The sequence below is a fragment of the Anas platyrhynchos genome, chromosome Z, assembly GCF_047663525.1.
Source record: "Anas platyrhynchos isolate ZD024472 breed Pekin duck chromosome Z, IASCAAS_PekinDuck_T2T, whole genome shotgun sequence".
Classification (NCBI taxonomy): domain Eukaryota; kingdom Metazoa; phylum Chordata; class Aves; order Anseriformes; family Anatidae; genus Anas; species Anas platyrhynchos.
Window position 1 is genome coordinate 5,957,510 of NC_092621.1, and position 72,089 is coordinate 6,029,598.

The 72,089-nt window shown below is 36.8% G+C and overlaps 1 long non-coding RNA gene and 1 pseudogene across 2 annotated transcripts; one reads left to right on the forward strand and one right to left on the reverse strand.

Moving 5' to 3' along the window:
• The first annotated feature begins 27,227 nt into the window (after positions 1 to 27,227).
• On the forward strand, positions 27,228 to 27,987 carry LOC101791701 (glutamate--cysteine ligase regulatory subunit pseudogene; annotated as a pseudogene).
• A 5,823-nt stretch (positions 27,988 to 33,810) lies between these two features.
• LOC110351355 (uncharacterized) lies at positions 33,811 to 38,697 on the reverse strand. 2 transcript variants are annotated; one of them, XR_002398656.4, is made up of 3 exons: positions 38,519 to 38,697; positions 37,387 to 37,576; positions 33,811 to 33,980 (listed from the first exon to the last, which is right to left on the reverse strand). It is a non-coding gene; the product is annotated as an uncharacterized lncRNA (long non-coding RNA). The 2 variants fall into 2 exon arrangements; XR_002398657.4 differs by lacking the exon at positions 33,811 to 33,980 and adding an exon at positions 36,660 to 37,105.
• Between the last annotated feature and the right edge of the window lie 33,392 nt (positions 38,698 to 72,089).

Sequence of the window (72,089 nt, forward strand, 5' to 3'; positions counted from 1 at the left end):
TATAATTGCTGTGTCCTGAGTCACTGGGAATTTTTAATTAATACACTAAGACTGAAGCTTAAGATAAAGTACTGGGATCTTTATTGACTATACCTACCTTTGCTGGTGGCTTACCCACATTTCTCAGTATATTTGTAACCCCTTAGTTTATGTATCTGGTGTTCGATGTGCCTCAACTTTTTTTTTTTTTTTTTTTCCACAAGTAGTTATCCTGTTCAAAAAACACTTAAACATGGGCTTAAATGTAAGAATGCATTGATGTTCCATTGCTACCGGTGAGATTTACGCATTTTCCTAACATTAAGCAGTTTGCTGGAGACCACTGATCTTCCAAAACATAGCTTTCTATAAAAATCAAGCAAAATGGTGTCAGCCAAATTCTGCATCCATTGACTATATTCACCTGCAAATGGCAAAAATAACAATATAAAATCCAGCACTCTTTTTTTTGTTTGTTTTTTTTTTAGTCCTCCAAAGATACCATGTTGCTGTCTCTGGAGGAATATACAGTCACCGAGGCTAAAAGCTACTGGGATGAGAGACTGGAACACAGATAATGCGTGTATAATTTCCCTAGTAAACTCCAGCTCAAATGCTTCCTGTTTTTCAAGTGAGTTTATGGTGATTTTTGTTGTTGTTGTTGTTGCTTTTGTTTTACTGTTACTCAAATGATAGATTGACTGAAACATATGAAGGTCAAGTGATTTGCCTAGCCTAGCCTTTCAGTGAGTAAAGGTGCACACCTATTAATAAACAACTGTAGGTAGTCTTAAACATTAAACATCAAATATGCCCTTTCATTTTGTTAAATGCTTTGTGTAGCCGTAGTTAAATGGCAACAAGAAGTGACTGAGTCTCAGCACTGATTGGCAGTGGGCATCAATCATTATTCTGGCAAGGATCTTCAGGAACATATCACTTTGTAGCAAATCTGGCAGGTTTGAATGGGATTATTTCGGATTGGTTTACCAATAACTGTCATGCCTAAAATCTCAACACAATAAGAATTCATCACCCGTGCCAATCACACACTTAATGCCAACCCCAATTCACATCCTCCCCTGGAGAGTCTTGATCCACACTAATACTTCAAACAGCATGACAAGGCCTGAGGGCTGAAGAGGAACAAATGGTGCAAAATGCCAGAAACAAGATTGGAGTCTGCACTGTCTTTTAGGGCAGGAACATGATGTTTGTACAAGAGATCCAACATTTCACTGGGTCATGCATCCCAAAGTACTTAAATAGCTGAATACAGCAAGCAAAAGCAATCATTTTGAATGCAAAGATTCCTGCTAATTGGAGGGACAAGTACATCTGGTGATAGCAGGGTCCAGGGTCCTATATCTGAGCACTTTTGGGAAATAGGAAAATACAAGACATTTAGTCACAGGAAATAAATGACACTTCTGATGTCCTATAGAAGGCTTCTGTTAAAATAGAATTTGAAGTGTCTTTGCTGCCATTCTAGAGCAGTAAGCAGTACATACATTTCAGAAAAGGGCAGACCTTTTATGCAGACAGTAAGTACAACATTCAGGGTCAAGCTGCATAGCCAGTGAAGATGGAGAAACAGAGTTTATCATGGCATTAGTTGGCATGTAACTTCAGAGAGAGATCTTTAGGTTATCCCTACCTACCGCTGTAAATATATCAAATAAAAATTGGGCCTATGGGAAAATGAAGGAGAACAAGGAAAAGAAATCTTACAGGAAGTGAGGAGATACTATTTCCAAGACAAACCTTATGAATCAAGATGCTGTCAAAGTTATGGGGTAATAAACGACTTACACTACCCAGTTTCTGCCAGACCTGCCTCACCATATCAGCTGATTTTCCGTTAATGTTACTTAGTTTTTTCTCTTCTAGACCTTACCACAACATGATATTAATGCTCTAAGCTAGAACACTATGCACTGACCAGACTCTAGCAAAAGGATTTACTAGGGCAAAAAAAAGTCTATTCTGTAAGGAATGCATTGAAGGTGAACTTTTCCTTTGAAGCTCTCCGGTGATGGAGAGATCTGATGGGGATCACAGACTGACATTCAGTATCATTTGAAGAACTCTAAAAATAACCCATGGAAATAGGTAGCAATGTACATCACTGATGAGATTCAGGTACTTAGCACTTTACTAAAAAACTAAGGAAGGATGTATGGAGTGTTTTATTTTGTTTGTTTTTTTTTGTTGTTGTTGTTTTTTTCTAGATTCCCTGTATAATCAATGGCAAAAGTAAGAACAGCATCTTCAGAGAACAGTTCACTTCTTACAGGTCTGGGGCTTTCGGGCACAGTAGAAGTCTCACAGTACATACAACATGTTTATATATATATATATACAAGTGGATGCTTCTGCTAAGGATAACAAAATACTGTTGAAAAGCAAAACAAACAAAAAAGTGCAGATAAGATTTACAGTGCATCTAGATGGTGTTAGAAAAATTTTATAGATTGACAAATTTTGTTAGTACAGTACCACATCCTCTCAAATATGAACCAAGCAGATAGACAGATTTGGAAGTGAAAATTCTGAAGACCTAGGTTCCTCTCCTCAGTCAGTAATGAACCATCACCCGACTCTTTTGAGCTCTGGGTTTACAGTAGGACTTATCAGCATGCTCATTCAAGCATTTTAGCTTTCAGGAAGAGTTAATTCTTAAAGCTTCCCCCCTCCCCCCTCCCCTCCCGCTCCCCCACCTTTTATTTTTCCTTTTTGCCAGGAAGTTATCTCCAAAATTTGTCATACAGAGTTTAGCTCAGCAAACCATACAGCAAAAAGAGAGTAGAAAAGAATCTTTTAGGACAGATACCCTATTTTGTTATGTGTTGAGCAGCACCTAATGCAGTTACACTGTATTTTCTGGGCCTTTTGGATGCCATGGTAAAGTAAATAATAATGAGTGTTTGACTAACATTAGAATTAGGATCCATGTATTGCTTTCATATGTACAGCATGATAATTTATCAATGCATTATTCAAGACTTCTTTGTCAACTTGAATGGAGATGTGTCAGCTTATTTCTGCTGTGTTTTTTTTTTTTTTTTTTTTTTTTTTTTTTTTTTTTTTCCGGGCTTGATTAGGTCCTATGTATTTGCCCTGGGACACGTGACCAAAATCATTTCACAGCTTTAGGATATGGACACCTGGCCACTGAAAACTTTTTCTCCCCCAACACATGGATATCTAGTTGTGAACAAGAATACTCTCTGGATGAACAATCCTCTGTTTAAAAATTGATTCCAGCTCACTTCAAGTGAAACCTTGCCTGAGACTGTAAAAAAAAAAAAAGTAAGCAATGTGAAAAAATGCAGAGTAGCAATGAGCCACAGAACTGTGAAAAGAAAGAAATTCTCAGATTTTTGGTATCATCTGCCTTAGATTTGCTAATGCTTCTGTTTTTCTTCTATTTTTTCTTTAAATGACAAAGAAGAAACTTTTATTGTGAATGAGAAAACAGCTTGCTAGCTTCTCGTATTTTAAAAGGAATTATTTAAAATGGCAAAGATGAAGGGCTTTTACCAATAGCAGTGATTTTCCTAAGGCAAAATTAATAATAATAATAATAATAATAATAATAATAATAATAATAATAATAATAATAATAATAATAATAATAATAGGATGAGATAACTTTTCTGTTTGAAATTCTAACAATTATGAAAGAATTGAATCGGGCCAAATTAAAATATTTTGAAAAAATCTGTTCCAGTTCTGTTACTAGCTGAAGTTGGCAATATTTCTCGTTCACCTAATAATCTATAGGATCAATTCCCTTGAAATTATAGGGAAACCACAGGAGACAAACAATACACGCTTCCTGTTTTACCAGAAACTTTCTGGATACTTTTACTATAACGATTCCTTCGAGGTTTAAACAGACATAAATTTTAATTTGATTGCAGAGATCTGATTGATCTGGAGATTTTGAGGTAAGGAGCATAGACATAAAAAATAATGTCAGTTTGAAATCACATGGGATTAACTTTATTTTTAAATCCAAGGGAACCACAAAGTCAAGCAGTATTTATAGTGGTGATGTGAATATGGATATTGTAAAGCAGGGCTCACTGAATGAGATCACGATCAAAGAATCATAGAATTATAGGCTTTGGGTTGGAAGGGACCTTAGTTCTTCCCTCCCTCCCCCCCACCACCACAGGCAAGAACACTTCCATATCTGAGTGAGAGTTTGGGTAACTGTCTCTAAAATCTCTGTTTTTATTTGGGGATGTTTTTGGAAGGTGGTCACAAGACTCGGGCCCTGGCTTGTGAAACAGTGACAAAGCAGTTTTTTGCGCATCCTTATGCTGTGTGGCTGCAGAAGGTGTCCTTCAGCAGGTGTAGGTATCATGGCACAGCAGCTCCCAGCAAGAGCACAGAGGGGTTCTGCTGCCTACTCAATGCGCTCCCTGTATCTGACACACAAACCAGCTTGTACACAAAGAAATCAGTCACTAGAAGTGATGGTTAAAATACAGACTAGCTCTTAAAGCCAGGTGGTATCCCTTAAACAGTACTCTGCTAAGTCACACTATCCAATATTTTATTGTCCTTCTGAATTTAAAGCTTTTGCTGTGTTATGCATTCAGTTCACTTGGAAGGGTGCAAAGGACTATTAAGCATGGTCAAAGATAGTGTTTTCTGTTTATGCAGTTGGACTACTTTGCTCACAAATAGATAGAAAATTTAATCTACTGAAACTGATAAATGAACTAAACCCTAATCTTTCAGTCTCTGTAGAGGTGCTGTAATGGCTAGATTTTATGTTAAATGCTTGCAGCATCATCTTGCCCTCCTCTTCCTCAAATAACAAAGTATGGTGAAGGACAGCCCAAGGGAATATACAGCACTAATTACAGGAATCTAGTTTGTACCTTGAAGATGATGCTCCTAGAGGTGGCTTGTTCAAGGTTTCAAAACAGTGCTCAGATAATAAAAAATAGGGAAATTTTCAAACATGCTGTTGTCCTCAGTGTTTCTCTACTTTTTCTTGGCACAATTGGAGCCCCCATTTAATACTCAGCTTTCTTAATACAGTGGAAAGACAAATTCAGTGACTAATTTTCAGTTGTACTAGACACTTCAGTCTGTTTTGAGATCTAATCCCCATGCTACCTACTTCACTTCTGGGAAATACTCTTCAAGAGTTTTTAAAGAACAGAGAGAAAATGAAGTGTTTACAGGCAGTTACACAGTAGATGCTCCTTCATATACAGCGAGGTTATGCATTTACACAAGATTTAGTATCAAATTCCCTCTCTTCCTTAGGGTATACTGAGACCTAAAACTGCCACCATTAAGAAAAGAAGATGTAATATTATGAAACCATTTTCCTTTTCAGTGTTTGTTGTTGGAATTATTCTAGTTTATATGGGAGCTGGATGGAAAGAGAAATAGCGAAACAGATGCAGATGGTCAGAAGATGCAGGCAGGCACAAAGACGTATTTACATGTGCGAGATAGTTGTCTTTGGGGCATGGGGGTTCCAGTCTCTTTTGCAATAAATTATAATTATGTGTAAGCTGATGTCCTGTGGGAATGAGGCAACACAGTCACTTTGTCTGCAGATATATCTGGGTCTGCCATAATATCTTTTTCTGAATTTCTTGGCTGTTTCAAACTCAGTGTGGCTGAAAACACAAATAAAACATGAACGTTTATATATTTTAAGGTCTTCAATGTGGAAGTCAAATACAACTCCTATTGCAAAGCTGTTCAAAGGCTGAGTTTTCTCAAAGGCCATCCACATGGTCTTTCAACATCAGGTGAAAAAAATCTGGCAGGACTTTCTGGCTTTGCTATTTACATTTATTCCCAGGAATGCACAAAGGAAGGAATATTCAATATCTCTGTTTCACCAGTGTAGACAGTTCAATTACTACTTACCTTAATACTGTTTCTAATAGACATAAACCATTACAAATCACTTAATAGGAATGGGGAAAAGTATGTGGGGATAACAGAAAATTCTAAAATATATAATGGAACAACACAAAACTTAAAAATCTATTGCACATCAGACTACTTAAGCTCCAGTGCTTGTGGCTGTCTTTGGATCCTCACTGTTTCCCTTTCCCAATAGTATTCTTAAATTTTGGTCTATTTCTCCAAGTAATTTGTTATCAGTGGTAGCACACAGAGCTACCAAACCTCTGAAATAGCTTGTTATTAGCCATTTATGGAATAGTCACTTATTAGTCGATTATGGAATAACCTATCAGTTGATGTAGTTTCTTCCTAATTAAAGTCATGATTCTGACAGCTTAAAGTCATGGATAAATCATGTGACTTTTCAAAAGTCGAAATGTAATTGCTGTTATCCCAGCCTAGGTCTAGTGTGAATGCTTTTCATCTTTTGTTTTAAGCTGGGAATGGAAACAATATTCCTTTCCATTTTCTGTTTAAAACTAATTGCAGTTCTAGATTACAAGTATGGTATGAAGCAATGCTGAGTTTCATTTCTACGTAATTTTTTTAAATGTTTGGAAGGCTTTGAATGTGGAAGGTATTATGCATATTTATATATGTTTGTGTGTATGTAGACATAGATATGTATGTTTGTGGTGAGAAGTCCAAGTGCTTAAAAAATGAGAAAAACAAGAAACAAGATTTTCTGTGAAACCAGGAATTTGTCTCATTGTGCAGCAGGAGCTGTACTCTAGCCAATATGGAGAATATTTTTCCTGTTCATAGCTGGTATGGAGCTGAGACTTTTCACATATGCACTCAGATGTGTTGTCCCATCATACTGTTAGAATGTGTCCTTTGGGATTATTGCATATGCTAGGTATGGAAGAATCCCATTCCTATTTTTACCAGTAATTCAACTTTTTTTGTTTGTTTGTTTAATTAGTATACAAGGAATTTTGTTTTGTCTTTGCTTTGGTTAATCAGTACTATCTTTAAAAGGATGTTGTTAGAAAATATATGCCTATGAGTGTCATTAAATCCTAATGCCACTTAGAAATAATTTTAGAATTATTTCTATAAAATATATATCTATTTATATACATATATACATGCATATAAATATAATAGCAAACACACACAGAAACATCACAGATATATACAGATATGTACACCCATTACATATAGACATCGTCATAAATGCATAAAGATTACAACTCCAAAAATAGGTACCTTCTTTTTTTTTCTTTTCTGAAAATTTGTTTTTTAATTTCAAGTTGTTCTTAGCTTTGAAGAAGGATTGAAATGTAGAAAATAGAGAATTTAATTTTAAAGCTTTAATTTTAAAGATGGAGATGGAATTCAAATGGTTAAGAAAAGCAAATAGTTAATGTTTAGGGAAAAATAAATACCCCAACAAATTAATCTTTTTACCTCTCTAGATTTGAGAGGCTGCTGGTGATACTGATAGAAGGAAGAGCTCATTACACAGGGAACACATATGGTGTCCTTAAAATATAGCTTCTGAAATACATTATTTTAAGAACCATTATTTACTGTGTGTGTAGTACGCTTTTATTATTTATGGTCAGGTAGTTTTTAATTGGAAGTGGGCTGAGTGCCTTCCAAAGGGGTTGGTACCGTTTGCAATGAGTCTTTGACTGATAATCAAAGAACAGACATTTAATTATATGCTAGCATTTTTTGTATCTTTGAAGGGGGATCTGGGGAGGAGTTAATCATCATTCTGTGGGGTAAACCCCTTGAAATATTCTCAGCATCCCATTCTGCATAAGGACCTCACTTTTGCACTACAGTAAGTGATTTATGCATATGCTCTCCACTTTTTCAGGCTGCTAAATTATCTAGGATAGAGAATAATAATAATAATACCCAAATCAAATGCTAACATACTTGTGAAATTTAATGGCAATTTTCTTTGAATACTGAATTTTTTCCTCTCTCTCTTTCAGTGTGTATCATACAGTAAAGAATATTATTTAATATACGTATTACACAGAAAAACCTCACCTCTTTTAAGAGTCTGGGCTTACTTCTTTTTAGTGGCTTTTTTTTTTTAATATTTATTTATTTATTTATTTATTTTGTTAAAATGTATGCCTTCTTTCAGTCACATGCCTTCTTTCAGTCATATGTTCATTCATGTTTGGCTGTCATATATTCAAAGGCTTCCACTCAAAAGGGAGTAATGCACATTGAAATGGGAATGGCTGTAAAAGAAGTTGCAAAGGAGAGAGAGAAAGGGAGACAGCAAAGCCCTGTGAGATGTATCTCAAAAGGGTATTAAGCCAGATCTGTCTGTAGTCTCCAAATTTGCTTCTGTCTGCTTTTACCTTGATCTAAAGTATTTGCACTTCATAGCCCTTCAGAGTTAGAAGAGATATACAGCATTTGGGGGTGAGGGCGGGGGAGGGACAGCAATCCTCTCCCTTTACTTTGAGACTCCACATCTGGATTTCACCTAGGGCCTATCATCAGTAGGGACTATGAAAAGTTATTTAAATTCTCTGAATGTTAAGTAAAATTTAGGAGAAGGTGAAAATTTAAGGATAACAATCCTTGTTTCACACAGAGGAACTTAACCAGCCTTTTTGTCATCCAGCTATTGCTACTTTCTAGGCCAACTGGATTTTTTATGAATAATGATCAAGATGCTTGTTTTAAACATAATGTTAAGGTATTTCTAAAATTTCACACCAGAACCTACCCCCATAAACTTCCTTGCCCCATATCAAATAGATCCTTCCTTTCAGTTTGGAGCTAACTAAATTGTCAAAGTATTAGTTCATCTCCTTTCTCTTTTTTATAAGAGTGGGTGCCCACATTCAATGTTGAGCTACTTACAGTGTCTTACATTCTGTGCCATGACTTACTCTGTGCAGTTGACACGGAAGTTTTAGTTTCAGGGCCAAGAGAGATTAAAACTTTTATTATCTTCACCAGTTTAGTTTAAGACTACAAATACCGAGAGCTTTGAAGTACTAAAAATCCTACCTGACAGCAAGAAAGTTTAACACAGACACTCACATGCATGCACACACACACAGAATATATATAGATGGTCAGGGTTTTATGGTGATCCCCTAAGGAGCAGATTAGAAAGAATTCTTTTTGTTTGCAGTGATGGAAAGGCAATAATAGGCTGCCTGCCTTATGCTAGCATTTTCCCCCTCCCTCCTTCTCTTCACCCCCAATCCTAATGTGTCATTCAGTAATACTCATCTGTCCTGCAAGAATATAACAGAATTATTCATTACTTCACTTGATGCCCCAAAGATTGAAAAATAGTTGTTACATACCAAGAGATGGCTGTGCACAGAAAGATTAATAGGCGTAAGGATTCACCAGCTGTCCACTCTATTCAGAGAGAAGAAAAAAAAAGTATATGTAAATCACTTTGGCTTCTGGCACAAGATGTTGTACAATATTTGCCTGGTGCTGGGGTCACTTCAATAAAAAATGCTCAGCTTTATTTAGGCCTTAGTACTTTCCTACTTAAGGCTGGGCTGTGACATACGGTGTTGTTAGAGCCTAGACACCAAGAACTGACTTGCTCTGGGGCTCACACCTTCAGTACTTCATGCAAATGAACCTTTTTTCTGTGCAACTGACCGTCTGTGTGGAAAAGTTTAAGTATAAATGCTTTCAAAGCATATATTAAGGCAAGCTTCCCTCTATGCCAGTTCCCTATTACTCTCTTTTTCTCTCCCTCCATGTCTGAAAATGGAAACTTTAAATTACTCCTTATAATGTTTTCCACTTCCTTTGTATTATAGCACAATACAGCTTTCTTTGCAGTAGTTTTTTTTTTTTTCTTTTTTTTTTTTTACTAACAGCATCAACTCTGTTCAGAGCTTCTATATCAGCATTACATAGATTACTAACAAAGTAATAAAATTAATAGGAGAAAGAGAGTATGGAGAGATTCATGAACAGAGAATAATGGGGATTTTGGAGGACATCAGAAAATAGACAAGAGTATCAATTAGATAAATGCACAAAATTATTATTTGATTGTTAAAAATGATAGATATTTGGTTGTACTTCAAAGATCCATATGCTGTTAGGGCCCCTTTCGGACCACACTTTAAAATGAACACTGGGAGACACTGTTTATATACAGTTAAAAGTTCATGGAATCATCACACAAAAAGTGTTCACTAAATGAGACAAGGGAGGTGAGACTATAATTTGTCATACCTTATGATCAGTAAAGAGAAAAATAGGTACTGATAGAGTGACCCAATGGAGGTACCTCTTCTTCCCTTCCTACAGAGATAAATTAATATTCAGTCTATTACAGAGATGAATATTAATTAAAAAATATGCCACAGTTTGGATGCCAACAGATAAAAGATATTAACCATGAATCTGCCTGAAATGCCATTCCCCAAACTCTTGAAACATTGAGAAATATATAATTGTTCATTTGACATCCTAGGCAATGGTTATTAAAGAACATCACCTTTCATTATAGGACAACTCCCCCATTAAACTAGATCACCTCAAAAAAGTAAAAAGAACAGTCAACAGGTCACCCACCACCGTAAACATGGACAGACCTAACAAGCAGTGGGGAAAAGGAAAGGTCAAGGGACAGAAAGAAATATTTCTGTCATAGATATAGAAGTTGCTGGAAGAGCTGAGAAGAAAATACCAGAATACTGATTTTCCAATGTTGTTACTCACATTGTAACAGGTTCATTGTATAGGGTGAAAGAGAGATGGTAACTTAGTGGTAAAGTAGTTGATAAAAGCTTGGAAGTTTAGGTAGCTGGAACTCCAGGTTGCACTTAGAGAGTTCCTTTTTCCATAAGTGGAAATCTTACTTTGGTTGAGAATTCACTGGATAAAGTGTTTGCATCTAGAAATGCATTATGCATAGTTAGCAAGTGTGAAGGTTTGAAATTGTTAAGCTTAGCAAAGGAGGGGGGTGAAAAGAAACATTTGATATCTTAAAGGATGCTTCAAGCTGATTATCTAACCTATTCAGAGAAAGATTAGAAGGCTTGCCCAGGGGTAGAATTTTTGATAGACCAAAATATTTTCTCAATTTTTTACTTCACTATAAACATAACCTCTAATGTGTTTATATGCTTACCAAACAAACAAAACAAAACAAAACAAAATTAAATCAGCTGCTGTTACTGTTCTCTAACTCCAAGGATTGTAAATCAGAAGAAAAGATACAGGTATTAAACATATCTGGAAGATGGGCACTGTTTTAGCTCAGTTTAAAGGATTTCAGTCTTTAAGGTTCACTGCAGAAACATGACCTCACTCTGATTGCATAGTTGGACCATCTACTTGCCAGTTGACAATCTATCTTCTTACTGAAAAGCTCTGGTAATAAATAAATAAATAAATAAATAAATAAATAAATAAATAAATAAAACTGTTTTAGCCAGGCTTGGCATATTGCTTTACTGAAATGCAAAAACTAAATAGGTAATTCTTTTACCTCAACACAACGTGCTACAGTTCAAACCCAGTCCTACTGAATTCAGTGAGAATTTTGTGGTTACCTACAGTTGGCTAGTTTTTTTGTGTGTGTTTTATTTTTATTTATTTTTATTTATTTTTTTAACCATAAGATCACTTAGTCTTAAAATGGCTGAAAGCAAACAAAATATATTATTGCTGCCACTCTTGTGGCACACCTATTTCAAAATAACTTTGATTAATGCTATTAAAACAAAGACAATACTTTTAAGACTTAATTTGGGGAAATGTAAGGGTTTGGATTTTTCTCCAGAGAAAAGTACAGATAACCTGCTCACCACACTTGTGTCTTTGTCCTGTTGCAACCATAAATCTGACCAGCAAAGTCTGTGAGTAAATGTTAGTCTACTTTTTTGCCATTTGTTTGATTATATAGTTGGTAGTGCTCCTGTTGAACTTATTCAACTCTAAGGTACTAAACTTCTGTAGATCTCAGGTGGGGATGTGGACCTTCAGTGACATCAAACTTCACGTTCTACATTTTTTTAAGTCAGAAATCTTTTACACTATGCATCTAAAATTTGTTTTTTAGGAAAATACTGGTTATTTAGATAATTTCTAGCAAGTGTAGCAATAAGATGAATCTGAAGATGAAAGTGCACTCTTAAGTGTTCCAGATTCAGCTGAAGCATATTTGCAAATCCAAAGCTGAGAAAGTGTGGGATAGAGGAGTGGACAGTAAAGTAGATTGAGAACTGGCTGATTGGCTGAGCTCAGAGGGTGGTGATCAGCAGCGCAGAGTCTGGCTGGAGGCCTGTCACTAGCGTTGTTCCCCAGGGGTCGGTGCTGGGTCCGGTCTTGTTCAACATCTTCATTGATGACCTTGATGAGGGAATAGTGTCTGCCTTCAGCAAGTACGCTGATGACACAAAGCTGGGAGGAGTGGCTGATACACCAGCAGGCTGTGCTGCCATTCAGCAAGACCTTGACAGGCTGGAGAGATGGGCAGGAAGAAACCAAATTAGGTTTAACAAGAGCAAGTGTAGAGTCCTGCACCTGGGAAGGAACAACCTGAAGTATCAGTACAGGCTGGGGGATGACCTGCTGGAGAGGAGCTCTGAGGAGAAGGACCTGGGGGTCCTGGTGGACGACAGGTTAACCATGAGCCAGCAGTGTGCCCTTGTGGCCAAGAGGGCTAATGGGATCCTGGTGTGCATTAAAAGGAGCGTGGCTAGCAGGTCAAGGGAGGTGATCCTCCCCCTCTACTCTGCCCTGGTCAGGCCTCGCCTGGAGTACTGTGTCCAGTTCTGGGCTGCCTGGTACAAAAAAGACAGGGATTTCCTGGAAAGAGTCCAGCAGAGGGCCACAAAGATGATACGGGGCCTGGAGCATCTTCCTTATGAGGAAAGGCTGAGACACCTGGGTCTGTTCAGCCTGGAAAAAAAGAAGACTGAGAAGGGATCTCATCAATGTGTATAAATACCTGAGGTCTGGGAGACAGAGGGATTTGGCCAACCTCTTTTCAGTGGTTTGCAGGGACAGAATGAGGAGTAATGGTCACGAGATAGAGCACAGGAAGTTCCGCACCAACATGAGAAAGAACATCTTCACAGTGAGGGTGATGGAGTCCTGGGACAGGCTGCCCAGGGTTGTGGAGTCTCCTCTGGAGATATTTAAGGCCCGTCTAGACACCTACGTGGGCAGCCAGAGGAACCTGCTTTGGTGGGGGGGTTGGGCCTGATGATCTTTCAAGGTCCCTTCCAACCCCTTCAATTCTGTAATTCTATGATACTTGTCTGCATTTATGGTCCTTAAAAAGTTAGCTTAAGGGAAGTCCTCCCTTTATCTTCTCCCCTTGCAATTCCACCACTTGCAGGAAGCTAGAGGCTGTTCATTAGCTGGCTTTATGGACAGAAGATAAGAGGAAGGGTTAGTATGGTGAGCTTAGAGCCCGTCTGGAGGCTACTCAGCATAGTGTAGACACAACAATCAGCTCTGTTCTTCAGTTTCTCTGTTCATGTTACTATATTTCCTTTCCTTGCAGGGGTTTCACAAAGCTTAATTCATCAGTGGTCTGTGAGAGACCACTGTGAGGGAGTTTTTGCAGGGATGAGTACCTCAGAATGGCCTAAATTATTTATCCCTTGCTTTTTCTTTTACCCAGTAGGCTTCTCTTTAAAAGCTTCCAGCCCTTTAAAGTTTGGGAGCACACTGTACTCGCAGAAAGAAAAAAAAATTACAAAGAAAAATGCATAATGTATGATAATGTTGAAAGTAGCAAGAATTAAAGTAAATGGTCTGATATAAAAAGGGTTTCAAACAGGATTAATAATTCTGCAATTTGTTATACAAAGTCAATTTTTCCACTTCCAAAGCTAAGTTGCCTTGTGGGGTTTATTGGCTCACTCATTATTAGGTATATATCACTTTTATTGTTTCACATTTTTATGTGTTTATTAAAAAGAAAAAAAAAAAAAAAGAAAAAAGAAGAGGGCATCATTCATGAATAAAACATTTTTGCTTTAAGCTGCCATATGTGAAAGTTGGTCTGAGAGCCCATATCCTCTTTTATTTGAAAAGGGAAATATGTAGTATATTTATCAATTTATCGTTTTATCTATTTATATATTTATGGGGCAGGTCTATGTTGGGAGGTTTTGTGTGTTTGTATGCATATGGACATACATATGCATATGTATATATGGTAATATATGTATGCATATATTGTGTGTCCTATTACCATATATATATATACACCAATCTTTGAAAAAAAGGCATAGTGGTGCTTTTTTTTTTTCCTGATAAACCTCCCAAAGCCTGCCCTCTTCTGCTCAGTGTGACCTATTCCGGACAGCATTTTTCATAAATGTCAGTTCCCTTTCCCCCTTCTCCTATCCATCAGGTTTCTCAGCTGATCATATCCACTCTGCTAAACCCTGGTTCCTCTCCTAATCTGTAGCAGAATGGCTCCTATCCAAATGTCACCTTACAACACTAGACATGATTGAGCATCCATGCAGCAGCCAATGTGCTACTACAGGTGATGTGAGGAAATGTTAGCTTGATAGATAATAGTTTTATTTTTGGTCTTCTTAATCACTCTGCACCTGGTAGGAGTTTGATACGAGCAGATAAGTAGTATCAAGAGACAGATAGAACTTGATGGGAAACACTTTTATGTATGTATTTATTTATTTATTTAGAATATTTGGGTAAGAGAGCTTTTTTTTTTTTTTTCTTTTGGTAGATTTTTTTTGTTATTATTCTTTCAGATTATGAAAGTTAATTTGCTGTCTGCAAATTTGGACTGGAATTCTACAGAGTTTATAAATACAAAAATTAAAAATCAAGAAACTTAATTTTATTAGATTTGAGAGAACTTATTGTTAAAAAAAATGCAATTTTAAAAAATAGAATTTCTAACAAGAGCCTTTGACCTTAAGTCTCTGTCCTCTTTGGTGGTGAGAGGTAAATTACATTTGCTAACTTCATCTATGACATGGCACAAATAACTCCATAAATGTTCCATAATTGTGCTGTGATTATATGGTTATTGCTGCATATTGTCAACAAAATTATTGCCCTGAGGCCCCATAGCTCCAGTGTATGGCACACGGTAATTAACTAAGAAAGGATTAGGATCTAAGGGGCTCCTGAGTAACTCCTTCAGCAAACACACAGGACAATTAGTGTGTTGAATGGACACCTCCAAAGACAGCAACAATGAGGACTGAAACAGTTAGCACATTTTGAAAAATATGAGACTTTTATAGAGGATTTAATAGAGGACTGAAACAATTGCAAAGCAAGAGAGAGAGAGAAGCAGGATAATGTCATGGTTCTGCATTCCACAGCAAAAGTTTCTGTGCTAACTTGTGCAGCTGCTGTCAGGTGAATATCACATCAAGGCCAAGTAAGACTTTGTTGTGTTAAGAACTGCAGAATCTAGGTCTTCTCCCTTTTATTCTCGAAATTAGCAGGTATTGTGGTTGCAAACAGTCAGTTCTGAAGTAGAAGTCGGAAATTTTAACATTGCTCTGGATGAAGACTGGACAGGATCTGCTAAATATGTTTCCAGCCTGTTTGGGAATACTTAATCTATGTAGTCACTGGAGCAGCCAGAAAGAGGGAAACTGGACTGTACTGTTTAAACTCAAGAGCATATGTGTTCTCAGATTTGGCCGTGCTTCCCTCCTCTATCTTCACCATGGGCTAAACTTCAGAGGTCTCTATGATCTGTATATTAGTGATAGACAAAAATAATTTCTATAGCTTAGATGATATGATTATTAGGAGCCCCAATATAACATGGACTAGTATATCATTAGATATTACTGCTTGGCTTCTTGAACACAGGGCAGCTTCTTTGAGCCCTACCTGAAGCTAGGCTAACTGTGCAGATAAGAAGCACATGGGCCATGGGCTTTGCTGTGTTTTATTCTAATCTCAACCCTGTTAACCTCTGAGTATCCAGATTCTTCTTTATCTTTTAAATGCTTTAAATGAGCAACTAGAGTACAAAAAAATAAGTGGAAAAGCACTGCTTTTATTCCTTACTCCAAAGAACAAGGTGGTATTTTGTTGAAAGAAGAGTTTCTACATCTGGGAGAGCCCTATCTATCTTTAAACACATTATATGTGTGGGGGTATGCTGCTGAAATTATGCCTTTCTTTTACTGATTAGCTCACTGCTTGGACTGCTGGTTCTTTTTCTTAGACTTCAAGATCATTATATAAAATATAGAATGTTTAGACTCATAACAGAGTCTTATAACAGACTCTTATAACAGGTGGGTATTTCTCACCTGCCTGCAATTAGGTTTGAACCCAGGTCTGCAGAGTTCCAAATTACTGTGCTAAACACTGACTCATCCTTCCTCCCACATGCTCTCTCTTACCCCTTGCTGTTTCTGGCATGGCATCTTCCTGTCCTTATGCCAAGGGAAGTGGGCATGTGGAGGAGATCCAAGTGTATCAGACTTGTGCCACTCTTGCAATGGTGGGGGGGCAGCATTTACATCTACTCCTTTCAGGCAACTTTTTAGGTTGCTTTTCACTCTCTCAGTAGCACAAAGCTGCTGAAGTTTAGGCCTTGGCTTGACCCTAAAGTATGTGTGAGACTACTGCCAGAAGTGAGTTGCTTGATTGCTCACTGCAGTGAATGGTTATGTGAGTGTTGTACACTTTGTTTGTCTGTTATTCAGATGAGTTTAACTTAAACTTTGACATGGGTGAACTGCTCCCGGGCTATGCAAGTTTTCACCACCAAATCCATCAAACTCCCTTAAAAATTCTTCTTCTGCAAAATGGAAATTTCCATGAGAATCACAACTTATACAAGTTAAGATACAGAGAGCCAAATTCATCCCTGTAGTATATCCACTGAATTCAGAACAGAGCTACAGCAAAGATGAATTGGTCTGGAACATATATGTTGAATATTTAATGCAAATACAACATGCCATAAGTGCATGTCCTGCAGGTAAAATGCAATTATTCTAATTACACTGCAATTACTGTACAGCTACAGAGTAAATTACCTGATTATTTGCATTCTGTGCTATAAAATGTTCTTTTAATTCAGGCTCCAAACCCATGCAAACTCGTTTCCTTGCATAAGAGCTCCAGATATTTTGGTTAGCAGGCATAGCCCTGTCATGACAAAATGTAACCCATCTTTTTATTACTTCATATTCATATCTTGGTGGCCCTTTCCACTAACCTGGTGGTGGCTAGATTTTAATAGTTAGATCTAGAGAGATATTCACAACATGTTGATTTGCCTCAGCAATGGGCAGGTGTGGTGCTGTTGCTAATGCATCTATTTTGCAAGCCAATATGCTTGTAGCATGCCATGGTGTGTTTTGTGGCTGAAATAGCTTGGTGTGCGCAGATGCTTACTCCCTTTCATCATACAGATGGCTGAAACAGGCACAGAGGAGAGTGGGTTAGCACCATAACAGAAGTGGTGAGGCTACCAGTGACAGAGAAAAGTCCTATGAGATAGAATAGGGGGTTACTTGGGAAGAATGTAGAGTCATAGAAAGGTTGGTTAAAAGATGACCTCTGGAGGTTATCTCCATTAACATTCTGGTTAAAAATAACACTTTTTTATGAGATCAGACATAGCTTCATCTAGCCAAGTGTTGAAAGCCACTGAAGATAGAGATTTCATAACTTCCTTGTGGAGCCCTGTTCTAGTGCCATGGAAAGAGTTTTTCCTAATCCCCAACCCCAAACTCCCATCGTGCTCACTACCTTATCACCTACCAGTGCTGAAATTGCTTTTTTCATCTTTGAAACTATCTCTAAAGTTGTTGAAGGCAAAATTAAGGACTAAAGAACTGGACTATGTAAAAGTACACTACTAAGATGGAGGATAGCAGGAAGAACAATTATAAAAAATGATCACTTCCTTAATTCCCTGTGAATACACAATTTCAAAATACAGAACACATATGTAGATGACTCATGTACATGTGTCTATGTGTAATGATGTCTGGAGTATACAGGTTTAAATCTTTCCTGCATAGCAGGGCTGGTGAGGCAAATTTTATAAGGAGCTTTGAGACATGGTGAGAAGAGCTAGGTGATACCTTTTTGTTAAATATTATTATAATGCCCACAAAAACGATTCATTACTGAGAGGTCATATCACCAGAGGTCAATGATTTGCCCCCCAGTTTGGAGTAAAATCATTACTGTTTATTGAGCAGGTATCTTGGATTCCCTTCACCCACCTCTTTCTCTCTGTCTGGAAAACTCTCTGAGGCTTTGTTTTTTATACTCTACAACAAAGGCAATTCAATTAGGACATCAAGCCAGCCCGAAACTGAGGTCTCTAAGGGGCACTAGAGACAGTCTTTTAAGATGTCCAGTCCTGCTGAAACGAATGTCTTTCTTATTAATTTGGGAACACAAAGGTTCTTTCTGACCTTAAGAACCCTGCTTTTTATTGATCAAAATATGTAGTTTTTTTGTTTTGTTTTTGTTTTTCCTTGGGCAAATAATTCAACATGAAGACTGTTTTGTAAGGCAGGCGTATTTTTATTGGAATGCTGTAAACTGTAAAATCACAATCAAAATGATAATTCACATACTAAAATCCAATGAACTGTAGGCTGCTGAATTCTCATTTTTGATATGAAATAGAATATATATAAATATTTATCCTCTGGTCTATATTACAAATAAAATTGAATGTCATTTTCAAAGTCAAATATTTTTAAATATTTCAGAGGGCTACATTCCAAAGATATACAGTATCTCCGGTGAGTTTCTGGAGATTGCAGAAGTCATTCATGCTGCACAAATAGAACATTGATGTCAAATTATAAACAGCGTAGGTGTCGTTAGCAGTAGTAGAAGTAGTAGCTGAGGATTCTCATCACTTTTTATTTGAGAAAGTCCTCTTTTCTTTGTTTCAGTAATATATATATATATATATATATATATATATATTTTTTTTTTTTTTTTTTTTTTTTTTTTTTTTTTTTTGCCTACTATAACTTAAATTTAATTTAAAATTAATTAACTTAATTAAACAATTCAAATCCCCACCCTCACCCCAGTGGCTACCTATGGCTGACTTTTTATTTTATTTTATTTTATTTTATTTTATTTTATTTTATTTTATTTTATTTTATTTTATTTTATTTTATTTTATTTTATTTTATTTTATTTTATTTTATTTTATTTTATTTTATGTGAAATAGCAGCAAAAAGGACTTAGCAATTTCTATTACCACAGAAAGAGAGGAAAAATTAGGTTGCTGCTATTGCTGTTATCCATATATTAAAAAAAAAAAAAAAACAGGTTTGACGTGTGCGTAATTGGGAAGTCCTGACCTTTCTATGATTAAAAGCACAATACTACATGTAGCAATATAACTACAACTGTGTCAAGGTTCCTCTTTTCATATTCTCCCAATCGTGGTTGATGCATAGACATCATTTTCCATATGGTACATGCAGACTGACAGCAACTACTAGCATTTATTTTCTGAAGTTTTGGTCTGTCCCCTGTATACTCCACCCCTTACAACTTCCCCACTCTGTCTAGTGAATCATATTCCTGAAGATTTCTTGTAATCTTGGATTTTTTTTGGATTTGGAATGTCTTGTATTTTCTTCTTCATATTAGGCCTACAAAGATTAATCAGGGATTCCTATGCAACTACTCTCCTTAGCCATCTGTAAAATTTCTGGTAGGACTAAAGGCAAGCAAAATATCTCATATGAACAGGTGTTTGTGAATAGAAAAGGCACATCCCCATGTAATAAGTACATGTGACTACAAAGTACAAGTATATGACTTACTAAAAGTATGAAAAAAAGTTACATTACCTCTACAGAGATTTTTTTCCTTTGAAAATATTTCTAAACACATATTTTCTTGCATAAGCTAAAGTAAAGATTTGAAGTGGACCAAGAAAGAGAAATCTATATATGAGATAACATTAAATACTTTTATATAACAAGTATTAATACTTAAATATACCAATATATATACCAAATTTATTTCCAATACACAGAAATGAGGCTAGAGGAAGGAAGTTTTAACATTCCTTTTTAACATTCCATTTTAACATTCCATTGTTTTAACATTCACCTTTTGGTTTGAAATATAGATATAGACCATCCCAGTGTCTCATTTATGTGCTGTTCAAAGGTTTCCACTAATGGAAAATATGTGAAACACATTTATACAGATAAGTGAACATCTAGAAACATTTCAGGTGACTTTCAGTGGGCCAGAACTGGATGCAAATATTGTACAGATTTAAATTTAGTACCAGCAAATAGTTACTTAAACATAGCTGTATGACTTCTCACAGCCGTTTTTGAACATGATCATTAGAAACATGAGACCAACCTTTGAATTCACCATTTTTTCAGTTCTTTAATTGAAAGACTAATTTGTTCATCAACTCTCAAGTCAGACCGTGTCTTTATAGAGCTGAACAATGATAAACAAGGCCTTAAACAGGTGCTTACTGTATCCTTTTTTTTTTTTCCAGTATTTTGGTTAATGTTTGTGTCTAGTGTAGTGATGGGAGGAGTTATCATAAATCTTCCAACACCCTTCTTTCCAAGTTGATTCACAATTTATGTTCATTTGCCTCTAATGAGATGATTAGAGCTGAATCAGATCAGATTTAATCTGCAGTTAAACTGTGAAGTTATTTTTCCACCAAATGAGGTTATAAAACCAACATCAAGCTTAAGCTGCTGTGTGATTTTTCCTCCTTTTTTTCTTTTTTTTTTTTTGTTTTGTTTTTGTTTTTGTTTGTTTGTTTGTTTGTTTGTTTTGTTTTTAAACTTCAATACTTCACAACTGCAAAACAAGGCATCTATTTGAGCATGGTAAATATGGTAAATACTGACATCTGCTTTTCAGCTACTTGTAAACTACACCAGTTGGGCAATAACTACATAAATACACTATTGAGATAGAGACACATTCAAATATAAGTTAAATTTCTTAGAGATCTTTAAATTTTATTTACTGACATTTCACAGACCCCTTAGTTTTGGTAATAAAACACCTTTTGGCATGTAAATTAACTATGACAATTTAGCCAAAGTCACTAGAGACCTAGGTCACCAGATTCTTTTCATGTCCAGTAGTTGGCAAATGTGTATTAATTCCCCTTCTGTGGGTGCATAACATTTTAGATATTCCTATTTCTCTATTTATCAAATGTGGGTTAATTATTTTCATGCTTACTTCTTGCTTCCCTGTACTCCTCCTATTCATTGAAGTGCTTGTGCCAGATTTGGATGACTGAATCACACCATCTTTCTGCCTGTGAACGTTAACTTAAGAACAGAGCTGATACTGTTGAATAATTTCACATGGCTTCACCAATAACATCAAATGGGGAAGGTCTCTGCCTTCAGGACTAGATTTTCATCCATGACTTGTAAATGAAATAACTAGGAATTAAATAGTAATAATACGCACACACAAGCTGTTAAAGTCTGTTGGAGCTGCAGGGTATCAAGAGTCTCCTCTGCTTTATGTGCATGGGTTACTGTAGGTAACAAGCCACAAAGGGAGGTTGTTTATCAGAAGCAGTACCTGTTCAGAGTAAGGAACAAATTTCAGTATCTGAAACTCACACTGTGACACACTAATAGCTTGAAAAGCACAATAACTGTGTTGTTCAGGCAACTCATAAAACCTGGCCATCAGATCAATCCCTTGAGTCCATGTGAATTCTCCATAGTGTAAAATGCCAGCCCAGTGGTCCTTCCTAGAACAACTGATTGCAAGGTCATAGCCTTAGAAATCAAGGTCTTCATAAACGAAGATCTAATCAAATAACCCAAAGTAACTATATTTAATGCTGTCCTTTCTGCAGCATTTCTATCATATTATATTTAGAAGCATATAGAACTTGTATACTGTACTGTCTGCTTATCTGTAGCTTACCCAGTGAAATATTATTAGTTTTCATATCTATAACTTTTATTGTTTTATCTTTGACAAACTCTGAAATAGTACACTAGTGACATTTTTAAAAATTAGCCTTCTGCGTTTAAAGACCACTCATCATTTTCATCCATCATTGTTCTGGAAATGTCACATTGATTTTATCCTCTTTGCAATAAATGGTAACATCCAAAAAACAAAACAAAACAAAAACAAACAAACAAACAAAAAAACAGTCTGACACTTCAAAATCAGCTGCCACTCTTGGATAGTGCAAAAATAAATAAAAGGACAATTTTCTTGAAGGACAGAAGAGGGAGAAAGAATGTAAGGCAGGGTGAGAGAGAAGAAAAGCTTTCTCTTTCTGGCAATACTGACAGCAACCAAAATAGCAGGAATCATAAATAATGTTTTGTTTTTCCTGTCCCACCAAATTTATATAATTAGTAAATACTGATCAATGAAAATGCCTACTAACATGTCCTAAGAATATTAGTTAAAAATATTTCCAAATACAGTCTAATACACTGAAAAAGGAAATGGGAAGCAAAGATTGTAATTGCGTGCTCCCTTTCCTGATTCCCCAACTCCACTACTAGTCTGTTAAAGTAGCAGACACCTTCAACGGAAACATGGGCCTTAACAAATCTTGCAGAAATTTGCCACTGACCTTAACATCTCCAGCTGTTTGCATCTAATGACAGCAAGTGTTTGCATCTAATGGATAGTCTGAGAAGATGGGACTGAACCAAGAAATTTTCCAGAATTGCCCAAAGCCTCACTGATGTTATTACAATGTAACCTTTGGTGGCATTGGATGATGAATCAACTACCAAGTGCAGATAGTTAGAGGGATTGGAAAGTGGAAGATGCAGGTCCCAAAATGAATGCAGAGTTTGCAGTCAGGTGTCCAGAGCTATGCAGACAGTGATAGAAATGTCTAAAAGGGCTTCAAAATTTAAGGAATCTATGACAAGTTAGGAGAAGAATTCCTCAAGAAAGACTTCAGGATGTTGTGAGGTCATAAGGAAAGGGAGAGAGCAGGTTTTGATTTGTCTTCGCAACCAATAATCTAACAGAAAATAAAAGATTTTTCTGTTTGGATATTTTCACAAAACTTCATATTGTGTCAGTGGAGAGCAAAATCCATTGCATTCTTTTTATGCTATTAAGATTTTTTTTTTTTTTTGGATCCTGAAACAAACAAACAAACAAACCACCAAAACTGTTTTCTTAGTAAACTTGGGAACAATCTCCACTCAGACACAAATATGATTTCAGTTTAGCATTTCATCCTTATTTAGCAAAGCATGTAAACACCCACTTAATTTTAAGCAAGTGCTTAAATCCTATTCCAGTGGCAATTAATCAGTCACTAAAGTTAAGTGTGTGTTTAAATGCTTTGATGATTTGAAGCCTAAACAATGAGCAAAGTAATGACTTACTGAGATTACTCTGCACCAGGAAATACTGCTTATTGGAGAAGGGACAGTATGGTACACCTCAGCCCATTACATGGTAAAATAAAGGACTTTGGATTGCTTATGTGTTTTTGTACAGCCTTTCATCATCATTAAAACAAAGTAACTCCAAAGAAGGAAAAAATATCCTTGAGAAAATTTTAAAGCTCCAAATAAATAATGAGCCATATCATATTTCAATCTGTAATCACAATTTATGGAGATAGTGGAGGCTATGGTATGTTCATCTGTCATGTACATGAGCAATAAGGACATGCCATGAACAATGAGCCTATAAAACAGGATCATAACAGAAGAAAGCTTTAATATACTTATTATTTAAATTAGGATTTAACACAGCAAGCCACTTTTTTACCCCCTAAATTGAACATCAAACATATAATAAAGAGATGTTTTATCTCCTCCATCACAGATGGAATGAGTTTTTAAGTGTTTTCTTGTAGAAATAATATTTGGGCATATATTTGGAGGTAATAGGAATGGATGTAGCCCCTACCCAATTCAATAGTAAAATAGTTTTTAAATCCAAGTATGTTTTATGCTCATGAGGAAACACCTATATGGGACATGCTTGTGTCCGCAGGACAGTAGCATCTTGGCTAATTTAGTCTAAATCCTTACACTGTAGCTTGAGGACACCAAAGGAGCTTAAACATATGAGAATATTCAAAAGCATTGAAGGAAGTACTTCATATACACTTCATATATACTTCATATATGAAGTACACACATAAACCAGAAAGTAAACCTTCCAGTTCAGGGCATACCCAATCAGTAGCTGGAAGGGTTAGAGTAAGTCTGTGTGGTCTGTCTATTCCACAAACCTCTATTAGAGAGTTTCTTGCTGTCCTCCTGAGACTGCCAGTGACTGATGTAGATGGGCTAGGTATACCATTAGACAGAGGTCTGTCATTGCATTCTCTGGATTCCACAGTAAAAATCTGGCAACTAAAATTATTGTTCAGGAGGACTAAAGGTTGAAAGTCACCTGTTAATATTTAAAGGTAAATGAGATAACTCTGATGCAGACACTACATTGCTACTAAACACAGATGCTATAGGCAAATAGGTATTTAAAATCTCATTAGTCACTTTTTTTTTTTTTTTTTTTTTAACTTAGACTAGGCTTCCTCTATATCTTCAGCTACATCTTGTTAGATGCCCGTTTACATTTGTAAAACTGGGATAACATAACTCTTTTTCTTAATCTAGTTGATGTCTTTGGATGAGGAATACCAAAATAATACAGTATTGTCCTATCTGAATAAAGTGTAAATTTTACTTTACATATCCAGGGGTATATATGCTATGGGAAAATGCAGATTATGTGTATTACAATATTTATCCTATTCTACTTTCTCAGAAAGGGTATTAAGTACAAGTACTATTGAATTTGGCACAGAGTTTGAGTAATCTTCTCAACAAGTGAATCTCACTAAGTTTCACATCAGCATCTGATAAAAAAATAAATAAAAAAGCAAACAAGCTAATAATATATCTATATATCTTGCTATAGACAGGATTGCTGAGGGAAAAAAAAAAAAAAAAAAAGGTCTCTTCCTTTAGTTTTATATAGCACTCACAAGAATAGAGGCCCCATATTTGAGGCCAGCAGATGTTACCATAATAATTAACATTAAAAAATTAGGAGCATTTGAAACTGTCAGGCATCCTATCTCTGCTTTTTTCCTTCATCCACTGCTGATATTCATAGGGGAAGCAAACGAAGCTTAAGAACTATCAGGTTCCTTCTTGAATATCTCACAGAGGCTTGAACTTCATAAAGGAATTATCTTAATCATATCATCAAAGGAAAGGGCTTGAAATATGATCTCAGATGAAAACTTCGATGGAGAGAAGCATAGCATAAATTTCTCAGCTCTCAGGCCTTGGAAATTACAGCCATGATTCCATATCTCAGGCTCTGGAAGGAATAATAATTACTATTTGGCAATTTATCAAGGTGAGGGTTCCACTGGAGGGAACATCTTATTCAATTTGGAAGCTAAAATTACACAACTAGTGGGATATTAAATAGCAGCACAAAGCAGGAAGGATATGCAAGGAAAGTGATGGAACAAATCTGAGGTAAAGGTGAAGAACTCCTAACAAGTTTTCAAGCCAGCCTCTGCTTACCTCCTTGTTTACCATTTACATCTTAAGATTCTGCAGCAGAAAAAGTCTTCATAGGATGCTGGCCCAGCTCAGCAGCGAAAAAATAGCAGAACCATTAGCAGATTATCAAACCTGGAGTGGTATAATTGCTCTGCAGGTTTTCCTCTTCCTAGAGGGACACATAGGTGATCTGGGTATATCTCTTGCACGTGTCACAAGCTTTCATGTTGGAACAAAATATTTAACTATATCTTTGAAGATAATTGCAACTTAAGTAGCTATTAGATATGCAGTTAAAAGCATGCTTCTGCTATTGTAAACAATTGGGACTGATATTTTGGAATATTACTGCCCCATGGTTAATATACTGTTCCTGATTGCTACTTCACTGAAAATATGAAGAGAAGTTAGATAACTTAGATTCCTGTATATCCCCCATTTCAGCTGTTAATTGCAGGAGAACAGGAATATATACATGGTCTATAACATGCAGTACTTGCCTCTTCTAACAGACATTTACCATTCAGACTCTTTACCTTAGCCACCTCCTTCATCAAATAGAAATAGAAAGAAATCAGTACTTATAGGCTTTTGTACAGAAACCCCTGAGCAACCTAATCGAAAGTAATTTGGCTTTATTATGAAGTTGGACTTGAGGAACTCATGAGGTCCTTTCCAACCTTAATTGTTCTGTGACTCATAGAATCACAGAATGGTTTGAGTTGGGAGGGACATTAAAGATCATTTAGTTCCAAATCCCCAAGGCAGGGACACCTTCCAATTGACCCGGCTGCCCAAAGTCCCATCCAACCTGGACTTGAACACTTTCCAGGGATGGTGCATCCGCAACTTCTCTAGCCAACCTTTCCAGTACCTTATCAGCTTCATAGTGAAGAATTTCTTCTTCTTATATTTAACCTAAATCTTGCCTGGTTTAGTTTAAAACCATTACCCCTTGTCCTGTTACTACATGCCCTTGAAAAAAGTCTCTTCCCAGCTTTTCTGTAGGCCCCCTTTAAGTACTGGAAGACTACAATAAGGTCTCCCTGGAGCTTTCTCTTCTCCAGGCTAAACAACCTCAACTTTCTCAGCCTTTCTTTATAGAAGAGGTGCTCCAGCCCTCTGATTATCCTCAAGGCCCTGCTCCAGACCCACTCTAACAGGTCCATGTCTTTCTTATGTTGGGGGTCCCAGAATTCCAGCTGGAGCCTTGTGAGTGTGATGAAGGGAGAAGAATCACCTCCTTCAACATGCTAGCTACACCTCTTTTGATGCAGCCCAGGATATGGTTCATTTTCTGGGCTGCAAGCACACATCACTGCCTGGACATTGAGAACAACTCTTTGAATGTGACCATCTTGCCAATTCTTTATCCACTGAATGGTTAGTTAATTTATTCTGTTCATCTAGTCTGCTCTATGACACCATGTGCCTGAGTGCACATATGCTTCTTTAACTCTGACAGGCTTGGTGCCGTGACTACGCCCCTGGGGACCCTGTTCCAGTGCACAACAATGCTGTCAGAGAAGAACCTTTTCCTGTCCAGCCTGAACATCCCCTGTTGCTTGACACCATTTCTGTGGGTCCCTACAGAGAATAGAGAAATACTGGTCACTAAAGAGAATAGATCGGCACCTGCCCCTCCACTACCCCTCATGAGGAATCTGTAGGCTGCAGTGAAGTCTCCCCTCAGCCTCCTCTTTTCTGGCTGAACAGGGCTAGTGACCTCAGATGCTCAAGGGCCGGGGCCAGTGATGGGTGGCGTGCAGGCCCATGAGGCATGAGCAACCTCAGCCGCCCGACCCTGGTGTTGACTCACCCTCAACCTGCAGACTGGCAACCTGCTCAACCGGGGCTGTGGCCACAAGAAGTGCCCAGCCACCCCCAGCGAGGAGTGGGGGGACTGCATTCAGAAAACACTGACTGAATGGAGCTTAAAGATAGGACAAGATCTGAACCAGGAAATAGTGGAGGTTCCAGAATGTACTGTAACTCAAGCCATAGAAAAAGTGAATCATAAAGAAAGGGATGAGTTGAAAGTATCAGCAAAACTTTTCATCATTGGATCAAACTCTTCATCAGAGATGCAGTTGATATGGCACGTTCAGCTCTTGGGGTTGCTCAGTTAGATTCAGTCATTATTGCCCCACCTCCCACTGAAGACGGAAATAGCCTCTCAGAGTATTTGCAACCTTCTTGGCAAGAACTTGAAAGTCTGGTTCAAAATAAAAAGATTGTTACCATATATACCTCTGACTTTGATAAAACACTGTTAGAACAAGTGTATGTGTGGGCACAGGTGAAACCAAGTAGTAATCAGGTGAACCTAGCTTCCTGTTGTGTGATGCCACTTGATCTCACAGCACTTGCAAAACAGGTTGACATACAGTTGCTAACTGAAATAATGACTCAAAAGAATTACTTCATGAAGCAAGTTTCCAAGAAGTTCTTTGGGTAAGCATCCAGAATATCAAAGCGCACAAATGGATTCCTTTATGGATTCTCTAACATTCAGTCATTGTTAAAAGCAGAGTCAAGTCCAGATGCTATATCATGCAAGCTAAAAGAAATGCCTCTTAAAACACTCTCATCCTTTTCATCCTTTTATTTATTTATTTATTTATTTTTTAATTCTTCTTTGAAATGGCCTACTGTTTTAATTTCTTGGGGATGGGGGAACAGTGTTTGTTGTTTTTTTTCCTAGGGAGACTTTTACAATATTTACAACCAAGACCAAAAGTTGTAATTATTCAGTGTGATGTCAGCAGGAGTGTCTGCAATGCTCTAACATTATTTTTCTTTCTTAACCTATTAACCAGTGCATGCACCTGAATGACTCTACTGTGCCCAGCTCACATACAAGTGTCTGCACTAGTTAAATGAATCTTATTACATGACTCAACAGAAATCCAACAGTTTCTTTGGATATACTAAGCTACATCTTATGTGAACATAAGGATCATAGCACTGATCATTTATGTTACACAGTATGAAAAAATATATAATGAAGACTAGCCTACTTCCTCTATGTGTTGCCTTTTCTGGTGTAGGTAGATTAAGGCAGGGGCATCTTCTCTTTAATATGCCCAGAAACAGTAAGTTAGCATGTGACTCATGCTAACTTACTTACCTAATAATCAATTAAATGTGAATTGTGTGTTTTATAAGTGATAGTTTGTAAGTTTTTGTGAATTGTGAGTTTTATAAGTGATGATGGATCAGTGGATTCCTTAAAATCTGCAGTATCATGCAGATACATGGATAACAGTGAATTTATCTTTGCATTAATACATTCAGTTCACAAATTTCCTGCTTGTTTGTTTAGTCTCAAGTATGTGCTATGCTATTCCCAGACCAATATATAAATTATTGTAAAAATATTTAGGCAGTGTCATGCTTTATGAACCAGACCCCTGGGCTGTTCAGCATGGGTTAAACCAAGGACAGACTCTTTTTCATGACAAAGATATTAAGGTATCTATTATGAACCTCTGACCATCAAATTACTCACTGTTTGTCATACCATTTTTAATTTACACGGTGCAAGGGGCTTAAATGTCAGCATCTCTGTTATAACTTAGACTCCAGTGTCTTTAATTAATGCTTCATGGTTATGAAGCATGGTAACATGTTATGGTTATTTAGAATTTGCTGAAACCCCAAGAGTCGTAAATTTCCTTTACAGGTCTTTGTGGTATGAACTTTAACAAAACAGCTATAAAGAGGTGGTAGGAATGAACAGTACATCACATAAAGCAGAGCAAAGGACGAGGAAAGGTGGGAATAAACTCCAAACAGATTGCAAGGTTTCAGCTTTTCTAGGGTAGGGCTTGTGATTTTTCTGTTTGTTAGTTTCTCCAGAAGCAGAGAAGTGGAGAGTTAGTAGGAAATAAATTGTGCATAACATTCTTCACATACATGTAGGTTTGTTTCTTATTTGCTCAGTGATTAAATTCATATATCTTATGAACATATAGCTAACTAAATCTTAAAGGAGTCAATTTACTTGCATTCAATGCTCTTATTTTATTACCTGATGTGCTTGATGAATGTTTAAATTCTTTGAATTGGTCATGCAATCAGTTGTATGAACATGGCCATACAACTATGAAAAACAAGATGATGGTGAAACTAGGGAAATTTACTCCATTAGCTTTCATCTGTGTTTGTGGAGGCACATTGCAGAGCTAGAATAAACACTGGGCTCTGAAAAAGTCAATGAAGCAATATCAATGGTAGAACAGGATGTCCTTGTCTTCCAAATATGATCCCCCTGGGTCAACAACAACTTAGGTAATGACCTTCCAACTCTTCTTAGTTGTTCAGATCACATCCTGTTTTCTTCTGAACGACAATTGCTAATAAACAAAAGTTTTAAGTGGGAATTTGTAGTCAAGAATAAGATACACATTTAAAGTACAGGAAGCTATAAATGGACTCAAGTATATAACAGATGTTATGAACCATGTATCTAGAAGAAACTGGAAAAAAGCTACAGTATGGTTAAGAACTGTAATATCACAAGTATAATAGGTTGGAATTCAGTGTGGTATATTGTCGTATTAACAAGGAAGGTGTTTTTTCTTAAAAATAAGTTAGAAGAAATGTGAAATAACAGCAGAGCTTTTTGAGGTCCAGTGTTTGATTATTAGGGCTATTAGAGAAACATGAGAAATGTTGTACAAGTTTTCTGTTAACATAGAAAGCAGAGATGGCATTCTATTTGTTCAATAGTGCAGGACTGGTGTCATGCACCAGACTACCAAAGTGGCTCCAAAGAATCTTACAGTTCAATAACCTGGACAAACTCAATGTGTGTGCATGCATATGCACACACATCTGTTAATACAGAAGATATGAAAGAATAAGACAGGAATAAACTGTGATACACATTTGTCAAAATTGCATATGTGCTTTAAAAAGCTGAGCTGTCTTAACAGAGAGATCAAGAACTGCTGTGCTACTTTGAGCTAACCTGCCTCAGTAAAATCTTGTGGGATAGGGGCTGAAATAAGAGCACATACTGAACAAAAGATGTTTATTTTGGCTGTACACAATCATCAGTCACTGCGATTGTGATTTCTCAGAATCTTCAAGACTACCCGGAATATGCAGAAGTCATTTGAAGAACACCCAGCAGTGCCCTCCTCTTACCAGCTCTGTCCATCCCAGCCTCTCTCATCTCAAGGACTGAGAAATAATCCATGACTTTGTCCTGCTTTACATGTTTAACTGCAAATACAGATGCATGCAAAATATTACAGGTGCATGAATAGGGCCTTGTGTGGCTATTCTGTTTAAGTTATAACAAATGTTTAACTGAAATGATGCAATTTAGTATAATAAAACACAGTCAGGAAAAAATAAAAAAATAAAAATCTGAGTTCATGAATTGTTCTACAGAGAAGTGCCAGAAATGAGTTCAGGAGGAGACTGATTTCTCCCTCCCGAGACCTGGGAAACAACTAACTGACAGTCTGCATTGCAGTTTTGGCCTAGATTTGCTACTGAACTCTGACTAGGTGAACAAGCTCAGAGACTGTTAAATCCAAATCAAGATACATGCAGACCTTAATTTCATATATTCTGAAACTATCTGCATCAGTTATGCACCTCAAAGTACTGTACTACTGAAATGAATTGCTTCCTAGGTCTTGGTGCCACTCACCTGATATTTCCTCTTTGTGCATTGCACACTGATGGTTTAATGTCTCCAGTTGTTGAAACTGGTACAAGTTCCATTGCAGCAGCTGGGACTACCATTGTTTGTAGCCATGGTCTAACTAAGCAGGTTTCCCTCCTCACTTGGATTTATTCAGAACAGCAAGTATGTGGAAGAATGGAGTTAGAGGATGGATCAGAGAATGAATCATTCTGTATGTCCTTGTCTTATCTGGAAGGGAACCTCATACCTCCCACGTGTGAAGTTGGGGAGGAATAGTGTTAGTACCAGGAAAAGTGTTAGTTGCTGCTCCACATACTGAACTGTAAGTAACTTTGTTAGCCACTTCATTATCAGAATAGAAAAGAAGCTTTGGAGATATCAACCCGTAGTTTCAAGTAGGAAAGACTAAATAACCAGAAGTTCAGAGATCGAGTTCATAAGCACATCAGAGATTTTCAATATCTTGTTAATTGTCAGTGTTGTCAATATGTAACATTTTTCTTGGATGTCATTAGTGTACTATACAGACTCAGATCTGAGTCAAATACACACTATAGACATAGCATGATGTAGCTTCTATTTGTGAAGATGAAATGTAGTCCTTGTTTCCATAAAATCTACATAATTTAAGTTTTTTCATGAATTTTAGGGTACAGTTTTGATGAAGGAGAATTCTTCCTCCCTCAGGTACAAGTACCCACATCATGTTAACTCTCAAAGTAAATATTTTACTGTCCTTGTAATAGAAGAGTCCTACCTGAACAGTGAAATAGAACACAGAGGTGGCACATTGTGTCTTCGTGGAAGGATAAGTAGACCAGAAATACATTTGATACAGTTCTGATATGAAGGCAGAAATAAAAATTGTTGGGGATAGGCCTCAGCTTTTGTTCATCCAATGCTGTGTGCATAGCTTCACTCCCTCCAGTGCAGCTCCTTCCTGGTGTAAATCAATGTAAAATTATTCATAAAACTAAACATTACATCTCTGCTAACTATTAACCACACCACTGAAGTCAATGTAGTTGCCCTAGTGTAAAGTCATTTTGCACTTAATCATTTAAAACTGCACTAGAATATTTTTTTAGATGTCTTAATACTAGGATTTGTCACTAGCTCTGATACATTTACTATAAAGATTCCCATCTTCTTCCTATCATCAGTCACTGCATGGAGGTCTTGAGAAATCTTTGTAGTTCTCTGGCTCAAATAATGCAAATATCCTACTGTGAATGATTTCTTTTGCCATCTATGCAATAATAAAATGTTTAGTTTGAGTGAAATACAAGAACGATCCACTCATCTCTCCCTTTCTTCTAGTCAACTACAAAAACATCTAATTGCCCTTCTGTTGACTTTCCTGCCAAGAGCGTCCACTTACTTCCCATTTTCCCACACTCAGTCCAACAAAACCAAGTTTTTCCTGTTAGCCATGTTTTTTCATGCAACAAACTGAAAGTTCTCTCCAGACTTCAGTATGGAGAGCCCATCCATGAACAATTTTGAAAGTAAAGGTGAGGGGTGAATCTGCTGATAAGGTACAAGGAAATACGCTCCTCTCCCTCTTCCCCCCACATCCCCCTTCCCCCCCCCAAAAAAAAAAAAAAAAAAATTGAAATCCCAGTCTTGGTGTAAGAGGTGAATGGGGAAAAAAAAATAAAAAGAGCATTACTTTTCTCTTCAGAATACTTAGTACTGAAAGCATTTCCAGGTATTGCTACCATGCCTCAAGGGACTGCAAATGTCTTCTGTCATCATTCCCATCCATTGAAATGTACATTAGACACTACAGGGAGAAAACCAGGGCAAGGTACAAATGGAACAAAACAAAGCATAGCCTATTGAGGCTCACTTTTTTTGGGGGGGGGATATGGGGGTTGTTCAAAGGAATGATGTGTCCCTAAAACAAGCCATTTTTCTCTCCCTAGATGCACCACATGCGCACATGCACACACACACAGACTTCTGCTCTCATTGTAGGCATCCACTTTCTGAATAACCATTTCTGTAAGTAAACAAGCTGCTCTGACTGCATCATAAAACGAGCTTAATAACAACTGAGATCAGAATGAGCCAAGATAGTAGGGGAGAATAGTGGGGGATCACTCCTAAGACTGTTTGCCCCTGAAGGGAGAATTATTATTATGACCTTGTACCACCGAGAAGGCATGTGCTCCTAGCTGGATCAAATGTAGGCCTTGGCAAAGCTCTGTGCCTGGGAACGTGGTTGCAGTATCTAGTTTTTAACGCTACTGGAAGTGTTGCTATGGGCACTGAGGCACAGGAGCCAAATACAGGGGAAGGGAAATAATGAAAAATGCTGATTAGGAGCTCAGAGAAAGGAATGGAACATTTGTGCTCAACAATAAAATGTAATGCTCTGTTAATCTGTTTCTTGGCTGTCTGTACTCCATAGGCTTTTTAATATACTTTTTGTATATTACTATATAGGTTATTTAATACACTTTTACTCTATGGGATATTTAATATCCTCCTTTATTCCCTGTTTAGCTGTCTATATATACCCTTCTCAAAAACCTAGTCTTTTCAAATGCATTTTAATTGAGACTAGTGTGCACTCATGCTCTAGGAAATATAAAAGCAAACTCCCATGCTGGCTGCTTGAGAGAACAGGTATTAATTAGCATTCTTAGAGACACTACACACAGAAAAAAAAATATGTTTTCTTCCATTAGAGTATTCTTTTGCATTACCCTCTCCCCTCCCAAGTATCCTTAACCTTTTTCCCCGTAAGTGAATGATAGGTTATACTTGCAATTTATTCTCCGTAACAACTCCCCATATAGTGTCAAGTTTGTTTTAAAACTTTCTATTTTCTCTTCCTCTTTAGTTCTCCTTAGCTGATTGTGATATTTGGTCATCATTTCTTTCCCCCAGATTTTTGACACTGTAAAAAAAAGTTGGTATAAGAAAATTGCTGAAGTTACAGTTGTTTAGGTGTCCAAACGACAGAGGACTCTCTTGAAGTTTAATATAATCTTTTTTAACCAGAAGTAGCATACACTTTTACAACACACTTATGTCATAATTATTTTTTTCCTCCCACCCTGCAAAATCTTCAACAGTAGCAGATTTCATTTTGCATCTGCATGTCTGTTCCCCTTGCAGCACATCTTTCTTTCTCTCTCTGGCCTTCTGTGAAGTGACTCCTAATACCATAAGAAAAGTACTTAAAAAAAAAAAAAATCCAGTGTTGAAAACACTGAGATTTCCCTTCAAAATATACCCCAAGGTGTAGTATAAGCATATCATAACTCTTAAATAAAAATAATAATAATAACAACACACAACATGGATTGGCACACCAGCTGGAAATCTGCCTGGAACTTTAAATAAATTTAGTATTACTTTTTTTAATATGTACACACATACCATTATACCTATGTAATTATGTACTCAAGATGCAAAGGCAACTCAGCAGGGTATTGGGAACCCTAAACTCTCATTGCAGTAAATAGACAAGATTTTAACCTATTCTTGTTCTAGCTACTTCCTTATTTCAGTACCAGGTTAGTTTTCAGAAAGCAGGAGAACTTGTGAGATTAGTTTTATCCTTATTGATCTCATTAGGAATGGAAGAATTTCATTTCCTGCTCAATAATTCATAGTCTGGAAAAGCAGTATTTTGTATTAAAATACATGGTCTTAGACAATGAAGTTAGATGTGCGTTTTGTGGTGTGTTTTAAGTAAAACACAACTATTTCTCCTACTCTGACATATTTTAGTCACAACTTGCTGAACTCAATGAAATCACAGATCTGTTAATATGTATATCTATGTTAATTTCTTCTCTTTCTCCCAAACTGAGGATCAAGTCCAGTGTCATTTTGCGCCTGCAAAAACTTTACTGGACATTGATTCCACTAAATAATACCACAATCAGACCTTTAGAGTTACAAATAAGTGAAGGCAAAGCAGAAGAAGCAGCAGGTGGAAGAAGCTTGGGAGGGAGGGGGAGGGGGGGGAGGCAGGAAAACATTTATTCTTCCGAGCAGATGCATGCATGTGAAAACTGAAATAATAACCTGATTAGCTAATCTGGCTTTGGAAACCTGTGAGTCTGTAGATTAAGCATGAGGACAGACCCTGATACTCTTCCAAAGGAATGGGTTTGGTTTAGCTATTCAGCATGTACCGGGCCATATTGAGAACACTTAAAACCCTGTTCTCCTCAGATGTTTAGCCAGCCTCTCTCCACACCCACCCTAACTACTGAGAGGGGAGAGCGGAAGGGACAGAGGGGAAAGCAAGATGCACAAACACCATGCGATGCTGCTATCAGGTGGTGCTGATTTAATCTCCCTGCTCAAAGCTCTTGATTTGATTTAGGATAGCAGTTGTTAAGAGCAGAAGGAGCTGCTGGCACAAATGGCAGCCCTCTCAGCCAGCCGTGCTTTCCAACTGTCCTGAATATTTAAAAAAAAAAAATGGGAGGGGGAAGAGGGACTGAAAGAGAGAGAAAGAGAGACTCAAAGACCGAGCCTACTGAAGAGCAGTGGCTGCAGCTCACTCGGAGGAATTCCATTAAATGAACTCATCCGTCATCTTGCCTTTTATTGATGAGTGGCATTGCTTGGCGGCAAGTGACATGGCAGAACAAATAGCATCGGAGCCCTGGCTTCCACTTGCATTGCACACAGAGACACACAGGCCCCAAAACAATGAGTCATTACTTATTACATCCATTATTAACTCAGCTCAGGCTCATTAGGCATGGAAATTGAGGAGGCAAAGTAAAAAAAATAAAATAAAATCGGGAGCTAAGTAACACCAAGTACCCACACATTTAGGGAAAGTGTGTGGTGAGAGGGGGAGAGGGAAGGGCAGTTAAAATCAGCTACTCAACATTTGTGACATTGTCAAATCCTAAGGGTCATGGGTAGTTGATCATATGTTTTCCTTTTTCTGACATGATTGCATTGAGGACTGTGCTTTAAAGCAACAAGGCCAAAAGAACAGGAATATAAGAACTACATCATTAACTACTGCAAGACCTTCAGAATAAAGTTTATCAAGAGTTTTATTAAAATAACACCAGGTAGGCACAGTTTAAAAAAAAAAAAAAAAAAAAAGAGAAAAATGGACTACTAGAATAATGAGCTAAGTCAAACACGTTTTTTTTTGTTTGTTTGTTTGTTGGTTTTTTTTGGGAGGAGAGTGGTGAGGGGGAGAACAGGAGGAAAGAATTGGAATGCCTGTGTGTCTTCCTATTTGTGACATTGGATTAATTTATTTTAATATTGGCTAAGAGTTATATACCTAGCCTAAACTACTGTTATGACCAAATTAAACTAGATCAAATTAACGACTATACAGAAATGGTGATCTCTCTGCTTTTACTATCAAGGAACCCTAGATTTGATGTAGCATATAACTTTTGAACAGCTAAAGTGAAGTGAGTCTGACTGTAGCTGTCTTAAGTCATGTTTGACCACGGCAGCAACTGTTTTCTGAATCTCTCAGAAGACAAGACTTTTTTCCCCATTTCCTTGACTACTTAGTTCTGGAAATATTTCCAGACAATGTCCACTCACAAAAAAAAAAAAAAAAAAAAAGGATTCAGGAGAAGAAAGCAAGGTTGAAATACTACTGAGCCAGTGGAGGATGGCTAAAATACAGATGAACTAAAACCACATTGAATGTGTCTGAAAAAACAAGAGGAATGCAGACCCATTCAGATAAAATGAGACAGCAGTGAAGCAATTCCAGTAAAAGCCAGACTGTCTGAATCAGTCAGTTTAGTCACCAGTTTAGATAAAATGAAAATTGCTCTGAACGTCTGCACCAAATTCAATGCAATTCAAGTTTCAACATCTCTGAACTTCAGAAAGTTCTATTAACCCTTCTTGGATAGGTTTCACCTTTCCTTTTTCACTGCCCACTGGCTTATGGATGAGATAAAAAAGAAAGAAGTCACTGAAATATTGAGAAAGACTTTTGAAATTCCAAAGATTAGCCACAAGGGGAACAGAGGGGCAGTCCTTGGAAATTCTCAAGGGAGTTCAGTCCGCCTGTGAATGAAATGGAGACAGGTGACAATACACCTGAGCCTCACCTCCAGGCACAGAATTACCATCTGATTTCTGAACCTCTGCAGTACTTCCTAAGTTTAGGTAGCCACAAAGCAGAGTTCAAGTTTTACCTCACATGCACATCTGAAGTGAAAGCCTACAGTAAGTAGCTGTATTCTCAATGCAATTCATAGAAATAGCTAATTGCATGAATTTATGAAGTCAGCTATTTCCAAACTGGCCAATTTTCATTGCACTCAAAGACTTTTTATGTGTGTTACCTCTCATAACTCCTGACTTATATCCACTGATAACAGGTTGCAGATAGCTTGAGAAGAACTTGCTTGTTTATCTCCTCTAGAGCTTTGCTGGGAATAGGCAGTAGTAGAGAGTAGAATAAGATTCCTTCCAAGTTCATCTTGGCAAGAACACATGTATGCGTATTAAGGGCTCTCCTTCTGCTAATTAATTCTGCAAAGAAGCATAAAAGAAAGTTGTGTTGGTTGACAGCTGCCCTAAATATCTGAGTGTCAGAGTCAGTTAGCACATGGCACTGATCATCTCTCAGCTCAGATGCTGAAGCTGCACTTAGCTTGTGCAAGAGTTAATGGAACAGGAAAGTGTGCCCTCCTTAGGAAGGGAATTTAGCTGATGTTTCTCTCTGTTTGTTTGTTTTTTGTTTTTTTTTTTGTTTTTTTTTTTTTCCTCTATCCCTTTATAGGAAGTTTACATATTTATAGGATTTCTTTAAACAAATTCTATTAAACAGAACAGAAAGTATCTCACTCATTTTCTTCTCTTTTCTCTTTCTTCTCATTTTAAGATCTCTTCTTTAGGAAAGAATAGTCCAAATCAAGGAAAGTATAAGTAATTAAAGTTTTAGGAAAGAGATAAATCTTTATTTGGCCTGTTGAATTGGGATGAGTTTCAATCACATAAAAAGAAATAATTATTTTAAATAACTCTGATATACAAATTGTAATACACATGCAAATGCATAGGCACTACAAGAATATATACTTCTATTAATCTCAGAAAGCAACATTTCTAAGATTTCTTTTCACAGAAAAGAGATAAAAAAGGAGGTTAATTGTACTAGACGATACTCCCAGTCAACTGTTTCCACTTCGTCTACCCTTTTAGGTAGAGAGAGAAAAATGCGCAGCCATAACGACTTGAATCTGTGCCAAACTTAGGGGTAAATGAAGTCACCTATATTTCTTTTTTTTTTTTTTTTTTTTTAAATACTAGTAACTCATATTTTATTAAAAAAATCACAGGGAAAGGGGAAAATACATTCATGTGATTTTTTTTCTCGTTTTCCAATTCATTCTAAGGCATCTACATTAAACATTAAAGCACATTCTCTTTGTAAATGTATAATCATTAAAAAAGTCTTAGCAGCCTTCCTACCTTCATAAAGCGTATGAGAAGTCTGTAAATTCTTAATTGGCTCAATAGCTTCAGATCTCTTTGAACAAACCACTTTCTCTGAACTCTTAAGCAATGTTTCTAACAGTACTACCATTTGCCATCTTTAGAACCTATTGTGGTAAATCATTGCCTATAAGTAACAGCATTACAAGACAATCCACAAGAACCTTATGGATGTTCATCCTCTCTCATTCAAAGTATTTATCTCTGATGCAGTCCTGCAATGAGCTTTAATTATTGATCAGCTTTCACTTCAGCTGAGCCCACTCGAGGGCCAGGCCTCAGGGTGGGAATCATTTTACCTTGTGTTGAGTGTCTGTAGAGTAGAAATATAAGGAAGTCCATACTTCAGTCTTCCTTTCCATTAATAAAGAGTAATAAGAACATTTAGGGCACAATTCAATGACCTATTTTTGACTTGCACCTTAGGATTAGATGAATTGTACCTTAAATGTGCTTGATTCTCCATCGATTACAGTGCCTCAAGTGACTGGCTCAGATGTCAACAGCTACATTTGGGCAGATGAATCTCACCCAGGAGGTTTACATTTTATTTAATGACTTTGCATTAGGGTTCCAGAGACAAGACTCATGAGAAAATGCAGTCAAAGAAAGATCATCTTCCCCTGCTTGTGGTACAGGGATATTTTGTGCTAATGTTTTGCAACTGTTGTTCAACAATTGCTTCTTTGCAGTGTCTGCAGTAGCGAGTGAGCTGGAGGTGTCGTATCAGCCTGTCTCAATTCTATCAGCAGCTGTCATCACGGGAGAAATCCTAATTCGGAACAATATGCCAGTAGCTGAGGTTAGCTCAGCAGCAGCAGATAAAAGACAGATGCAAAATCAGTAGCTGATGATTTTACATCAGAGGAGTGAATGTAAAATCACTGACAAGTTTTAAAGTGGGGAATGGCCTAAATTTAACAAGGGAAATTAAATCAATGTTTATTTTAGCAAATGGGATGTTTTTTCCTTTCTGAAACCAAGACTATGATTAGCAGAGCACAAGAAACAGATCATCTGAACAGAAGCTTGTTGAAAGCACAGTATTATAGTATTAGAAATGAAGTGCACAGAAATATTTCTGCATTTCGCTGAATTTTCACTGATTCAAACAGTCTAGAATATTATAGACAGAACAAAATATGTAGTGGTAGTTGAAAATGGTGTTGCATTAAAGGAATATAAGAGACAGAGGTAGGGGAAATAAGATATCATAAAATACTTTCCAAAGAGGAAGGTTTTGTTTGTTTGTTTGTTTTGTTTTGTTTGTTTGTTTGTTCTTGAGTGAATTGTCATTTTAATTCATTTAAATAAATTATCAAGCTTCATAAGAAAATAATGTATATATTCTTTAAAGCTTCAACCTTCCTTTCCCCCTTCTCTTCTATGTTTTCTTCTATGTTTTTTTTTTTTCTCTTCTATTTTGTCTTCCTTCCCAAATTAGAAAAAAAAAAAACAAACAAACAATTAGCAAACAAAATAGTTTGCTAATTTGTTTGCTTGGGGACAGGAGGATGACAAGGAAGAAGAAACAAGGAAGAAGAAACAAAGAAGGAAAAAATGGAAAAATGAAGAAGAAACGTTACAATGTCATTTTTTCCCCATTCTTTCTTTTCCCCCTTTTTCATCTTTGAAAAAAATAAGAATAAAAAATATGAAATAAGTTACCTTCCAATGGAGAGGATTTTGAACTCAGAGTTCTGTTGGCTCTATTGTTGCTCGGTAAAGGTTAAACACATGCTAAACTTTAATCATATACTCCCAAGGAAGTCTCAATGAAACATTCATGTTCATACAGGAGGGACCTTGAAACTTTCAGATTTAAAATGTTTGCACGCATATTTCTAAGTAAGCTACTGCTTAAGTGTTTTGGTGTTTGGGCTGCCTTTCATAATGTTTAAGATTCTGTGCATTCATTACATAAATACATTCTGTGATTCATTACATAAAACATCCTCCTCTGAACCTTGATTTATGTATGCCTGCTTATCAGTCTGCTTTCTAAGATATGTGATCAGACACGGGTTGGTAGATTAAAGTTTAGGTGCTTGCAACACTGTGACGTCTACTCTTATCAGCTCATCTCATTCTGTAGTCTAGAGAAGTCTAATTTGGGAAAACATCTACATTATTCTTGTGTTTCAATATTCCCCTTTAGTTCAGAATGTGCACAAACATACATACCCATATAGATGTAGACATATACGTGCATCTCAGCTGGTGATGTGGTATCCGCCTACGCTACTGATATTAGAAGCCAAAGATCTCCAGTCTGTCTCTTTTCCAAGAGCAGTTTCATTTTGCATATCCTTGGTTAATATTCTTTTTACACTTAATTCTAAGGAAGAAGTCTCCTTCTGTTACCAGTTTCCTTATCCTATGTTACCTGACAGTAAGCTTCAGCTGACTTAGCTTATACTTTTCTAAATCTAGATAACTTAAAACAAACAAACAAGCAAACAAACAAAAAACATTGTTTTCACTTGGTTGAGAGTAATACTAGAGAAAAACTACTGAGGTTCAGAATAAAATCCACTGTGCTTGTCTAAAAGTTGCTTGGCTTTGGGTGGGATAGGTCATTATCTGCAGCTGTCTGCTTAAATATTTCTCTCTTGCCAATTTCTCTCTTGCCACTTTCCCATAGCCATGCACTGGCCTAACTTATAGCTAGCAAAAAAAGAAAAAGGAGATTAGTCTATCCATTCACACAGAAGCACCATTTTCTTGCACTTGGAAAGAGTTGTTTTTTACCTTGCACAGTAACATCTTTCTAGTAAAGATGGGATCCATACCATTATCAATGTTAAATTTAAAGCATAAAAAGCACATTTTGGGATACTTCTGGATAAAAATGACTGTGTTCCAAATCCTGGAGCTTTAGAATTCTGTAGGGAATCTGCGGTAGCATAAGAACAGTTCACTGTTAATACAGAGACTTTGCATGAGCTACAATATTTTGAGGCAGCAGGAATATTAAAAGGAAATATCCTTACTACAATATTTTTAACTATTTTCATATTTCTAAAACATTAAAAGGAGAGTAAGATGAGTAAAATATATCATGTTGAACAAAAGAGAGAAAAAGGAATACTTGGCAAATAGAAGAGTGTTTTCAAAACCTTATAATACAATCATGCAAAAGCTTTAGTATGATGAAACATGCAAATGAACCTGCATGACATAGTGTAAAGTAATTATTCAAGGTTTTGTTTTATTACACACTTCATATACTGTCATATAAAGCACATACAGTGTCTGATCAGTTCATTTGTTCCACATCTAGATTTACATTTGCTCCCCAGAGTGAAAATAAGAAAGATGATCTCTAACTGATGATTTTGAGATTTAGATTTTGGATTTGAGCTATTAATTGCTATGACAGCAATGTGTTTACTGTGTCTAAAGATATGCAAACCGCTTTATGAGTAATTCGATAGTCTACTATGTGTTTGTTTGTGATCTTATTCTGTTAGGGGCTGATCCAGGGTTCTTTGAAGTCCATGGAATTTTTTTCATTGACTTCAAAGGGCTTTTGGCTCAGACCCTTATCCTTAAACACTGAATAGATTAACAACTGATTTGTGAATAGTTTGTGATGCCAAAAGGAAGGGGGAAAAGCCAGCATTTACAAAATTATATATCTGGCAAACACTATTTGACCATCTTCTATTAATATGTGTATTAATATTAAACCAGTACCTCAATGGCATATGTACACTCTTGGGCTGCCAGAACAGCATAGGAGAAATGTAGTCCATGTATGGAAATGTTTAACCATATCCCTGCATTTTTAAAACTATAATGGTATCCCTGCATTTTATACACATCTTTACCTAAACCTATTCCAAGTGCGAGGCCACTGGAGTATTCAAGGATGCACAACCATTTCCTAGGCAGAAGTTCTTTCCCAGATGTTCAGTTTGACCTGGGGCAACTCAATCAAAGTCTGTAAGGTTTCCAACATTTCTAGTGGGGATTTATTTTTAAAAATGTGGCATATGGATTTTTCTGGCAATAATGAAATATAGCTGTGCACACTCCATTAAATAAAATGAGACTGTAATCCTTAAAACTAACTGGAAACTGGAAAGCTGGGAGCTGGGAGAAAGGAGGAAAGTTTAGGTAGAAGAAATGGATGAGCTTCAGGATGGACATTTGAAGAGGTGACCCATGCAGAATATGGAATGAACCATATGGAATAGATGAGCTCACATAGTGAGGCAGATAGCCATCCTGAAACGATGGGTTCTACATATCTATCTATATGTGTATCTACATTATATCATACGTATCTACATCATATCATAATATATCTATATATAAATAATAATTGTATCTAACATACAATTAACTCCACAGAACACCAGATTAAAAGATGGGGAATGACTGTTTCAATAAATAGTCTTTTTCATGACTTTCTGTGGGATTCTATCTGTATCTTACTGTGTTGCTGCACATAAAATTCTGTTTTTGGTAATTAAGTGTTTTGATTTGTTTTACAGCTTTTTTAAGATTTCAAAGCAGGATGAAAGGCGTAAGAAACTCTACCTCTATGAATTCAGTTCCAGTTTCAAAGGACTTAAAATATAATAGACAAAAAAGGGAGAAAAATGACTCAGTAAATTATTCCTGGGCATTGTTACAGAGGCAGTGCAGTGTCTGGTTTGTGTAGCCTTTCACAACAGCACAAACTGGAAATGTTAGGATTCAGCAGAAATTTTGCCCCCAGTTTGCTTCAGTATGCTGGATGGCAAAATGGGCAATATCAGAACCACATCTTCTGTGTGAGACACCTGGAACTGTCCTTTGCCTGTGCATGTTCCCTTTGCTCTTCCAGAAAGTGCCCCAAATAAACCTTCCCTTTCTCTACTGGTTCTAACCTTCAGAATAGTTTCTGTCTATTATATGTATATATATATGTATATATATATATTATATCTTCTATCCACTTTGTTTTAATATATATGGAGATTAGGACAATATTTCTACTTCCATTGAGTTCTATTTAAAATTGTGTTTAGGAGACATTTCTACAGTGACCTCTGCAAGAGCATCGTGGCCTTCTCTGCTATGAGCAAATGACCATGTGCTTGGAATGGCTGCATGCACCTGCATTGTTGTCTGCATATGTGCTGAAGTGTAAATCCATTCCCTCCCCTTAACAGATATGAACATTACTGAGTGCAGTTGGCACTTAGTAAATAATAAATAACAATAACAATAATAATAATTTAATTCAATTTAATGGAATAATTTTCTGTCTAATCACAGTAATAAAGGGTGTCCATTATGCCACCAAAATTGTTTGCTAAACACGATGCTTTCTACAGAGTAACTCAAGCAGCTGCTGCTGAGGTCTTGTCATATTGCAGAAGCACTTGGCTGGCCAAAACTTCCTGGTGCAGAGACATCAATCTCACTCCCCGTTGGCTGCTGAGTTTGCTGTATAGACAGACAGTATTGCTGTCAGCATTGTCTGTGATGGACAGTGGAACTCAGTAACAGGGCACTTAAGTAGCACAATGTGTTTTGCATGGACAGTGGGTTGCACTGTCAGTGATAGCAGTGGGAGAGTTGGTAGTTTTGGTAGGAAACAAACTATTCTGAAGCCTTTAGGAATATGAAGGGAAAATAATGTCGCCTTCTTCATTGCATGTAAAAGTGAAACCTAGAGAATTACAGCTGTACTTTTCTCTGTGCTTTCCTTAGCCTAAAGAGATACTATGTAAAGGGTAAGAGGTGCATAAGAGAATACCAAGAAGACAAAAGTATTTGAGAATTTTTGTTCAGTGCAAAAGAGCCAGTTTTACTCATTCCCATAATGACCTAGACTGCAAATTTCACTTTAGGCACCATTTAAGTACCTAGCTCTATCATTACACCTTACAAAACCTTATCCTAACCACTGAGGCATTTCAGTATTCACAAGCACCTCAGTTTTTTGCCACACGACTTGCGGAGCTCCTTAAAACTCCGTTACTGTACAAACACAAACCATCATTTTGACAGAGGCAAGCAGCCTAATAGCAGTTTTCACCTAAGTCTGCTTAGGATTTTCCTTCTGTTCATCCCTTCACTTGCCTCTCCCAGGGATCCCAACACATGGCAAGTGCTGGAGTCTGTGCATCAGCCACTCCTTATGTTTGGTAAGGGAAGTGACTGGGAGAGTAGGTAGCACTGATGACAGGAGCTGGTTTTCACTCTGTTTTACACAGACGTCCCTTCTTCACGTGAGGCAGCTCATGAGAATGCCTTAGCCTTAATGTAATACTGTTTTACAATCTTTACCTAAGTCTTTACAGAATTAATTTTTTTTAGGTTTTATTTTTTTTTATTATTATTATATTATATTTTTTTTTAATGTTTAAGGAAAGACAAAGAAGAAACAAGATAGTACAAGGAAAACTATGGTATAGATGGGCATCTACCCAAATATACGTTCTTAGCCTGTTACAGCCATCATATAATTTTAATTTCACTCCTAGTTGTGAGAGTTTCTCCTTATTACTAAGAGATCATACGCACTAATCATTATGTATATTGTAAATTCAGACCCTACCTTATTTAATGATGATTTGCTTATATTTTCAGACTTTATATGTACATAAAAAAGATGGAAGATTCAATATTTCAGTACAAATACAGAGTTAACAAAGCCTAGATTAGCATCATTAAGGCGTAGAGAGAATAGTTTGCAACACGTATAAAACCTGTTGCACTGGTTCCTAGGCTCAGTGGCAAAGTCAGTGGGGAGGAGTACTCCAGAAATGGTTTTACTCATCTTTAAAGGTAACTCCGTGTCTTCTATCTGGGCTCACATGTAGCTAAACCTGAGACCAGCTGAGACCAGCTGCACCAATGGTCTCAGGGGCTTTGGACTTGACTCCTTTACCCAGCTGTGCAGACTGCTGCTTTCTTTCTCTCACAGTAAACCAACAGTTTCTCAGTGTTAGTTTTACAATTCAGGCTTCTAAAATGTGTTCTCAATATTAATATCCTGAAGAATATTTTTTTCATCAAGCGATTTACAGAGTGAAAATGATTCTTGAAGAAAGTGGCTGGAAAGCATGAACAGAAAGACAAGTAGTGCTTGGTAGTTCCCAAGGGACTTTGTAGGGAAAGTGGAAACACGAAGTTAACTTGCTGTGATAAATTGGACTTACAACTAGGAAGCTGGGAAGATCTCTGCAGCTCATTCTAAGGCACTACTTGTCCATATGCTTTCTTTTTTTGTCTATTTTGCCCGTTTAGCTTTAAGCTCCCAGAAAGTTGGAGCCCAACATTTACAAAGTACAGTAAGCAACCATGGGTTGATTTATAAATGTAAAAGCATAAATAACTGTCATTCTTAACCACAAACAACTGAAAATGCCAAGAGTGCTTTGTCTTTACAGATATAGTAGGATCTTATGGTGAAAGCTATCTTGTCTTTGGGAAGATGGGGTCTTTTCTTGATTTAATTAGAGGGGTCATATATTTTCTTTCTGTGATATTCCCTTTTCAGAGCAGTTTTGCTAAATCATAAGCTTAATTGCATTAGACCTAGTGATATGCAAACGAGTACTTTAAAAATCCACCCCCTAAGCTCCAGAGACATGAGGGTGTATTGCACACAGAAATCAGAGCCTCTGGGGTTCATCTGTTGTTAGTCCTGTCACAAGTGACATCCCTGAATACACATGGATATCCTCTTCCTCCCCTCCCTTAAAGAACTTATTTGCAGATTGTATCATTTCAAAGCTTTGAAGTGGCACCTACAACTAAACTGCCACCCACACTTTCCTCGATTTAGGTCAGAGTCACTTCAAACTAGAGAGAAAAAAGCCATACATGCACACATGCATGCGTGCACACAAACAAATCAGATGCAGGGAATAATAAAATAATGAGGTGCAGCCTCCCAAGGCTGGTGTGAAAATCAACATATGGGGAATTATTGTGAGCATCGGGCTCTGCTTCAAATAGGCTTGTTTTGCCTGGAACCCTGAGATGAGCTGAAAAAGGCAGAGTCAGTTGCTTCGGTAATCACTGAGCTACCTGCAGAGAAACAGGCAAGCACGAAAAGAAACAAAACAATAGAGAAAAATGTACGGAGGGAGCCTCTGCTGAATGGTGTAGGATGGGCTAGCGTGTGCCTCCATGATCTTTTCTAAAAACACAGGTTAAAAATACCTTCTGTAGCAGTTGTTACAAAAGCCAGAGCTAGGGTTTCAGACCAGCTTCTGTTGCTCAGGCACCTGTATGGACAGCTTTCCAAGGCAATCAAAGTGAGGAGTAGCTGTGACTCCATGTCACCGGGTTGTCCACAGCCAAGACCAAAGGTTTTGGTGGACCTCTGCTTTGAGTGTTCACATAGCAGGCAAACATGGACAGGAAGACAGTCCAGAGACTTCAAAGGATGTCACTTACTGGGAGGCAGTGTTTAACCTGAAGTACTAGGAAAAAAAAAAAAAATCTGAAGTTATTCAGCAAATCAGTCGTAGAATTGCACCTACATTCTCAGGGGTATAGAGCAATGTCACAATAATAAAGGACACTGTCTGAAATCAGTGGGTAAATTAGTTTGTAGTGCTCTAATCTCAGGTTAAGATCTAAGCCTGGTAAAATGAGACACCCTTGGAGGATATTCACTGCTCTCTGTGCACTTCAACAATCTCATTTTCTTTTGATAAATTAAATCATTTAATCTTGAAAAGGCAAGAAAGTTTTCATTTAGTTTTATTGTTTTGATTCATATTTTCATGGCTCTTAGGCTATATTATAATATATAATTAAATGCCAGTGTACACATACATCTGATATAGAATAATATAATGGCTGGGATTGGACATTTTCTGTTATCTTTCTCTTTAACAAAAATAGGAAATGTGACAATATAAAGAGATGCTGGAGATTCAGATTTCAGCTTTTCATAAATTTTGTTTGTATGTCTGTAGGTGAATAAAATGTATGTCAAATCTGAAAACTGAATTTCAAAAAAAAGAGAATCTCCATCCAGAGAAGGTACTTTCTTTAACCCTGTGGGGAAAACAGGAGGTTTGAAATTAAACATGATAAGAAGGACAAGAAAATAAGTCAAATAACAGCTTTTATCTTAGAGTCACTAAAAACATCTTTTAACTTGCTTGGAAAACAATATGTGTTTGGGATCTATATAGAAATACAATGTTAAAATACCTTTGTATATCACAACAGTACCTATCTAAAAGCAAACAGATGAATTCCAAGATGAACCGAAGGTCTGTCTACATTAAATTCGGGAACTTCATATTGGGAATGCAGTTTTTCAGTGAATCTTCTGATGGCCCCATTCCAGATACACTAGAACAAGATGATGTGCTCCAAAACCTCACCCAATGCATAGGTTGTATACTGTAGTAGGTGTACTAATATGTATACAATCTGCAGGACCACACTGAAGTAAACCCTTTGAAATCAGTATGCTGTGCAGGTGCTTGCTTATCAATTGGTTACAAAGCCTTACCTTGATTGATGTAGGTCAAATACCTAAAGATAGGTGGGTTGATAGTCCTGAGAAACATGAGGTACTAAAATGCGACTGTGTTTTTGTGTGTGTGTACATGTAATGAAGTTATAACCATGCCAGCAAAGAAAATATTGCCAGCACTCAGATACTACAGAGACCTTAGCACCATATTGTACTGGGGTGAATATTTCTTTCTTTTTTCCACTCGAGTTTTATACCCTTCTTAAACTGCATTATTGAGAGCACTTCCCATATCCCCTAGTAGTGATTAGTCAGTCACGAGTGAGAAAGTTTCAAAAGAAATTGTGTATATATACAATAAAATAATTTTTCATTTTTACAGCTGTAATAAAAGCAAAAAGAAAAAAAAAAAAAGAGAAAGAAAGAGAAAAACAAAACAAAACAAAAAAGCCAAACAAACAAAAAAGTAAAAACAATGAATGCTACTAAAAGGAGAAATAAAAGACAAAACTAGCAAAGGCAGGTCAGGATTCAGATAGAACCTTCAAATCATCCAGGAAATGTGAAAAACATTCAGCACCAGTATTCAGCCAGCAATATTCATAAAGCCAAAAAAGATACTATTCCCTGGATGATGCACATCTCTCACCTGAGGCAGACTCAAGCTAACTAGAAAAGTCAAGCACTTATCATGAAAATTACAAGTAGAGTTACAAGACCAACATCCCTATCATTCCTAGGGAAGAAACACAAACTGTAAAATCCCTAATGCCTAACGCCTAATGTTATTTAGTGAGGTGTAGAGTTCATTTTGTTTCTCCACTTCTTTTTGTTTGGCTTGACAAACAATAGACAATAAACACCTCCTGTGCTGCACCAATTCCTACATCCAAAATCAATCTAGATAATAATGTGGTTTGAAAAATAATCACAGAAACTCACTGAAAATATTACCAAACGTACCCCAGAGAAATAATATGGCTTGTGGTTCACATCAGGGAGATGAAAATAAAGCTAAGATACAGGCTAAGTGACATGCCCAGCGTCTCACCAGTATTCTGTAGCAGACCAGGAGCATGAACCCAGGCTGTTACAATCAGAGGCAGTACTTGACTTTGATTTAAGTACTGTTAGTTACAGCAGAGGTAGCTGTAAACCCTGAATTTACAGCCGGGAAACTGAAGCATGGGGAGAAGAAGTGATTTGCATATAAGTAAATTTGCAGAAGATCTGACAATTAAATGCATAATTTCTAAAAGCAGTGTCTTAATCACAAGACCATACTTTCTGAGCAGCAGGGAACTATTTCTTTGCTTATATTCTACTCCCAGATAAGTGCTATTCAGCAAGAAGTTGGGTGACATTATCAATCTGGAATGTACAGAAGCTAAAATTTGCCACACATTTAGCAGGAATTTACGCAGTGTTAGATTATCACCAGGATCAGCTGAAAAATTCAAGATGGAAGACACGTACAGAAACATCCAGGGTCATTGAAATTAAAAAGGTTTAAATTCAGAGCTAGATAAACCAGGTGCAAATAAGGGCTTGAAAGACCAGACAGAAATATATATATATATACACACATATCAGCTAATTCCCTGAAAATTCTTCATAATCTTTTTTATTATTATTTTATTTTATTTTATTGGCTATTGCCTCCTTAAGTAGCCCTCTAAGTGTACCTCTGGTACAGCTATTATACAAGGGAAAAAAAAATTCTCTGATTCCTTCAGGTGTGAATTCACAGCACCTTTGTTCAATTTTGTGGTTTCCTGAAATTGACTTAAAATCTATTTTTTGTTACTCTAAAATTAATATTTTTTGAGGCAGAAGTATTTATAAAATATGTTTAAATCTTAATCACAGAAAATACAGAAAGCAGAAAATGTCTTCTAACCCACTATCCTAAACCATGTAGAAACCTTTTTTATTATTATTTTTTTTCCTCTGATGTGTTTATATATATATTTTAATCATTTTCTGTTCACTAGTGTTCCTAAAAACTGATGTTCAAACTGCCTTACCCAGGCTCTTTCCTCAGATAATTGTCCCATTCAGTTCTTGATAGGCCATTCGGACAGCTGTTTACATCATCTCATTTCTCTTCTGGGGATCCATTCCACCATATATAGCACACACAAAGGTGGTGAAACTGATTTAGACTCAAGGAACATAAAATATTACAGAACATTCCCACTTACTCTACAATGCCAGATTGCCAGATATTCAGAAATATTTGTACTCTACTCCAGTTGCTGCCTAATATATGTGACTTCTGGTCACATATATTCACCTTCCTTAAGTTAACTCTGCTTACATCATTCCCAAACTTTCCTTAGTCCTATTTGAGTTCTTTAGGTTCTCTGTCATTTATAAACCCCCTTGAGATTCACAGAATAGGTGTTCTTAATTCTAGGTTATTACAGGACTTGGTCTGATGGTAACATTCGGAGTATGCCTAACAGATCAGGCATTGCAGACAGCATAACTCAAGGGAGGCAGGTGGCAAGAATCTTTTGCTAATACATAGTTTGTCCATTGGCTTAGGAAGCAGGAATTTTCATTTTCACCTTTTTCAGGGAGGAATTTAAAGCTGCTTCTTAGTCAAAGTCTTTGAAATGCTCAAGGTGGGCATGGGTGTACTTTCAATGATCTGTATTGAAAATGTCCATTTTTGCATACCATTGCATCTCAGTGATCTCAAAGAACCTTTCTCGAAAGTCAACAGCTTTGCCTCTCTTTTACAGCTAGTATATTAAAAGGTGAAATATTCAGCTGTGAAGCAGACAAACTGAGGAAAATAAACACACCAATACTAAGTCATTAGATACTTCTCAGGCCTATGGACAGTCTGCACAGCTGAGCCCCATATATGTTTGTAAAACAGCTACTGTCTATTTTTTGTCAAATTAAGTTTTGTTTTTGAAGTATCAGTTTTCTTTACCGTGTCATACCTGGAGACCTCCACTCTGCTCCTTTGCTTCTTGCTCTCTTCCTTTCTTGGAATACATTACAAAGGTACTCAGGTGACACATGGCATTGCCAATGTGTTGCCTAAGCAGATATGATGCAGGACTATACATATATTTAGAGAGATGAACATGAACCACTTGTGTAAGAATTCATACATCACATCCCTAGATTAATCCATAAGTTTCAAATAAAGAACCTTAAATGCTCTGTAAGCACAGTTTCTTGGCCCTCCCATGGGAGTAAGGAAAAAGCTTGTGTGGTGAATTACAAAGCATATCTGAAGCCAGCACATCATTAAGTCAAAATACAGAGTTACCTTGAAAAGAAATCCATAATTAAATATTCTGTGCTTCTCCCCATTTCTTTTCTGCTGCCTGAATCCTCTCCTTCCTTCACCATCCCCTCAAACTCAGTCCTTTTTGCCAGGCATATTGGAAAATAAATTAGTTGGATTTGTGCTATCAGGGAGTCATTAGGGGGATATTTGTCTTTTCCTGTTTCCCTCATTGTTTCTATCAAAGGTTCAAGCATGTGGGTTGTATCTCTCTTTATCTTCATTGTGTTTTACCTTAGAAGAGAAGGTAGGACCCATATCTCTCCCCTACTTGACTTGTCCACAAATTGAGCCAGATGACCAAACTGAAACAAAATGTGAGAAGGTGAATTAGATAAGATTTCTTCTGATTTACTAAACAATTGTAAGTCTGGGTAACACTGCTGATTTGTGCAATCTGTATTTTAATTTGTGCTTGTTTTAGGTATGATTTTCTGTCATTTTAGAAAAGAAAAAAGTGAAAAGAATCTTTTTTTTTTTTTTTTTTTTTTTTTTTTCCTCTCAAGGAACAATTTGATATAGTTGTTTCTTCAATTTAAAATATAGTGTTCTCAAGTTAGTTGAGTTAAACTTGAATGGTCAACCAGATATGCATGTTTATTACCATATGTGTGCTTTCATCAAATGCAGGGAACAATTTCACAGCACGAAGTTTTTGTCTCAGTTTTCAAAGTTCTTCTTTGGGGCCTGTTGGTCGCTGACTTCTCTGGATGAAGTAACCTAGCATTTCTTCTCAAATCCAAAGTGCTATGGAATGAAAAAACAACAGAACATCCAGAAACATGTGAGTCAGTTCAAACAACTCAAATCTTGCAAATATGATCAGAGTCCAAAACATATTTTAGAGAGCAAATCTAGCGTGGTATGAATCCATTTTTATTCCTTTTTTTCTTTTTTTTTTTTTTTTTTTTCCCCTCTAAATGACTGGCTTTGATTTTTTGCATTAGACGTATGTTGTTCTGAAGCTCTTAACTGTGCTTCCTGCACTCTGATCTGACCAAATACTTAAGCACTTTGAAAAAAAAATATTGTGATACTTGAGCAAGAAATGTGATATGGATGAAGCTGGTTGCCTTCAGTAGTGATTTTGACAGTGCCAAATATGAAATGTCTTTGACGCCTTTATATATGCAACATCCTTTCTGCAAATTTGCATTTTACATGTTATAATGATCAAATTTTCTGGTTCATATTCATTCATTTGTTTGTTTGTTTATTTATTTATTTATTTATTGTGCATACAAATGGACAAAGAAGCAATTACTTGCTTGGAAAAAAAAAAAAAAAACAGCCTACATTCTAAGTTGAACACTGGTGCTAATTCTGAATACTCTGTTCTTGGATAACTTGCTTTCTGGCTATAGAAAGCAACCAGTAAGAAAATGCAAGATTCTGAATCAGATGGAGGTGAAAATGTAGCCAAATATGACTTAATTGGTGATAAAAATGTAATAACTGCAACAGACATCTGAATTATTCATTTCTATTGATACGGTAAAAACAACACAGGGCAAGTTGTAATAAACATCTTTGAGGTCAGATAGATAATGAAATCAGTTGCTTATTTCAATAAAAATCAAATGAAGAAGTCTTAATTAAATGATAAGGATATGTTAACCATAATTTGTTTGTATACTTTAAAACTGAATATCAGGGAAGGTGGAGGAAGTTCCTTTTTCACTGTGAAACACATTTTCTCTTTAAGAGGATTTTGCTTTGTGTTACAGTTATTTCATTCCTTTACTTTGAAAGAAAAATGCTACCACTTTCAAAAGCTGAGGCATGTGGAAGTGTTAGCTCCTGTGACTCTGGCAACCAGTACCATTTCCCAGTTTTCCTTTGCTTTACATTGCTGACTCTCATACGCTACTTATATTACAAAGTCTTTCAGGAAGGAACTGCTTTTTTGTGTGTGTTTGTGTAGAAGTCAAGCTAGGTTTGAGTTACTTTTAGTTTGATCCAGTAGACGTAGCTATACCTTCCTATTGCTACCATATGGAGGAAGTGGTCTGCTCCAGAGTATGAGTTCTGGCATTGAATCCTGTGGAATCAGCCCAGATCAAGCCCAAAAGTGAGAATCTAAATGCTGTATGGCCTCCCAATCCAAGGAAAAAAGGATAATGTCCTGGAGGAATCCCTCAGTGTCCACTGTGTCCTGTTAGTGCACTGCCCTATTTCATTAATATTAATGAAATAATCTCTGATTACTCTCTGATAACTTATGTAAAATTGTTTATACAAAGATGTTTTCTAACGACAGCACTATTTAAACTGGTCAGCTGTGAAATCAGCCATAGGCTGTCATTACAGAAGGGTTATGTTAGTGTGTCATTGATACATGGGAAATTGCTTTATTGTGATACCACTCATACTTTTAACCTCTGCCAGAAAAGACATATCAATGTTCAAGAAATACATTAGGTTTTCAATGGTGTTTAAGTGCTTCAGTGCATGAGGCTTTTTTTTTTTTTTCCAGAGATGAAGGCATTTCTGAGAATTAATTGTATATTTGATTTTATATATAATGTGTTCACAAGAAGAAAGGATTGTATTTTCATCATCATGTTTTCAGACCAAGCCTACACAGAAATGCATTTGCACTAATTTAGTTACTTTATCCTGGCATGTTGCATCTGAGAATGCCAAAAGCAGAGATGTGGAGTAAGAATAGGGTGTGAAAATAGAAATACTCCCCAGAATATTCTTCCAGGCTGAATTATTCTTTGTGTTTGTTCATTCATTTTTGATGCAGACTGTTCTACAAAAAGGACTGTATTGCATCCAGCTCTATGAGGCTTGCCAAGTCTAAGGGCCAACCAAGTAATATGTACTGAATAAGCTCCCGGGGCACTGGAAGGACAACAAGGAACATGAGATCTTCCTCAAAAATACAGAAACTATCATTGTCCTCAGATGCTGATGAGACCTAGTAAAATTTTTATTGCAGTCTGAATCCATTTAGGGAATGGTAAAGCCAGAAACCTAAAGTTCACCAAGTACTCAAGTACTCCTTTTGTGACCTGACTGCCAGAGTGCTTCTTTCTTTCTTTCTTTCTTTCTTTCTTTCTTTCTTTCTTTCTTTCTTTCTTTCTTTCTTTCTTTCTTTCTTTCTTTCTTTCTTTCTTTCTTTCTTTCTTTCTTTCTTTCTTTCTTTCTTTCTTTCTTTCTTTCTTTCTTTCTTTCTTTCTTTCTTTCTTTCTTTCTTTCTTTCTTTCTTTCTTTCTTTCTTTCTTTCTTTCTTTCTTTCTTTCTTTCTTTCTTTCTTTCTTTCTTTCTTTCTTTCTTTCTTTCTTTCTTTCTTTCTTTCTTTCTTTCTTTCTTTCTTTCTTTCTTTCTTTCTTTCTTTCTTTCTTTCTTTTTTCCACACAGCTCTTGAATATCCCTGTATGTGGAAAACAACAGAAAGTATGTTGGCTGCTTCTGTAGGTAATCTATTCCGTTGTCTTATTGGTTTGCCTTGTAAGAGAACATTTACAAATGTGTGAAGATGTGGATAGAACAAAAAAGGTTTCGGTCATACATATTTAAAAGTGAAGTCATATAAGGCTTCAGCTTAGAAGATAACACTGTATATTTATTTATCTTCTTAAATCATTGTTGTAGTTCTTGGAGCTCTCCTTGACATCTTATCTATCACAGTGCTTCCACTGAATATTCTAACACAGAGCCGCTTTTAATCTTCAGATGCAAACAAAAGCTTATTTTTTCATACCACCATCACAACCTGACAAAAGAATAGGCTGAATATTGATTTATCTGCTGAAAGAAACTGTCCAAAGATCATTTAAAATATCCCCTGGTCTACTAAATATCCATTATGTGCTGTGTTTTCCTTGCCTTGCCTTGCCTTGCCTTGCCTTGCCTTGCCTTGCCTTGCCTTGCCTTGCCTTGCCTTGCTTTGCCTTGATTCTCACAGGCCATATTTGTAGAGAGCATACTACTGGAACTGACAGCAACTGCAACTTTACTTGCAACTACAACTTTACTTCATGATTGTAACTTTTTGATTTTCACTAGGCACAGTAAAGAGAAGAATGATAAATCAGTAATGTAGTGCATTCTTACCTTGAAAACTATGTTCCATTTTGGTCAACTTGATATGGCAGGAATAGAAAAGTCTTGAGAAAAGTAATGAAAATGACTAAGGTTTCCAGATGAGGAGAGATTAGAAACCCTGGAACTATTTGGTCTCAGTTCCCATAGTCCTCACTCCCATCTCTGATTCACCTGGAGTCATGAGAGATTAACCAGAGTTGGCTGAGGTTTAGACTGCTGACATTGTATATCGGCAGAAGCATTTCCAGGTCACTTATCACTGTGTATCTACGTGTCTATTCTTCCTTTGATGAAATGAAGTCAGCGGCACAGGCACATCTCTAAGAGCAGAAGGATTGTGTCCTTAATCTGAGGGGCGGGAAAAATCTCTAAGAGAAAATGTTTTGCTTTAGAGTACAAATTACTTGGGAAAGATATTTTTATCATGATATATGTGTATGTTGCCTAGCACTATCTGTTCCAATGCTTCTGAAATGTAAACATGAAATATGAAGAAGGATGGAACTAGCAGTGATATATAAATAATAAGTGACGTGGAAAAAGCCCATTAGGAGTTCTCTTAATTTAGTTCTGTCTTAATTATACTATTAGGGTAAATGTCACCAGATGATGCATTTATAGACAGTCTTCCAAATTCTTTTTTTTTTTTTTTTTTTTTTCTTTCTGGAATGCACAGAAAGAATTTAACTAGAGAACATATTTTATAGAATTATTAACCCTGTATGTCGAAAGCTCTGTCAGTTTCAGGAGAGTTTACTGTTTTCCTTGTTTTTCCTTCATTCAATCTGTAAGGCAGAGTTGGTTCTGGGAATTGGATAACTGGTGGTTGGATATAAGAATTCTCAGCATATTTTTTTCTATGTCCATTCTGGGGCTGTTGTACTAATACCAATTAAATGTTATATTCAAATAGCATTCCATGTCACTGATTGTCAAGTCCAAGATACTAGGTAGCTCTGAACAGTGAGACGCAATGATCAGATTAACAGAATGATTTGATTAATGATCAAAATAACAGAAGAACTAATAAGAAGTCGTTACAAAAATCAAATGACTTGATATTAATCTCTGACCCATAGTACCTAGCAAGTTAGTGTCAAAAGCTATAATTATGTTTTTTATCAAATGAATGGTTTATGCTTCCACTAGAAATATAAAGATAAGAGAAGAATATCAAAGTTCATAATTGCTCTGATTTATTTATTTATTTATTTATTTATTTATTTATTTATTTATTTTTCAGAAATACTTACCATTTTTAGGGAAAGAAAATGTTACCAGTTGACTTCTGTGGGTAGAGGTCAAACACGGAGCTAAAATGCTGCAATTTGTTGCCATTCATCACTAAGCAGAAGTAACCTCACTAAACGTCTTATTCTTAGCCTTTTGCATACAAACAACAGGTATATTAGTTCTTTAGAAAGCCAAAACAGAAACAAACAACAAAAACAGTAAAAACACGTTGTTTTCTTAGTGAAATAGGTTTAAGTTAAAATAACTTGTTTTCTTTTATCTGCACAAGGTTACAAGCAGTCATTCAATCTGAAGATCAGGAAAATAATGTTAATATTCATCAGACATTGTTATTTGACCCTGAAGCCAATCTTTTACATACCCAAATTGAAAATGAGGTGTCTCAAGAACAGTCTTTGGGTGCTGAGTACTTCAAAATTCTGACTTGGAGCTCATGAGCAAGAATCTGGTTGGTATTTCTGGTGATTCACTTCTGTGGCGTTTAATATCACAGGATTGTCCTTTTTCATTCTGCATTAATGGTGCCTGTCAGGTGCATAGCACTAGTACCTTATAGTCAGATTTGTGACCTGGCATATCTGTCTTGCAGGTGGCAATTTTGCTTATATCAATTTTTGCCTGTATACATTCTAAAGTGAGTTTTAAAATCCATAATGAAAAGCTTTTTGCAGGAGTTTGGCATGCTGTTCCTGTTGCTAATCCAATTCTTCAGACTCAAAATCATATTTACTGCATAGTAAAAGAATAAGAAAAGAAAAACACAAAACAACTCACCTCAGAATCTAGGCAGCCACCTACTACATAATCTGTCTTCCTTCAGCTCTCCAAAAGTTGAGATTTTAATATCTACTAATGGGCTAAGAACATGCAAATCTTCATCTTTGTCATGTCCTGAGCAGTCACTTTTTGATAAAGTACTGGAAAAAGCCCTTAGGTGCTATTGAAGCCAATGGGATAAAAATATGTATTTAAATATTTCTGCTCTGTAGCTGGGATCCAGACTTGCTCGTACCTCCTATACATCTGTGCTGCAGGCATACTTAGTAAAGGAAAAGATCCCTGTCCAGACTTTCTGCAGACAAGAAGAAAAGAATAGGGACTGGTCATCACTGAGTCTCTAGTCCACCACAGAACGGCAATGAAGCCTAGTGCAGGCGAACAAGTTTCAGTATCTCATTACCAACCAGTAGCAAAAAAAAAAAAAAAAAAAAAAAAAAAAAAAAGGTTTTTGACCTAAGGACAATCCTTTCTCAAAAGCTCTTTTGCAGTTACTTTCACAAAGGGAAGAACAAAAGAACAAAAGCCTACTGCAATGCTTAAACACTTTTTATTTATTATTATTATTTTTTTTATTTTTTTTATTAAGTGGAGTCAAAGAGACTCTGTAAAAGGAAATTACCAGGAAATTCTCATTATTAAATTCTCAGGAAGTAACAGAATAGAAATTAAAAAGTGAACAATAGAAACTATTAAAATGGAAGACTGAAGGCAAATAAACTCATGTAAAAGCCACACAAAATGGATAAAAATACAGTTTCTTGTTTTTAGAAGTCAATAAGCTGATTTGAAACACTTTTTTTTTTTTTTTTCCCAAGATATCTTCTGTTAAACATGAGAAAATTGTCCATCTTGAATTCTACTTCCTCAGTTCATTCTGCCAGCTGGTTTACATTTTTCAGAACTTAATATGTCTTCCTCCCAGACTTTCTTATGTCTGTAATTGTCATTGTGTCTTACTGAGCATAGATTCTTCTTCTATTAATTTCTATTAACTTCTATTAACATCTTCTTCTTCTAAACCATAGACATTTGATGTAATTATCCCACTATTTCACAGCATTTGTACTACGCCCATTTTGTGATTTTTAGTAAATGAGTAGATGAGCATATGAGTAGATTAGTAGATGATCATAAGCATTTAGAGCACAATTTCACCTAAAGATATTAGATAATACTTATGGGAATATCTTTAGTTTTCAAATTCAAATACTTTTTTTTTCTTTTTTTTTTTTTTTTTAAATACTGTATTTAAAGCAAACTTTTTATGTTGATGAATGAATTTTGTATGTATGTATGTAATATGTACGTTATTGAATGAATTTTGAGTAAGTTTTTCATAAACGTCTATCTCTAGAAGTAGTCCAGTTGTGTGGCTCATGTTTTGTTTAGCTAGAACAAGTTCATTCTTCTTTATGAAGGGAAAGAAATAAAAAGAGTGAAAAAAAATCTTATTTCCAACTGAATAGTTTACTGCAGTGTAGTATTTGCTACTAATGCAGCACGATACAGACTAACCAGAGTAATGGCAGAGACACTACCATTTTTTTTTCTCCTATTATAAGATCATAATCTGTTTTAGTCAGTTAAGGATCCAGATCCTCCTGCAGTAGATCTTAAACAATCAGTTTTAAATGTGTCATGTCAGATTGGCCTTTTGCTACATTAACTTTAAACTAGAATGAATTACACTACTTACAACTGTCCTGGCCTAATATAATTTTACCAGTCTTCCTATGTATTATTACCTTTGGACAGCAGCTAGTCTCTTCAGTGACTCCATTAGTATCTCTGAACCTGAGATAACTCCACCTTTCTGATGAAAGGCAATGAAGAAATACATGTCACACAGCATAATTCAGTGTGCCTAATTTATGCAAAATGGAGGTGAGATTTTGCTGTAATATGATTTAAAGAAAACAATTAATTTTGCTGACTTCGTAACACAAACATTAAACATAAACATTATTCTGTATGTTTATGAAACATATGTTGTGAAACTCTAACTCTGTAAACCTACCTCTTGTTCTTATCCCATAAATATCTTCCATTGTCTCAGTCTCAGGAAACCCCTTTCCAAAAAAAAGTACTGTGCTTTGTTTCATGTTGATGTAAATAATTGGAGATTTATCGGAGACCTCATACATCCTTGCTGGACTTTTCTATTTTCTTGGTCATGATCAGTTAAAAATAATTTAAATTATGACATTTTCATCCTTTCTCTTGGAAACACTATTCAGTTGTGTAATATACCAACAATAATACACTAATGTTGGTAGGGGTGTAGGGTGTGTTTTTTTTTCTCCCTTCCCCCCCCACCCCCCCGCAGCCCCCCCTTTTTTTTTTGGTTGTTGTTAGATTTACATATATATATCAGACATTCTGTCTTGGTGGTGTTATAGAATCAGAAAACCTGAGAACAGTTTGGTAAGGAACCCTGCAGTTCATCTAGAACAACCTCCTACTCAAAGCATGAACAACTTGCAAGTCAGCTCAGGCTGTGCAGAAAGCAGTCCCATCAAGTTTTGAAACTGTTTGAGGGTGCGGATTTCACATCCTCTGTTGGCAATTAGTTCCAGTGTTTAGCCACTCTCTATGCAAATTTTATTTTTATTGTATCCACCTAGAATTTCCTTTCTTCTACTTTGTGACCTTTTCCTCTTCCCTTTTCCTCTTCTCTTTTTGCTGTGCACTTCCGTGAAGACCTTAGTTTATCTTATTTTTTTTTTTTTTTTTTTTTTTCTGTCCCTCTATTTAGATACTTGGAGACTGCAATTAAACCACCTATTAAACTTTTCCTGTGCTTCTTCAAACTCTCCTCATTGTCTTTGTGCACATCATGTGCTCCAGTCTCTTACCCACCTTCATGGCCCCCCTTTGTTTTCTCTGTTTTATCAGTGTCTCTCCTGTATTGGAGGAGGTACAATTTGGATTTTCTAATCAAAATGAAGCATCGCAAGTAGAATAAACGCTTCCTTTGACCTATGGCAATGGTCTTTATTAGATATTCTGTTTTTACCATGGTTAATTTTTTGTTCTTCATCTCGTTATAGTATTTGAAAAAGACTGCCATGTTATCCGTTATCCATCTATTTATATTTATGCTTTCTCCAATCTCTGGTTTGTCCTGCAGTGTATGAATGATTTAGGACTCCACTCCTAGGGAGCAACAATCCATATTAATCCAGGGTGAAACATATGAATGATATTCTTCCATCTCTTCTGTAATTCATTAAAGATAAATTTCAGATGAAAGCTGATATCTTAACTAGAACTCTACTCAGAAACCATTTCCTTGATGTAGGACTTCAGGATTAAAACTCATCTTCAATTCTTGCTCTTAATTTTTCAGTATTGTTTTCATGACTTCTTGTGACAGAATAACATGCACAGCATAATGAGTTTGCCACAGCCATAAAGTTCATTGACTTAGACTTTTATCTCAAAATATTGGTATTTATGTGAGTATGTTGATGGATCACAGATGTTCACAGATGACCTAGCTGGTGGTATTATTCAATATAAAACAAAAATACATTTTATCAGCCAGCAGCTCCTGCAAATTTGCATTTCTTCAACCCTTTTATTTTTGTTAAAGTGTTTAAAATATTTCTTTGCAGAACAGAAGCAACACTGAGAGATGAAATGGTTTAGCAGAATTAAGTTTAAAATCTTTAAGGTCTAGCAAAGATGCATTGGAATACATTGCCTAGAAACGCTATGGAATCTTCATCCCCACCACGGTTAGGGCTCTTAGACAAATGTAGACTGGTAATAAAGTATTGAATGCTCAACCTAATTGCAGATCTGATCCATGGAGAAGATGCTCTTTTAAAAATCTAACCCATTCTAATTTATAAAGTCACAGAATTGTAGAATGGTTTGTATTGTGTTATAAATGAAGTATCAACTCAATCTGAGTTTAGTAATATTTATAAAATAAATATTTATAAAAGATAAAAAAGACAAGTAACAAACAATCCTTTAAGTTCCATGACTTACTAAAGTCGAGTACGCATATACATATGTACAAACAGAAAAGGTAACAAACAATCCTTTAAGTTCCATGATGTAACAGTCTCCATTTTCCATTCCTTTTGAACAATATGTCTTGCTTTAAGTTGTCAAGCAACTCGGTCTTTGGGCCTTATGTATCCCGTTCTTCCCGAATCGAAGAAAAGCATATCCATCTCCTTTTCAAGACCAATAGGGCCTAGGTAAAAAGGCACGTTCACGTCAACAGGGGGCATAACAGCAAAAGCCTTTGGTGGCTGTAGTGGTAGAGGGGCGAATGACGATGCAGAGGGGTCGATAACGTAGCAGTCAGATCAGTAAAGGAGCCCACAGCTCCCTCACTGTCTGGTAAACCACATGTTTCTGACTATGGTCCCACATGGCTTTTTGAGGCCTCAGAGACTGCTCACCAGGTGCTGAGCAATTCCACTGCAACCTTGTCGTTTTTAGTTGCAGAGTCCCACACCTTGACTTCAATTTGGTCCCATATTTCAGGATCATAAACCGTCAGATTGTTAATAAGGAGAATAAGCTGTAAGATTACCAGGACAGTCTTTGTTTCTAAGGACATATGATTCCCCATAATGCACAGCTGCTCACCAGCGAGGGGCCCCTTCTCACAGCTCGAGCTTCTCTCCAGCTCCAGTGTGCCTGTTTCCAATGACTTTCTGTACGAGCTTCTCTGAGCAGTTTGCTGAGTTTAGCCGCAACCTATCTTCATGAGGCAATCAATGTACTTGTTCCCATCCTGGTCTCCATTCCGCTAGTCTGCTCCTCTTCATTCCTTCTTTCTGCCCCCCCGATGACGACATAACTTCATTACATCGTGTTGCCTTTTTTTTTTTTTTATCCTGGGGACAGACTCCCCTCTTATACCCTTCTCCCCACAACAGTTCTTTTCAAAACAACTTTTAATTGGTCAAACAACTTTGAATATAATAACAACAGCAAACACCCAGAAACTTCCATGCCTTAACGGCTTGAGAACAAGCAACTGGAGACTGCATGGCTGGTGTCTCCTGAATCACCCTTCTTTGTTCCCTCTAAACTCTTTTACATTCCTGATGGCCTCATCGTTAAGAGTCTGATGTTATCATCTGCCATGGGGCTCTCCAACCCCTATGGCCACACTCCCAAGTCTCCCCCTTCTTTATTAATATTAACCACTTTTTCCACACAAATTATCACTCCATATATAACAGACAGGATCTTCTGTGAATCTATTTTATTTGCAATTGCAATGGCGGGCATCCTGCCAATTAGGAGAGCATTTTAGTAAACAAATCATAACCTTTTTTTGCTATTACTCAACACCTGATCACCTCCCCTGTTTCCTCATTGGCTGATTACTACAGGTTCACAAGCTACTTGATGTTTCTCTATACCATATATGTACAATTTTTCTTTTTTTCAACCCTTTAATTTCTCCTTTCTTAAGTTTTGAGAACTTGTGAGCTTTGTTTTACTGTTTTTCTAACTGCTTATCCTGTTTTTCTCCAGCTTCTACCCTATTTTTATGATATATGGAGTAATAATTTGTGTCAAAAAGATAGTTCATATTAATAAAGAAGGGGGAGATGTGGGAGTGTGTCCATGGGGGTTGATAAGCCCCATGGTCGGTGATAACATTGGACTCTTAACAATGTGACCATCAGGAATGTAAAGAGTTTAGAGGGAACAGAGAAGGGTGATTATATGATGCCTTGACATCTGGGGTTGCTTGTTCTGATATAGTATAAACTCACTTTAGGATAGAATAAAACTTGTGGTTAAAAGTTAGCAGGGACAAAGTAAACGACATCTTGTTATCTGTAGACCTTTTGTTATGTTTAAGCATCTTGTTATTTGAAAACATCCCAGTATCTGTTAACCGTTAGTCAGGCTGAGACTTGAGATAACTTGAGTCAATTGTCTTGTCTTGTTAACTGAGACTTCCTGTTATCGGCCGACCCCCAGTTAAATTGAAAGCCAACTCAGCATTTTTACAGCTTGGAAAACAACTGATTAAGCAAAGGTGAAAAGTGCATTACGAGGAAGACCTACGGCCTTCCTCCCAACGACCACTGCCCACATCCTGAAGACCCCGGCTCACAATTCTTGGAAGACTTTTGCGCAAGCGCAAGGACTGATAAGCTAATTAGCATACGAAGCGAGGGTGGGCGGGGTTAGGTAATGAATATGTATAGGTGCTAATTGAATATTCATTGTTTTGCTGTATAAATATGAGATAGTTTGTCACTTCGAACATGCACGATAGGCGGAAGGATCCCCCGTGCATCCAGCGCTGCAATAAAGAATATACCACTTAAGGAAATTTCGGCTTTGATCTTTAAATCAGTTCTCCCGCTGTTAAGGAATGGAAGTTGCTGGGGCGTGTGCTGGTTGGAACTGTTATAAATTGTTATATATGGAGTGGTAATTCATGTCGAGAAAATGGTTGATATTAATAAAGAAACAATGAGGCCATCAGGAATGTAAAGGGAACAAAGAAGGGTGATTCAGGAGACACCAGCCATGCAGTCTCCGGTTTCTTGTTCTCCAGCCATTAAGGCATGGAAGTTTCTGGGTGTTTGCTGTTGCTGTTGTATGCAAGGTTGCATATGCTGTTGCATATAACAGTAACAGCAAACACCGAGAAACTTCTATGCCTTAATGGCTGGAGAACAAGAAACCAGCTGTAGAACAAGAAACCGGAGACTGCATGGAGTCTCCTGAATCACACTTCCTTGTTCTCTCTAAACTCTATATTCCTGATGGCCTCATTGTTAAGAGTCTGATATTATCATCAGGCACGGGGCTTTCCGACCCCCATGGCAACACTCCCAAGTCTCCCTCTTCTTTATTAATATCAACTATTTTCTCAACACTAATTACCACTCCATATATAACAATTGGAATAAATCATAAAGATCATCTAATTCCACCCCTCTGCCATGGGCAGGAACATCTTCCAGCAGAGCAGGTTGCGAAAAGTCCCATCCAGCCTGGCCTTGAACACTTGTTGGGACATTCACAGCTTCTCTGAGCAACCTGTTCCAAGGTCTCACTACCCTTTGAATGTAGATTTTCTTCCTAATATCTAGCCTTAATCTATCCTCTATTATTTTAAAGCTGTTACTACTTCTGGTATCACTTCCTGACAATAGTCCCTCCCCAGCTTTCCTCTAAGCACCCTTCAATACTGCAAGGCCGCTGTAAGGTCTCCCCAGAGCCTTCTCTCCTCCAGTCTGAACAACACCAACTCCCTCAGCCTGTCTTCATAAGAGAGGTTCTTCAGCCTCTTGATCATCTTTGTGGATTCCTCTGAACTTGTTCTAATACTTCCATACCCTTCTTGTCATGGGGCCCACAGAGCTGAACACAGTACTCCAGCTTCAGAGTACTTCATTTCTCTGAGGAAATGAAAATTTATTATTTATCAAAATTCGGTATTTACCACACTTTATGAGTGGAAAATATCTTCTGGTGTTTGATGACTTTCTTATATTCAGAAGTAGAAAGTTTTTTTTTTTTTTTTTTTTTTTTTTTTCCCCCAGAGGTGATAGATACAAATTTATCATATCTTAAATTCTTGCTAGAAATTACTTTATAAGTTTGCAATGGCTATTTTTATAAGCTGTTTTTAGTCTTGGGTAGAACAGAGAGTTTCAGACATACAGAAGTAAGATATTTATCCACCACCTCCCTTTCTCCTTACCCCTCCCCCCCCAAAAAAAAATAAAAATAAAAAATCTTAGGGAGACATGTCAGCCATACCTTTACTGTTTAAAATAGGTTTGAATGGCAGTGAGATTCTTATGCCACCCATATTGGTCCATTACTATGGAGAAAATTGCATCACCATTTAACAGTGAAAGCAAGCAAAAACTAATCTGTAGTCTAATGACTGCAGATGGCAATACCGTTCCACATCTCCTCTCTTCTACATTGTAAATTCTCTTCTAATACCCTTATATGTCCATTTTAGACTTCAGTTTTTTTTTTGTTACCCCACATTTCCCACTGAGGTTAATACTTAAAAGTCTCCAGAGTGGACTAGATTTAATCTGAATTCATCTCCTGCCTCTGAGTTTCATAATTTTAACATTCATGGCTTTTTATGTGAATCCCTATGCTTTGTGCACTGCCATAGGAGTGTCACTATTCTTCCTTTTCAGGAAGCAAGGGCAGAAAGGGTATCTCATTCATATCCTGGGAGCTGACTATATGTCAAGTCAGGCTTGAAAGCAGCAACCTGGGGCACAGAAGTTGCAAATGCAAAATGGGACAGGTTTCTCGGCTTTCCAGCATGGGATCAATTACAGTAGCAATTACATCACAGCTTTAGCCAAAATCCCCATTCTGGCATTGAAACAAATCACCTGCTGGTGTCCACTACCAGGATCTATATTTCAGCTCTGAAAAATCCAGTGTAATATGGGTGACAATAAATGCAAACAGAAAACAGAATATTATACCTGAACTCCACAACAGGTCAGTGCGCTATCTTCTCTGATCTGCTCAACAGGTCTCCTCATCATTTTTAGTGCATGCCCTAGTGTGCTTGAAATGCTTTACTCCCGCTGTCCAGGAGCAGACCTAATTCTCCAAAGAAGAAGAGGTTGTTAGAGAAAACATGTCATGAGTAAAATACAGCCAGCCAGATGGCACATGGCTCTGGGTCAAGGGAAGGACAAATCTGCAGCTCTCCAAAGGCAACAGTTGGGAGATACTGAGCTTCACAAAGCGTAATCCCTCTATCCCTGGTTTACAGGGCAAACATATATTTTGTGGCATCACAAAGGTCTAAGCTGAAGTACTCCACATTTTAGGGCAAGATTTGCAGGGAGCAATCAACAGAAGAACTGAGACTGAAATTGTCACCACAGCTCCTGAGAAGAAAGGCATAACATATGACTGCACCCTATTCCGTAACTGTTTAAGGACTAAAAGTAATTATAAGGATCAAACAACTCAATGAACACCTAACAACAAAAAAAATCTGTTGAGGGGCAAAACCATCACAGTATATTTAATATATATATTTTTCCATATTAGACTTGTTCAGGATTACCACACAAATGGTTGGTCAAGAGCAGTAACTGAACAGAAATGCTAAGCCTTTGAAGGAATATAAATGGGCTGAATAGCTACAGCATGCCAGCTTCTGCTCATTTTAGTCTCTCAGAGCTTTCTGGCTATGTTCTTGTCCCTGTTAAAGTGCAAAAAAAGGGGTGGAGTCAGGGAGAGGGAAAAAAAAAATGTATATATATTATTTATATATACATAAATATATATATATATTATATATTATATATATATTATATTTATATATTTTTATATATTTTTTTTTTCAACCTTACTAGCTTAATGTGGAACCAGATTCTTGTAGTACAGTCAACAAGTTGGCTGTACCCACCCAAGTAGCTCATTGCTACCAAAAGGAATGCCTCCATTTCTCTGCTGTCTTCCCCCAGCTCTGGCTTTGCACAGACTCTGGTCCTTTACACAGTTCTAGCACTTGGGGTACAATTCAGCTCATCATCATCAGAAAAGAGAGAATAGAATAATGAAATACTCCAGATAATTTTCTGCTTGCTTAGCTAAGTGAAGTGTCTCATAATGGTCAGGAAAGGTAAGACACATGACAGACTCATCTCAGAAGAAGGGACATCATCACGCCAGCAGGAGTGAGAAGACACAATGAACGTTCTTGCTTAATAACATAATCAGTCTCAGTGTCTTTTCATTGGCATTATTCCTGGGATTCACTTTTTCCATATTTTGATTTAACAGTACAGTAAGATTTTGTGGGGGGAAAAAATAAAATCATCAGTTTGAGCAAAGACTCACAAATAGATAGAACAAAACTAAAAATGTCCATAGACCAGAGAACTAAACTCAGTGGAGAAGGTTAAGTTTTGAGTTAAAGCTGCCCAAAACCACTGGAAATCAAGGCCTCAATTATGAACTAAGACATGATCTGTGTCAACCCTGTGTGATCAAGTGCTCAGAGCACTACCATGAAAAGTTCCTCCAGAAAGGCATAGAAAGTTGATAACTAATATAGTATTTTCATCCTCCATTCTCTGTCCATGAGCTATCTAAGCCCTGAATGATGTGCAATTGCCATTTAACTAGAAACTTAAGCAGTCCATTCCTGTCTCACCATATAAAATCTCTGATAGCTTTATGCCATCTGGGCAGGGCTACCCAAGAACTGAATAGCTGTGACCTCTCCTTGTCACAGTCCAGTCATACCTACATAATGCCTCTCAGACAAGTGCCTCCCTTACAGCAGGCAGAAGTGGATCATCAAGTAAGATTAAAAGCCTGGTCAGAGAAAAATGACTTTCATCTCAGCCAAGGTTTTAGCTGCTCTTAAACCCCTAATTGTTGGGCCTTCACACTCCAGTTCCTCGACTTGAGGCAGGATGTGGGCTTTTTATTTATTTATCTTCCCCTTCCAGTCTTCCACAGTAAATACAACAGTGTTTTTTTTTTTTATGAAGTAAGAACATTTGGCAGCACTGCGGATACATTTTGTCCAGTATACCTGTTACAGCAGGCAGAAGCTAAATGGGTGATTAGGGATGCACAAATCTCAAGAGATTCAGAAGTGCATATCTGACAGGCACCCAGGTCTTCTGGGTGTACTTCATTATACACTCTCCAAGTACACTAGTCAAACCTCCTCTGTATTCAGCTCTTACACTGCAGTGTCCTATTTGAAGGCGAAAGGCCAAATTTGTTTATGAAAAAGGTTTACCCTATGCTTGCCTTAAGGTCCTTAGGCTCTGGTAGTGTTTAGTCAAAATGCTATTTATATATTTATTTATTGGTAGATATACATTTCTTAGGACTCATCATCTCATCATTTAAATTGAAATGTCCCAAGTTCATTGTACTGTGGCATGAGATAGGTTGGATTATGTTTGGTTTTATGTTTAAATCCAGTGATTTGAATAGCATCGTGGGGCAATATATAAACAAAGAAAGTAAGAAACAGATGAACTATCAAATTATCAGATACAGAAGCTTCTGTGGGAAAAAAAATGGGAAACAATATAAATATAAATATAAATATAAATATAAATATAAATATAAATATAAATATAAATATGTATTATATATAATATATAATATATAATATATAATATATATGCTATAATACGTAATATATATTTTATATATGCATATATATCTTTATATATATCATATATATATATATTTCTGAGCCCAAAAATGATATGTTTTTTTTCTAGCTGGAGCAGTCAGTCTAGAAAAAGGTATTCCAATCCTTTCCTATTGTGACTTTCATTCACAGCATTCTTTTTACATGGATAGACAGGATGCTTGTCAGAAAGGTGAATGGGCCATCTAAGCTAAAACATGGGAAAATGTATCATCTCAGTTGCTTTTTTTTTTTTTTTTTTTTTACATACAACAAGGAAATTTGGTTGTTATTAGCCAGTGCTCTAGGAACACAAGCACAAAATAGTGGATGCAGAACCACAGGTATAGCCACATAAGCAGTGTGGTGTAATCACATCTGTATGACAAAGTGTCTAAATAAGCAAGCCCTGCTAAGTGATATGCAAACATGGTTGTTTTGCTTCTGGAGCTGAGCTGGTTCATTCAAATGGTTGGGTAGGTAGCATGATTTAGCTGATCTTAACAGTTTCAGGTTGTCTGTATCTCAGGGTACTGTGAGATGGAAATATTCTGAGTTGCTTACTTTATCTCCTTTTGTTGCTGAAACCCTGAAAATAGGTGTATTAATTCTGGTTGGGGGCTTCATTTAACTTTTCTTGGCTTTTGCATGACAGCAGCTTGTAAAACTGCTACTTCTACTTCTTCCAATTAAATCAAAGCTAATATAAAACAGACGTTCTTTTGTGCTTTAAATCTCAGATTAAATTAAAAATAAAGATCCAGCAGACAAAAGCAAGGGAAGATTTTAAAATTTACATAACCAATATTTCAGAGATTAAAAAAAAAAAAAAAAAAAGTTCATTATGAACCTTGGGCAAAGTTTTGACTGGTTTCTTACTTGATCAGAACCTGTTTGTTTATCCCTAACTTTAACCATATGGGAACAGTTTTATGGAGCAGGCTCATAAAATGAAAATGACAGAGCACGCAGCTCAATCTGAGTCTGCTTGGGCTGTAAATATCTTCTTATCACCAGCTATGATGCTCTAAACCTTAACTCCTGGATTAGCATACTCAGTGCTGTGCTCTTCCAGACTGTGAAGGTAGTTCAGCCTGAAGAAATGGAGAATGTGAAAATTACATAGGGATACAGAAAATGCTGGCTTTCTAAGACAAAGGGTAATATAAAGTTGAGCAGCACCCTGAATAATCAAAGGAAGGTGGAAAGGTAGAGAAGAAAACAGAAAGGAAAGAGGAAGAAAGGGAAAAAAAAAAAAAAAAAAAAAAAGAAAAAAGGAAAAAGGAAAAAGGAAAAGAAAGGAATGGGAACAGAGTGGGAATGGATTGGGGAAGGCAAGGCTAGACAAGGCAAGGCAAGGTGAGTTTCTTATGAAACACATAGAGCTTAAAATACAGGCAAGTCAGACACAGGTTAAGAGAGGAAACTGTCCAGAGAGTCAATGTGACTTACCTAGGCAGCAGAACAGATCAGTATTACAGTAAAGCAAACCCGGTTTCTGAAGCAAAATTGTAATTATTATTTATTTTTTTTTCTGCTTTCTCTTACTGACCATTTTCAGGGCACACAGTTGCAGATCTCTTATGACATGGTAATTCTTACTCTTATTGTGTTAGCTTTAAGAACTAAAGAATTTTACCACCACCACTCCCCCCCGCCCCGATCTCTCCCTCTTCTTAGCCCTCTCCTCCCCCCCCTCCCCCCCCCAAAAAAAAGGGGGGGCAACAAACGTTGGCCCTGGCAGAGGACGGAAAAAAAAAAAAAAAAAGCTAAAACCTATGTCAATTTTGCAACCAGGTGGGATGCAAACATTGCAAGTTCCTGAGGATGCTTATTGGCTCAGTTCAGTGGTGCCACATCAGCTTCAGCCTTCAGGTCGTCTGACAAACTCCCCAAGGTTTATGAACCTCAAAACATTTGTAGATCTGACCCAGACAGCTAGCTCTCGTAGCTCTGCACCACTGGGGTGCTAAGAAGAGTTAAAACTTGGCCCTAGCTGATGTTATACCTGCTTCCATCAGAGCCTAGTTACCCATCAGATTGATTGTAAAGCTTTATTGTTTTATAAGTCTCTGCTTGGTCTGTTACCAAGTCACATTAACAATCTGTTAATGGTTTTCATTATTCCCAGAGCATCCACAATAGGTGTCTACGACCTGGAAACAGTCCTTAGAGGAGAGAAGAATAATGGCGATAATTGTGTTGATCTGTTCCTCAAATGACATTTCTGATGTACCGGTACTGAGATTTCTAAACGTGGTTTCTGCTCCCTGAGCAGTGACTGGTCCATAAACAAAGGGATGTTAAGAAAACGTAAAAGCACCCAGTGACAATGCGGGACAGAGAGATTCAGTTCACTCCTGTCAGTATTTAACTTCAGAGAAGATAGGGAAAATGCAACGCTTTCTGGAACTGCTTCCTAAAAGCAAACCTTCATCCATCTTTAATGGACCTGGTGGAAGTAAACAGGCTCACTTCAGTCATTTAAATGTAAATGTAGCAAATCACTGCAGAACCTACGAGGAAAACTATCTTAACAACTTGATGAGGCTTTCTAAGCACTGTCCAATTTACAGTTTCATAGGAAGGAGGTCATGCTAAATAATGATTAGGATATTGGCTAGCAACTGTGAAACATGACTGTTCCCAGTTTTACAACTGACTTGCGATCTGACATTGACCAAATAACCTCATTTCTCCATTCATGTTTTCCACTCATCTTCTTTTTCACTGAAAAATAATTTTTGGTACCATTGATTGTTGCCTCTGATGTATTCAGGGAGCAGGAATAAGCACTGGGGTTCAATGTCCATTGATGCTTTCAAGCGCATTTGTTCTTGAAAAAAAAAAAATATATATATATATATATATTATATAGAATTACACAATCCATTGAGTGTGCTCTGTGTCCTTCCTCCCCTCCCCCTTAAAGCCACATGTGGTGCTTACCGAAAACAAGAGGTTCACAATAAACTTTAAAGTGTTAAATCAAACTTTTGCTCGTGTTTAAAAGTATAGATATACTATAGATGGTTTTAGCATACTTTCGACCATGTAGGATATTATTGACACAGCTGGTAGAAATGAAGAAAGTTCAGCTTTCAGTGAGCCTGCAGCTGTCTTTCACTAGAAATCTTTCAGTAAATCCTAGTCTGTAATCCTGACACTTTCCATTCTCATGTGAAGCTGCCTCTTACTGTTCCCATTCTGACCAAAGTGAGTTGCTTAGACCTCGTGTCTAAGTACCATTAATGTTCAAAAATTATTAGGCTATCTCTTGCGAAAATGGTGTTTTGTACTTTTCCTGAACCTCATGCTAAAGGACCAATTTTTCTGCATAAGTCATCAGATGCCCCACTGTCTAATTGGAGATCATGGTTCCCATGATAAGAGTAAAAGATTGAAAAATAATTGGCTATTGCAATGTTTAGCTTTGAAGTTTCTAAATCCAATTTTCCATTCACACTTAAGAACTGCACTGGACTGGTTTACCCACAGCAGGAATTTTTCTTTTAAAATACTTATTTATTCAATT